Source organism: Diceros bicornis, unplaced genomic scaffold (assembly GCF_020826845.1).
Source record: "Diceros bicornis minor isolate mBicDic1 unplaced genomic scaffold, mDicBic1.mat.cur scaffold_93_ctg1, whole genome shotgun sequence".
Lineage (NCBI taxonomy): Eukaryota > Metazoa > Chordata > Mammalia > Perissodactyla > Rhinocerotidae > Diceros > Diceros bicornis.
The window spans coordinates 798,412-868,007 of record NW_026691823.1 but is presented as its reverse complement, the minus strand read 5'-3'; the positions used below and the strand labels follow the sequence as shown (position 1 = coordinate 868,007).

The window sequence follows — 69,596 nt, the reverse complement described above, 5'->3', positions numbered from 1 at the left end:
GAAATTCAATTGGGTTTTGTATATTGATCTTGTATCCTGCAAGCTTGCTGAACTCATTTATTACTTCTAATAGTTTTTTGGTAGACTCCTTAGGGTTTTCTATATACAGGATCACTTCATGCGAATAGAGATAGTTTTACCTCCTCCTTTCCGATATAGATGCCTTTTATTTCTTTTTCTTGCCTAATTGCCCTGGTTAGAACCTCCGCTACAATTTAGAATAGAAATGGCAAGAGTGGAAATCATTGTCTTGTTCCTAATCTTAAAGGGAAACCATCCAGTATGTCACCATTAAGTATGATGTTAACTGGAGATTTTTTGTAGATGCCCTTTATATTGAGGAACTTCCCTTCTGTTCCTAGTTTGAGTTTTTTTTTAAATCGTGAAAGCGTGTTGAATTTTGTCAAATGCTTTTTCCTACATCTGCTGAGATGGTCTTGTGATTTTTTGTTTTTCATTCTATTTGTATGATGTATTACATTAATTATTTTTGGATGTTAAACCAACTTTGCATCCCTAGGATAAATCCCACTTGGTCATGGTGTATAATTCTTTTTATATATTGCTAGATTCAGTTTGCTAGTATTTTGTTGAGGACTTTTACATCCATGTTCAATGTTCGTAAGAGATATTAGTCTGTAGTTTTGTTTTCTTTTTTTTTTTTTGGTGAGGAAGATTAGCCCTGAACTAACATCCGTTGCCAGTCTTCCTCTTCTTGCGGAGGAAGATTGGCCCTGGGGTAACATCCGTGCCCGTCTTCCTCTATTTATTTTTTTTATATGGGACACCGCCATAGCATGGCTTGACAAGCGGTCCATCAGTCCATACCCGGGATCCAAACCTGTGAACCCTGGGCCGCCACAGTGGAGCGTGCAAACTTAATCTCTACGCCACCAGGCTGGCCCCTGTAGTTTTGCTTTCTTGTGACATCTTTGTCTGATTTTGGTATAGGGGTAATATTACCCCCATAAAATGTGGTGGAAAGTGTTTCTTCCTCTTCTTTTTTTTTTTTTTTTTTTTTGTAAGAATTGCTGTTAATTCTTCCTTGAGTGTTTGGTAGATTTCAGCGGTGAAACCATTTAGGCCTGGGCTTTTCTTTGTGCATAGTTTGTGGATTACTGATTCAATCTCTTCACTTATTATAGGTTTATTCAGATTATCTTGAGTCATTTTTGTAGTTTGTGTTTTTCTAGTAATTTGTGTATTTCATCTAAGTTATCTAATTTGTGTACTATTATTCATAGTATTTGTTTATAATCCTTTTTGATTCTGTAAAGTTGGTAATCTTGTCCTGTCTTTTTTTTTTTTCCCTTCAGTTTTGTCTTTTTTTTTTATTGATGTTTTAATAGTTTTTAACATTGTGAAATTTTGGGTTGTACATGTTTGTTTGTCCATCACCATATATATGTCTCCCTTCACCCCTTGTGCCCACCCCCCACCCCCCACCCCCATTGCCCCTGGTAACCACATACAGTTTTCTCTGTCCATGTGTTGGTTTATATTCCACATATGAGTGAGATCATACAGTGTTTGTCTTTCTCTTTCTGGCTTCCTTCATTTAACATAATACCCTCCAGGCCCATCCATGTTGTTGCAAATGGGACGATTTTGTCTTTTTTTATGGCTGAGTAGTATTCCATTGTATATATATACCACATTTTCTTGATCCAGTCATCAGTCGAGGGACACTTAGGTTGCTTCCACTTCTTGGCTATGGTGAATAATGCTGCAATGAACATAGGGGTGCATAAGGCCCTTGGGATTGTTGAGTTCAGGTTCGTTGGATAGATTCCCAGTAGTGGGATAGCTGGATCATAGGGCATCTCTATTTTTAATTCTTTGAGGAATCTCCATACCGTTTTCCATAGAGGCTGCACCAGTTTGCATTCCCACCAGCTGTGTATGAGGGTATTGAAGTCTCCAACTATTGTTGAATTGTCTGTTTTCATTTCTGTTAAAAGTTTCATGTATTTCAATGCTCCATTAATAGATGCATGTATGTTTTTAATTGTTGTCTTGAAATGTTGACTATTTCATCATTATAAAATGTCACTGTCTCTAGTATTCTTGTTTTAAAGTCTGTGTTGTCTGATGTTAGTGCAGCCACTCCAGATTTCTTGTGGTTGCTGTTTGCATGATATTCTTCCCCATCCATTTACTTTCAGTGTTTTTGTCTCTGTGACTCTCGTGTGTCTCCTGTAGACAACATATAGTTGGATCGTGTTTTTTTAAATCCCATCTAACAATCTTTCCCTTTTGATTGTTCAATCTATTCACGTTTAATGTTACTGATAGAGTTGGATTTACATCTGCCATTTTAGTTTTTGTTTTCTATATGTATTTTCTAATGTAGCATTTTAATTTCATTAGTGATCTTTTTTTTAGTTTTTTTTTTTGAATTTTTTTAAGTCATTGCTCTGGGGTTTACTATACACGTCTCATCAGCTTTAGATTTGTACTAGCTGAATTTGGGTAATATGCAGAACCTTTACTGCTATGCAGCTTGATTCCCATTTTCCCTTTTTTTTTGGTATTGTTGTTATATGTATTATATCTGTTAATGTTACAAACTCAACATTGCATTGTTATAATTATCATTTTACCATCTGCAGTCATTTCCTTAGCTCATTGCAACTTTGCTTCCATCCACCTCCTTTTGGGCTGTTATAGGAAATACATTACACTTACATTAAATTGTGCGTTTTAAGCCATGATACATTGTGTGATATTATTTTATACAATTGGTTTTTAAATCAGTTAAGAATAGAAAGGATAAACAATATGTATAATTACCTTTCCTGGGGTCACTTGTTTTCAGCCTGAAGAACTTTCTTTAGTATTTCTTGTAAATCAGGTCTACTAGCAATGAATTCTCTCAATTTTTATCTAGCAAAGGCTTTATTTTTTCTTCATTTTTGAACAGTACCTTTCCTGAATATAGAATTCTTAGTTAACAGTTTTTTCCTTCAGCACTTTCTATGTGCTATCCCACTGCCTTCTGGCCTCCCCTGTTTCTGCTGGAAGCCAGCTGTCAGTCTTATTGGGTTTCCTTGTAAGTGACTCATCATTTTTCCTCTTGATTCTTTTAAACATTTTTCTCCTTGTCTTTTACCTCCAGCATTTTTTACTCTGATGTGTCTGTTTGTGGGTCTCTTTGTGTTTATCTTACTTGGAGTTCTTAGAGCTTCCTGCATGTATAAGTTATTGTTTTTTAATAAATTTGGGAAGTTTGGGGTTATTATTTCCTTGAATATTTTTTCTGCTCCTTTCTCTCCTCTCTTTTCAGTACTCCAGTTCTGTGTATGTTCGTGCATTTAATTGGTCCCGTATTTCTATCAGGCTCTGTTTATTTTTCTTCATTCTTATTTCTCTCTGCTCTTCAGCTTGCATAAATTCTATTAATGTATCTAAGTTTGCTAATTCTTTCGCCAATTCAAATGTACTGTCAAGCCCCTCTAGTTGAATTTTTTATTTCAGTTACTGTAGTTTTCAACTCCAGAATTTCCACTTGTTTCTTTTTTGTAATTTTTATCTTTGTTGATATTCTCTATTTGATATAAATTGTCATCATAACTTCTTTTATGTACATCTCTTTAGTTCTATGAACATACTTATAATAGCTACTTTAAACTCTGTTCTGTTAAATCTAACATCTGGATGCTCTCACAGGCAGTTTCTGTTGCCTGCCTTTTACCCAGTGTATAGGTCATACTTTTCTGTTTTTCTACATGCCTGGTAGTTTTTTGCTATAAATAGGACGTTTTAGATAACATATTGTAGCAACTCTGGGTATTGGCCCCCCACCCCCAGACTCTTTCAGGGCTTGGTACTGTTATTTGTTTATATACCAGCTGGATTATTTTAGTGAGATGTATTTCTTCCTCACTGTGTTAGACCTCTGATATTGCTCTCTGGGTGGTGCAGTTTGGGGCATGCCCAGAGCCACCCTAGGATGACAGGTACAGGTAGGACTCTCTCCCACTCTTGCCCTCATTACACCCAGCAGTTAACCTCCACAATTGTGGCCCATTGCTGTGTTGTTTTCAGCAGTGCCCTGGGGCATAAATTCCTCTACAGACTAATCCAGTCAAATTGTGGCTCCTGCCGGGGATTAGTTTCTGAGGTTAATGTTTGGTACTTGTACGAACCCCAAGAGGGCTCTTCCCAGCTGTCTCATTCCCTGGTTCTCTCCTACAAACTAGCTGGCCTATAGTCTGGGCTGTATCTTCATTAGATCCAGGATTCTCTTCCCACTTGCTTTTCACCACAACTTGCACTGTTCTTGAGAGTGTCTTTAGGTTGAAACTTTTCCATGCTCTGTTGTATTGTCAATGCTGAATTTTCTTAGGTTTTTGTGACTAGATTGCTGTCTTGCCCTAGGACCGTTTCCAAGGGCTGTAAATGGTGTTATTTTAAAAAAAAATTCACTAGTTTCCCCGAGAAGCAGGTGAGCAGAGCTACTCACGCTGTCATGCTGGAAGTCGATCTCTCCAGTGTTATCTTGTGTCTTAGAGAGCGAGGATCAATTTCACACGTTTTACATGTTTTGTGTCCTCTGTAGCACTGGCTGTAGTCTTTGATGCACATTATAAATGTTCAATAAATTCATGTTGAATCTAGTGAAATTATAATCAGTCAGTCTAACATACTGGTTAAGATCCCAGCTCTGATTCAAACTGCTGGGTCTCTTGGCAGTAGTGTGACTTTGGAGAAGCCACTTAATCCCTCTCAGCATTTGTGTTCTCATTTATAAGTGGGCTACTCTGTACCTCACAGGGTTCTTGTGAGGCGAGAGGGGAATAATCCATGAGTAGAATCCCTTAGAACAGTGCCTATCACATTTTAAGTGCTTTGTAAATGTTAGTGATAATTAATAGTCCTTGTTGACTAACACGGTATAAAAATGAGGACCTAAGATACATACTACTTGAAAAAATACTAATCACTAAAGATGTTAAAATTTTCTATTTGGCAACTGTATCGGTATTTATGGCCTGAATTTTTAACCAAAATGCTGCAATTTGAAATTTTCCTTAGCCTTTTGACCATTTCTCCCCAAAATATCACCCATGTTTTGCAGTTCTTGAGTTCCAAGCTGCTTTAAGGGAAATCTAAAACCAAATGCTGTAGTTTGGCATCTGACTTCCAGTAGTGAGAACTCAGTGTTACAGTGGAACCTCAGGCGTGATTCATGGTTTTCTAATGCTGCTGTTAAATACTGTGCAGGCTCACACAAAAATGCATACGCTTAGCTGTCACTGACAGGAGTGGCTTCAGCTTTACGTTTGAGGAGCCGGAAGCCTTATTATAAGATTGGAAGAGGAAGGTGGTGGAAACTCATTTTGGGGGTTTATTTCAAAACCTGTGGAGTGTGTTTTTATACAGACTCACTATTTGCATGTTTGTACCATCTTTAATTCTTTAAATATCTTCTTTTTTTTTTTTAAACAGTTTTATTTATTTTTTTTTTGTGAGGAAGACCGGCTCTGAGCTAACATCTATTGTCAATCCTCCTTTTTTTTTTTTCCCCCCCAAAGCCCCAGTAGATGGTTGTATGTCATAGTTGCACATCCTTCTAGTTGCTGTATGTGGGACGTGGCCTCAGCATGGCTGGAGAAGCGGTGCGTCGGTGCGCGCCCGGGATCCGAACCCCGGCCGCCGGTAGTGGAGCGCGCGCACTTAACCGCTGAGCCATGGGGCCGGCCCTTAAATATCTTCTTTATCTTGATTCCTTGGCATCTTTGTGTACAAATAGGATAATTTCCCAACTGCCTATTAGGGATAAATAGATCCCTTTCTTTTTCCGTGAAGTGGAGGAGAAGTGGGATTGCTGCTTGGCGGAACTGCTGGACGGCCAGCCCTCTGGGCAGATGTGCGCCCTGTTGCTCTGGGGAACTGCTAGAGAGCCAGCGTACTGCGCTGCTTTTCCTACTCAAGCGCCCGTGTTTTCTGGGAATCCTGTCTCCAGTTGCCTGCTGCACGTGGGACCTGAGGGGGTGAGAGGAGAGTGCAGGGGTTGACCCACCTGGCTCTTCCTGCTGCTGGTGGTGATGGATCATCCAGAGACTATCCCTTGAGCCCCCTCTCTGGGCCTGGAGCCTTCTTGTGTTCTCCCACTTCTCGGCTGCCGAACTCCTCTCTGCCTGTTTTAGGCTGTGTGCTCCATCTTGTCAGATCTAGTTTTCCACATTTCAGGCATCCCTCATGGTTTCTCAGCCGCAGAGGGTTCTTCTGGTATTCCAGTACAGTTATGCAGTTGTGATTATTTGTTTGTTTTTAGTCTTTCATGTGGTCTTGGAGTAAAAAGGGAAGGCTGCAGTGTGTGCTCAGTTTATCATCTGGTAAATCCAAGAGATAGTGAAAAGTTCTTTGAAATGAATTGTTTTTAGGGTTCAGAGTGGCTCTCCTTTTAGCTGCCCTTTGATTGAGGATCTCTTTAATGCAGCAGGAGACACGTTGGCTTGTGTTTGGCAAGGCTCTTGAGGAGTGAGTTCCTTTGGTGAGCATCAAAATCTTCTCTTGAAGAAAGAAACTCTAAGTTTACGTAATTAATGTGTTGACTATATCTACAGTAACTCCTGAGAGGAAAGTATGTTCAGTTTTCTTATTGGGAATGCCTGGAGCTCTTTTCTCAAAGTTAGGACCTCCCCATGCACCCTTCCCCATGCTATACTTTCTAGGTAGTGGAAGTAGAAATTCTCATGTAGCTATACGCAACATCCGTGAAGAGCTACAATATGCCTAGTGGTGTGCTAGGCGCTAGGGCCGAGGTTAGCAAGCCAGTGTACAGTTTTTGTAAATAAAGTTTTACTGAAACACAGCCATACCCATTCATGTCTGTATTCTTTATGGTTGCTTTCACTCTACAAAGGCAGATATGAGTTGTTGCAACTAAGGTCATATGGCCAACAAGTCTAAAATACTAACTATCTGGCTTCCTGGGGAGCATAAATAAAGTGGGTGTGGATTCTCCTGAGTCTGGTGTCTATTTGGTGCAGGAGAGAGGAAAATGTGGACTTTGGAGTGTAGAGGTTAGTTGGATAGGCAGAGAGCCTCCTGCCTTCATAGAATTTGTTTTGTTATGTTTGGGGGTCATCAGGTTATCTTTTTCAATAGACCCCCCAAAAATTGACCTCCTGCTTTCCTTACCAGTTATCCCATTCACTGCTTCTGATTGAACCCCTCTTTCCTGATTCATAGCACGGAGGTATGGAACACTGTCTGATAGCTTCTTCCCTATTCTTCCCTTAAATCTCTTTGATATCCTTTTCTCCCAATTATAAATCCAAACTGAAGCTCAATCTCATTCCTTTCCCTCTCTCTCAAAGATAACCACTGTCCTGAAATTGGTGTTTATCATTCCTTTGCTTTTCTAATTTTGCTTTCATTGCGTATGTATTCATCCCTGAACAATACCTAATATTGTTTTGTCTGTGTGATGACTTTGGATAAGTGGTGTCCTGTATGTGTTCTTCTGCAGCTTGCTTTTTTGTCTTAGCAATATATTTGTGACCATCCAGCTCTATTTTTTGAATCTCACTTCTATTTGATATTCTACTATATGGACATATCACAGTTTATTAATCCATTCTTTGGGCTCTTTTTTTTCCCTAATTAAGTTGACCGTTTATTTATCTATTTTTAATAGCTTTATTGAGATATAATTTATATACCGTAAAGTTCACCCATTTAAAGTGAACAATTCAGTGGTTTTTAGTATATATACAGAGTTGTACAACAATCACTATTATCTAATTTTAGGACATTTACATCACTCCCAAGAGAAATGTTGTACCCACTTGTGGTTACTTCCTATCTCCCTTCCCTTTCCTCTACCCTCAGATTAAAGCTAATCTATTTCTGTCTCTATAGGTTTGTCTATTCTGGATCATATAAATGGAATCTTTTGTGGTCTTTCATGACTGGCTTTCACTTAGAATGTTTTTGAGGTTCATCCATGATATAGCATGTACATAGTGGGCTTTTAAATTGTTCACAGTTTTTTGCTGTTACAAATGATGCTTTGCATGTGTTGGGGAACTATTATTTTTTAAGTGACTTTTACTATTAGTAACAGTAAAAGCCTATCTCATATTCTTATTATCTGCTGAAGCTCTGGGAGAAAAAGACAAAGGTAATGTTTATCACAAAAGTATAATTGAGTGCCTCCAGAAGTGAGTAAGGCACAGTCCTTACCTCTTGAAGAATGCACAGTGTAGCTGGGTTAGAATGACAAATTAATTATAAAACCATGGAAGTGCTACAAGTGAATAAGCAAAATTCTGTGGAAATGCAGAAGGAAGAGCAGTTCATTTCTTAGGAGATGTGTACAAAGCGTTATAAAATGAACGACATTTGATCTGAGTCTGACCCTGGAAAATTACTGAGATTTCAGGAAGTGGGTGTTGAGAGAGAGGAAGCAGTGTGCAAAGACATTGAGAGATGAGAGCGTTTTCCAGGAACTTAGACGAGATGGGCTGGACCTGAACAATATCGTGGTGGGACAGGAGACTAGGGTGGGTCCAGGCTCATTGGTTTACACCCGCTATGGGAATCACTGGGAGAATCAGGCAAGATTAAGATGCAGCCACATTTGTATTTTAGAAAAAAAAACTCTGGCAGCATAGAGGGCAGGCTGGAGACAGGAGAGTCTAGAGGCGGGCAGTCCATACGAAGACTGTTCCAGTCTTGTAGGTGAGAGATGATGCCCTGATGCTGTTAGCGTTTTTCATGTTAAATTGACAGGACTTATTGGAATGGGTGGTAAGGGAAAAGAATTCTAAGGTGACTCCCCTGGTCTCTCGCTTGGACAACTGAATGATTTGGAAATTTGATAACTATCCCCCACATAGAGAAGATTAACTTGTGTTGGAAGCTGTCTCCTTTCTACAAATGAAATATCTACTTCAGTTTGCTTTAAGGAATAAGATAACTTATAATTTAAAGATTGCTTAAAGTGTTTTATTTTCCAATTCAGAAATGAAACACAGGTATTTACTGAGCCTAGGTTATATCAATTTCAGACTTGAACAATCAAACTACTATTAATTATCATTTCCTCATAGCCAAAATAATGCAATGGTGTAAAGATTCCTGTTGATGCCAGTAAACCTAATCCAAATGACGTGGAGTTTGGTAATCTGTATTTGGATATGAATGGAATCATCCATCCCTGTACTCATCCTGAAGACAAGTACGTAACCTGTTTTTGTGACTGACATCACCAGTTACAGAGGAGTACTATATTATATTACATTGTTTGCTTATCATTATAGACCGGCACCAAAAAACGAAGATGAAATGATGGTTGCAATTTTTGAATACATTGACAGACTTTTCAATATAGTAAGACCAAGATGACTTCTCTACATGGCAATAGATGGAGTGGTAAGTGCTAAAATAATTAACTTAGAGTCTTCCGTTTTTGTTTTTGCTGTGTTCCCAGTGTCTAGAATGAAAGTCAGCTAAATAAAGAAAAATATTGAGTGTGGTAAATTTGAGAAAGCAAACCTCATCCTTCAGTCATGCATTCAAACACTTTTTATGCCTGTTTTGTACCAAGTACTGTGAAATGCTGGGGATGTTGGTGACTGCCCTTGCTTTTGAAGGGCTTACCAGTAAAGGGACAGAGACTTAGATAAATGAGTGAAGTTAGTTATTTATGGGCTTTATAGGCACTAGATAACACATGCAGCATGTTGAGGGAAGAAGGTATCAGTGCTACTAAGAGAGTTGGAAGATAGAGAGGAGGTGACTTTTGTCCCATTTCTTGAAGGATAAAGAATAATTGGAGATTGGTGGGCAGTGGAAGGGGATGGATGGGACAGATATGGGGAGGGAGGACCTTATGGACTTCTCAAATGTGGCAGGTAAACACACTCTCCATGCCTATGATCACACTAACATATTTGGGCAACTGTAGGAGTTTTAGATTGGAAAGGAAAGTAGAGTGATGACTTGAAGAAGGCCTTACCTGCCACACTCAGGAGTTTGGATTTTATCCTATAGGCTGTGATTAGTCATCACAGGACCTTAAGAGGGGAATAACTTACTGACCTATGATAATAATATCAAGTAGTTTAGGTTATAATTGGTTAGCAAACTATATACCAGGGTTCAAGGAAAATTAAGGTAAATCATAAGCCTAAATTTATTTATCCATATGCAAATAGATTCTCTTTATGTTTTAGATTTAGCAATTGTAGTAGCTAATGGAATGATTTTGAAAATCCAGAAAACTTTGGGTCCAAGAAGATTAACTTTTCTGTGAGGTTCTCTTTACTCAAAGAAAAATCTTAGCTACCTGATAACTTGTTAAGTTGTAGTTAAAGTGGAGTAAAGAATAAAGGGAACAGGAATATGTCTTATTTGGAGCATATTCCAATTCACATTAGCTAAGTTTCTTGAAGAAAATTTTTAACTTTACTGCAGTATGCCCTTACTGCTAGATCAAGTATAAAATATGTACATATTTGTGTGCGTTGTGTACGTGCTCATGTCTGTAACATGTTTTTTTCTTAAAATATAAATGTAGATCATAGAACTTGGTGCTTGAAAGAATTAGATTAGGTGGTCTCATTTTACAGAAAAGGGAACTGTTTAAAAGAGAATATAAAAGAACTTATTTTTTGTAGACAGGATACTTTAGAGTCCCTTCCAACCCCAAAACTCAGTTCAGTAACTTCAGAACCTTACAGTCCAGTTCACTTCATTTAGGTTTATCCAGTGATTTAAATTTCACTTGGTTAGAATGATTTAAAAGTACTTTTGGTAAAAACCTTGTTCCCTGTCTCCTGCTGTGCTTGTAGAGACAGAGTGGTGATTATGAAGCTTATTGTGGGAAGTACAAAATGGAAGTGCCTTGGGGTCCTACAGATCAAGTAGTTTTCTTTTGCTTTTATAGGGCATTGTGGATCTCATTTGGAGACCGTCCTTCCTCTTAGGCAAGGACAGAAGGAAGCTCTTCCTGATTCTGGTTCTGTAGTCATTGTCTGCTGGCTGAGTCTTTGAGTCAAGTGAGCTTTCTTCTTGGGTGCTTTGAAGCACCATAACCCAGTGAAATTGGCATTAGGTCATGGGGCCTGCACTGTTAAGTGCTGTGGCTTCATAGGATGTTTGTCCATTTGATATGTCACTCACTGAGCTCAGCTTTTAGGTTCTTGGTCCAAATTTAAGTCCTCAGGATCTCCTGTCTGTCGTGAAAGGATTATTAGACATATTACTTACCTTTTCCATTTTAGTGTACTAGTTTTATAAAAACAACTGATTCAAAATAATGTGCAGATTTAGTTGCAAATATTTTGAATAATATTATGTGAATGTGAAATACACGTTTTTCAGGAACCACGTGCTAAAATGAACCAGCAGCGTTCGAGGAGGTTCAGAGCATCAAAGGAAGGAATGGAAGCAGCAGTAGAGAAGCAGCGAGTCAGGGAAGAAATACTGGCAAAAGGTAAAGAAAATGAGTCTTGAAGGTGGACTTTTTATAAGATGTATGCAGAAGGGGGAGGGGCGGCAACTTTTTCTTTCAAATAGATAAGGTTTTAATTTACTTAGAATCCCAGAATATGCAAGGAAAATTTATGTTCACTGTTGAGGAAAAGTTGTTAATGGAATTCTTCACTATTTGTTTCCAAACTCTGTAGTAAAAGAGAAACTTGGGAATACAAGGAGGGAATTCTGGTAGGGAGAGCAGATTGTCAGTCCCTCTCAGGACAAGTGCAGCTCTTCTGCTAACTTTTCTATATCTGTAAAACAAATATTTTAAGTGCTTCTTACTTCTTTTTTTCTAATGGGGGCTATTAGAAAGCTAGCATTCTGTAAACATTTTCCTCAAATCAGTCTTGGTAGCGTGCCTATTGCTTCCTCTTAGAACTCAGAGGTCTACATGAGGAGGCCTGGGATGATGTGATCCATATTCCAGGCTTTCACCAAGTCACACACACTGTCAGTCTAGATTGATGTAGCAGGAACCGAGGCAGTGAGGTACCCAGGGTTCTCTCAATTTTGAGGAGGGGAGGGGTGGGATGTGGCCATTTTTGCAATTCTTCAAAGCCTTGAAATTCCTGATGGGTACATAGGTAGGAGTTGGCTAAAGCTCAGAGAGGAGAAAGGTCAAGAGGTCTTCATGCCCACTCTGACTGGTTCTTTCCCAAGACACCTGTGTGTGAGATGGGGTGTGGTTGTAGCAGAGTGGTTTGTTTGGTGTTTTGTTACATAGGGCAATATGATAGACCAGGAAAGCCACAGTTTATTGGCTCAGGATATTACACTTGGAAGTTGAAAAAGGATACCATAGTGTAGTCAGGTCAAGCCTGCAATTATGATACATTCTATGTTATTTTAATTTGCTAGAAGTATGCGAGTATATAGTTACTTTTAGCTGTAGCTTATACTAATACTCTAAAACCTGTTTGTATCTATAACAGATTGTCTTTGATTTTAAAGATGTCTTCTTTCTTGAACATGTTATGAAATATGTTTGTGTCTTGAGAAAAAGCTAATCAGTGATACAGAGGGAAAAATAGGATTTTTGTATCCCTCTAGCTGATATTTTTATTTCTTATCATTTATTTCTTATCATAAGCTGTGATAAATTCAGCATTTTAATTTGTTTTTCTTTTTTTTTTTATAATTTTTATTTATTTATTTTTCCCCCCAAAGCCCCAGTGTATAGTTGTACGTCATAGATGCACATCCTTCTAGTTGCTGTACATGGGACGCAGCCTCAGCATGGCCGGAGAAGCGGTGCCTCGGTGCGCGCCCAGGATCTGAACCCAGGCCGCCAGTAGCGGAGCGCGCGCACGTAACGGCTAAGCCACGAGGCTGGCCCTAATTTTGTTTTTCTAAGGCACCTTTATTTTAAGAACTGGTATCAAATTAGAACCCCTAACCCGTGTGTGTATTCTGCTGCAGAGGGCCTTAGGAAGAACATCATAATTTTTATATTTTTATATAACAATATAGTATCTTTTGTGTACTATATATTGTTTGACACTTCTGTTAAAGCTTTATTTAAATTTGAGGAGAGGAATCTTATTTTCTTCCCAGAAAGGGGAACATTGTTCCTCAAGTGACAATACTTCTCATTTTTTTGTATTTGAACTTACTGTTTTTGTTGTTTGGGCTTAATATTGTGTAGTTTACCTCACTTTTTATGGCGATAACAAAACATTGCCTTTTTCTCTAGGTGGCTTTCTTCCTCCAGAAGAAATAAAAGAAAGATTTGACAGCAACTGTATTACACCAGTAAGTAGTCTCAGACTTTGCTGGCTATTGCTAACTCTTAAATGATAGCTTAATTTATTTCCTTCTATCATTTTAGGGAACCGAGTTCATGGACCATCTTGCTAAATGCCTTCGCTATTACATAGCTGATCGTTTAAATAATGATCCTGGGTGGAAAATTTTGACAGTAAGTTTCACATTTTGGTACTTCAAAAAGATGAAGGTGATATTTGAGTCTATACTTTGATATGACTGATAGTATTTTTTTCTTTTTTCCCCCCTGTGAAATCCTAGTTGACTGTCAGAGGAAAGGAGAGGCTGCCAGGGTTATTAGAAATGGGATGTCTTGCATGATCCAGTTTTAGACAGTCGAATTTTCTCTCAATGCCAATTTTTTGTCCTCGTACCGTCACTATGAAGCCATAAAATGGTACTCATGGTTTAAAAAATATCTATTTATGTATGAAAGTAATTTTTAAATGAAAATTTCTATTTGAAATCAAAATATAGCAAAATTAAAGTCGTGGGTCTGCCTTGAAAGAATCACTGTGTTCTCCTAAGTATTTACGTAAAATTTAAACAAACTGTTGTGTGATTTTAGGGCATAAGCCTATTTCCCTGTTATTAGGTGTGGGAAATTGTGTTTACTGGGTGTCTTTTATTGATTGCTCCCAGGGTTTGTGTGCTTCAGTGCTGTGTCCTTAGGTGGCAGTGAGAATGGTGGAGACTTGTGACTGGTCGGTTTTGCTAATGGCTAAGTTTAACCCAGACATTTGATTTTCTATTCCATGTGGTAAGTAAATAGTTTTGGTGTTTAATACACACACACCTTATTAAGAAAAATTTCCAATTAATAACATCTTAATAGAATTATCCCAGTTTATTTTAAGATACTCAGTTCTGTTGATTTTTGTCCTAGAAAATTGGAGATGAGCTGAAAGTGTTAAAAACTGTCTTTTATAGGTTATTTTATCTGATGCTAGTGCTCCTGGTGAAGGAGAACATAAAATTATAGATTACATTAGAAGACAAAGAGGAAAAAATCACTTATGAATATCTGATTGACAAGCCATTATATAGAAAATGGTAAAATGTGATATTCCTCTGGTATAAATATAATAAATATATGTTTTCTCCTCCTTTAGCTCAGCCTAACCATGACCCAAACACTCATCATTGCTTATGTGGAGCAGATGGTAAGTTTCTTCTTTGGAATTTGAGTCTCTTGGATTAAACCGTAGCAAGTTGATGAGTTGGTGTATAGTAATGAATTATTCATGATTGCCTGGAAATTCTAAAGTGCCTTGCTGATTTTATGTTTGAGAGGAAATTAGTACTGAGTTATTTAATCTGTGATTAATGTTTACCTATCTTTAATTTTTTTCTTACATTTTTCTACCTTTTAATATGGCTGCACATACCTTTAAAATGGACGAGTGTTGACTCCTGAGTGGTAGTCTACACTCTAGGCCCATGTATCTGGGGGACATCTTGTTGACTGAGAACTACTAGGAAGTTTTAGGCATTTTGACTTTGCTGCCTCTGTTTGTGTGCTCCTTTGGGCTTTTCTTTGTGTTGGTGTCTTGTGTTATGGTAATGTCTTATGTCTTTGGTTATGGTAAGGATCTTCTGAAAGTGCTCACTGTTCAGTGTTTTGTCATTGTTGATTGATAGCTGATCTCATTATGCTCGGCCTTGCTACATATGAACCCAACTTTACCATTATTAGAGAAGAATTCAAACCAAACAAACCCAAGCCATGTGCTCTTTGTAATCAGTTTGGACATGAAGTTAAGGACTGTGAAGGTTTGCCAAGAGAAAAGAAGGGAAAGGTAAGAAATTTGAGATGGTAGTTGCCTCATTTTTAAAAATTTTATTTTATTTTTTTTGTGATAAAATATATATAATACAAAATATACCATTTTAACTATTTTTAAGTGTATAATTGAACAGCATTAAATATATTCAGGTTGCTTCATTTTTAAAATAAAGAGAAGACTATTTTTGATTAGATTTTTTACCTACTTACTCTGTTCCCTCTCATAGAAATGTGTCTTTGAAAACTCTTTAAAGACACATTCAAAAGCATGCGTGTACTCATTCTTTCTACTCTCCACTTTTTCTAACATAGCTTGTAAGTATACGAGGCTTAAGTCTCATAGGTAATAATGTCCATGGCACATGATTTGTTTGTACAAGTAATGTTTCAAATGGTTATTCTTAAAAGGAACTACAAATCAAATATATTAAACTTGTTGATACTTTAAACTTGTTGATACTTTTAAGTTACTCCTAGTTTCTGCATATTTTGGGTTCACTTGATTATATCCAGTCTCTAAAGAGGTTTCTATCTGTTTTAAGAATATAGTACCTCTTTAAAAGACATAGTGAGTGAAAAAAGCAGGTAAGAAATATACTGTACGCTCACAGAGAAGGGTCTAGAGGCATACACATCAAAATACTGGTTGGCTATCCATCAGAGATTGGCAAACTCCAGCCCTCTAGATTTGGCCTATGAGCTAAGAATGGTTTTTACTTTATTTTTTATTTTTTATTTTTAAAGGAAGATTAGCCGTGAGCTAACATCTGTGCCAGTCTTCCTCTATGTTATATGTGGGTTGCCGCCACAGCACGGCTGACTAGTGGTGTAGGTCTACGCCTAGGATCCGAACCTGCGAACCCTGGCCGCTAAAGCAGAGCATGCCAAACTTAAGCACTATGCAGGGGGCCGGCCCTGGTTTTTATATTTTTAAAAGGTTGTAAAAACAAAATAAAACATGAAAGAATATGCAACTGAGACCCTGTGTGTCCCGCACAGGCTAAAATATCTATATTTACTATCTGGCCCTTTGCAAAAAACATTTGCCGATCCCTGGTCTAGGTATGATTGGGATTATGGGTAATTTTTATTTTTAAAATGGTTTGGTGTGTTCTTTTTTTATTTAGTACTTGTAATATTAAAATGGATCTTGCTTTAAAAAAAGCTATAATGTTCGTTTGGCTGGAAAAAAATTACAGGGTTTAGAGTAGACTTGTTTAATCTTTACTCCTTTTGTTGCAGCACGATGAACTTGCAGATAGTCTTCCTTGTGCAGAAGGAGAGTTTATCTTCCTTCGTCTTAATGTTCTTCGTGAGGTATGTGGCAATAATCACTTGAATCAGCCCTCTAAAGCAGAGTGCCATTTCATAGCTTTAATGGCAGCATTCCTTTTTGGTTGTAGTATTTGGAAAGAGAGCTCACCATGGCCAGCCTACCGTTCACATTTGATGTCGAGAGGAGCACTGATGACTGGGTCTTCATGTGCTTCTTTGTGGGAAATGACTTCCTTCCTCACCTGCCGTCGTTAGAGATTCGGTATGTGTGTTTGTGTGGGTTTTTAAACTACTGTTGTAGCCTTCTTGCTTACAGTGCGTACTGGTCCTAATACATAATGTTTGTTTCCTGGTGGCAGGGAAGGTGCAATTGACCGTTTGGTTAACATATACAAAAATGTGGTTCACAAAACTGGGGTGAGTTCATTCTTGAATAATTTCAAAACAGAAGTATTTGCTTTTATAAGAAGATCATTTTACATGTATTTCATCACTTACAGGGTTACCTTACAGAAAGTGGTTGTGTCAGTCTGCAAAGAGTACAGATGATCATGTTAGCAGTTGGTGAAGTTGAGGATAGCATTTTTAAAAAGAGAAAGGATGATGAGGTAAAATGTTTCTATTGCAGTAGCTAAATTGCTCCTGTCTCTAATATGCTGTGATGATCCTGTGATTGTACTTTTAACCTCTTTGAGTGCGTTGTTATAGTGTATCAAACGCCAATGTAATCATGAGTGGCCAGTGCTTTGATTATTTTATAAAGGCTGTGATGCTTGCTGTGTGGAACTGTGTATTGCACACTGTGTGAATTGCACTGTAATTTTTTTCTCTCTTCATAATCCTGATTAAGATAAAAATCCAAACACGTGTCTGATCAACGGGATGTGAAATGAGGGTTCCAAGACTGGAAGGATGCTTGGAATGAGCTAGTGGATGCCATGTTTTAGAGGAAATGTTGATGCTGTGGAAGTCAGGTGAAGACCTAGGAACTCTGTACTCTGGTAGTGGAGTGTAGGGGCCTCTGGGTTAGATAGCATCAGTCTAGGCAGAGGGTTGCAGCTCTGAATAAGCAATTAAACATAAAAGAAAGAAATAAAATAATAAAGCACTTGGAAATTGATGACATATGATGGAGTGAGTGCTTAGGTGAGAAGTCCAGTCTGGCTTAGGCAGTTGGGAGTGTGGTTGGGCCGTTCATGAGACAGCAAGCAGTGGGGGTAGAGAAGGTTGGGGTGAGGACAAGGTAGAAATTGAGGTTCATTTTGGAGATACTGAGTTGGAGGGGTCACAGGACACCTGAGAGGAGGAAAGTCCGTGAAGCAGTTAGATGGATATGTGTAAAGCTCAGGGCAGAAGTCTTTTGGAAGGAGATTTCAGAACATTAGCAGAATACTTCACGTCATGAGTGTGAAGTTGAAATCCCTGGAGCTTTTTATGGAGTTCAAGTGCCTCCAACAGAAACCTTAAGAAGCATGGATGTTAAGGAGAAAGGGGAGTCAGTTCTAGAGAGGTGGGAGGAAATCCCTGAAGAGATGAGAAGCCACTGGTGCTGCCGGAGGCGTCAGAGTGAGATAGGCCCCTAGTCCATGGCCAGGGGTTCAGAGGTCCTGAAGAGTTAGTGGGGTGGAGGGGCAGTAGCCTGGAGGCAGAGTAGGTTGCAAGGTGATTGTGAAAGAGTGGCAAGGGAGGCAAGCAGTGGGTAAAATGAGCAGATAGTAGCTTTTTAGAAAGAGAGTGAAGGAAATCCTTTTAGAAACTGATTTTATAAAAAGTCATATGGCTATTTTGAGCAAATAGCAACATAATAATATTGCTACATTGCTTCATTATCTCCTAACAGATTAAAACATGTCATTGCATCTGACAAGATTTTATATTTTCTTCAGCTTTGTATGCTATAGCTAGTGATCTCTTTTTTAGAACCTTGGGTACCATTTTATATACCAGTGTGAGTAGACTGTAAGTGTTCTTTTTAAAGCCTTTGGTACTTGGTAATGTTCTGAGATGGCAAGAATTTTTCACATGTAAAATTTAAATAGCATAACTGACTTTGTCTAGGATATCAAATGTCTATCAGGACAGCCATTTTTAACTAAGCCTTCAACAATTATGGTGGCTCCACCTGACCTGCTGCCATTTATGCTTAAGAAAAAGCTACACAGACGGTGTAGTACTTGGTGTAAAAGCCTCACGTTAGAACAGTCCTTTTATGTGGTTTTAGGTTACTCTGTACTATTAAGTATTGGTGATATTTGCCATTAGACTGGGATGTATGGGATTTGATAGATACCAGAGTGCTTCAGATTTGAGTAATAAAGTTTCCAGCTGGCCTGGCAGAGAGGGCATTAAAGCTTTGGATCGTTTTTGGTATCCCTGACATCATATGATGTTTGTCAGCATAGTTGGACGTCGGGGAAATTTATGAACCCTCAGAAATTCAATATAATAGTATCTAGGTGTGTGTATTTTCCCAGGAAGTGTGTCTCCGGCTTTTGACAGACTTCCAAAGAAGTTCATAGCACACAAAAATTAAAGATCAGTAAAGTCCAACCAGGTGTGCCTATTTTGCTTATGTGTAACTACCACCCTTAGAAATAGGTATTTAACTGACCAGCAGAATACATGATAAAAGAAGAATACATCAATATTTATTATTAAAGTTGAGCAGTTAGGTCAGAAATATGATGCTTTTTATGTTATGAGCTTTGATGTTTGCCTTTTGTCTTGCAAATCTTCTTCATTTATTCAGCATATATTTATTAAGTGTTTCCCGTGTGCCAAATAGTATTCTGAGTGTTACTGATACAACAAAAAACAAAAGAAAAAAGCAGACAAAAATTCCTGACCTCATAGAGCTGATATTCTTCCGCGGGAGATGGACAGTAAACACAAAAACTAAGTAAAGTGTGTAATGTGTTAGAGAGTGATAAGTGCTGTGAAGAAAAAAGCAGATGAGGAAATATCTGGGAAGGTGGACATGAGGACATTGCAGTTCTAGAAAAGATGACTAGAGAAGGCCTCACTGACAGATGACTTTGACGGATATGAGGGAGTAATCATGCAGGTGTTTGCCGGAAGAGCATTTCAGACAGAAGGAATAGCCAGTGCAAAGGCTCTAGGGCAGGAGCTTACCCAGGATGTTCAGGGAACAGCAAGGAGCCAGTGTGGCAGGCACAGAGGAAGCAGAGGGAAAGTAGTAGGGGTAGGAGAGGAGGTCAGAAAGATGGTGGAGGGCCAGATCTGGTAGGACCCTATAGGTCATTATAAGAACTTTAGCTTTCACTCTGCATCAGTGGAGGGCTTTGAGTATAAAAGTGACAAGATCTGACACATATTATAAAAGGATCACTCTAGCTGCCCTGTTGAGACTAACTGTATGGAGGCAAAGATAGAAACAGTGAGCCCAATTAGACTCTTTTGCGATAATCCAAGGGAGCCAACATGGTGGCAGTGGAGATTGATAAGAGGTAATTGGATTCTGAACATGTTTTGAAGGTAAAACTAGTGGATTTGGCTGGTGAATTAAATGCTAGGGGTGAGAGAAGGAAAGCTATTAAGAATGACTCCAAAGCATTTTGTCTGAGCAATTGAAAAATGGTCTGAGCTACTGTGATAAAGAAGACTGGGAGGTACAAAGCTAGGGGTGGGGATGCCATTTTGGGCATGTGAAGTTTGTACACCCAAGTGGAGATGTTGAGTGGGGAGAGGTCCTGACTGGGGAGTCATCAGCACGTAGATGGTGTTTAAAGCCGTGAGACTGGATGATCACTCCCATGAGAGTGAGAGTCCAAGTACTGGGTGAAGAGGAACGCCAATATTAAGGTGTTGGGAAGTTGAGGAGTGAAGGCATTCAGCAAGAGTGAAAGAGGAGAACCAGGTGAGTGTAGTGTCCTGGAAGCCAAGTGAAGAGCACGGATCAAGAAGGAAGAGTCACGGTCAGATACGGACTGAAAACTGAGTAATGGATTTCACAGTCTGTGGGTCATTGGTGACCTAGATAAGTTTAAAGATGGGGCAAAAGCTTGATTAAAGAAATTGGTGGTTTTGCTGTCTTAGGAGGTTTTAAGGTCGTCAGTCACCATGTGTCCAGCATTCAGCCCCTTTCCTGGCAGAAAGCACAAAGTTCAGATCTCAGTAGGGTGTTATATTGCAGGTGGCAGTACTGACTTGGAAGTGATGGAAGTGCAGCTGCTGGTAGAATGACAGTCAGTACAGGACCTGCTGGCCCCTGTTTCAGTCCACAGCAGCAGCCCTGGCCACCGTAGCTGTCGTCTCAGTGCCTTGATGCTCACAGAAACTTGGGCGTGGGAGGAATGCTTTCTGGGGTAAAGGAAGCCTTTGAGTGGCCCAAAGTAAGTGGGGAGTTACTTATTTGTATCTTCTCTGTATTGGTGGGCTACTTGCTTCAGGGTAAAACAGAGGGTCTTTGTTATGACTCTTGCATTCTTTCCTGAAATGATATCAAAAAATATCTGAAAAAAACTAAGAGGCATAATTAAATTGTATCTAAACTCAATTTAGAATGATCTCTGTCTATCTAAAGTTCTGATAAGCAACACTTTGAACATATAGTCCATTGCCTAGTTTAATTAGTTACGTTTCTGGGGTCTTCCTTTAAAACTTTGTCTCCCAAATCATTCCTGGTAATGTTTAACTCTTACATTTTTGTGTAATTATTTGACAGAATATGTGGATTTTATACTTTTAGGACAGTTTTAGAAGACGACAGAAAGAAAAGAGAAAGAGAATGAAGGTGAGTTTTAATTAATTTCATCAGATTGGCAATAACATACATTTACAATTTGGGAGGAAGATAGCTTTTTATTCCTTATCCAGTAGTTTGTTAGGGACATAATGTCTACCCAGCTGCCTCTTACCTGGAGAAAGAATGCTGGTGTCAGTTTTAAAGAAGTCCTTTCTAAGCTCTAGAGTCTGAGGGGATACACTTGATGGGCCAGAGGGGCCGGGTAGCACTTAGCTATTTGAATTTTTTCCGGTAATTGGGTATTGTTTTTGTAATAAAAATAGTTAGGTCTTTGTATCTTCTTGAAAGTTACTACACTCTGTCTATATCCTTGTCAGGTTACTCTTCCTAGAACACAACACTCGAAACTTTGTTGTTTCTCTGCTCAGAAATTACCAGTGACTCCTTAGTTCCCGCAGAATCCAGTTCTATCTTAGTCTGGCGTGCAGAGCATACTATGATCTGGTCAAGTTCTCACCCTGCTTTCCCCAGTTGTCTTCTAAATATCCCAGGTCCCTCCTGACTCAGAGCATTGCCTTTGTTTGGTCCCTCTCAATGGGTTTCTGACTTCACGGCTCCCTCCCATCTTACATTTTCCACGAGGCCTCCCTATTGCTTCCGCTTGTAATCCAGGTTGAGCAGTCCTTCCTTTTAACTCGAGTGCTTCTCGCTTGTGATATTTGTTTGCTTAGTTAATTGCATAACACTTTATAGTCACTTAACTTCCTAAGTTTTTGTTTTTCTTGTCTTCCTTACTGGATTTTAAACAAGAGTTTGGGGACTACCTTTTATTATTATGTTTTATTAGAATCGAGCAATTTCAGGAACCTATAAGGGAGAAAAGTAGAGTTATTGATTGTTGCAGGTGGGTTCAAAACCACTTAGATAGGGAAGGGCATGTTTGATTTCTACCTTATGTATTATTATTTTCTTTCAGTCAGTGTCTGTTAAAAAATCTTTTATCAGTCAGCCATGACTGTCACCTACTGTAGCTATAATCATAGCTCTAACTAATTGGAAACAAAGAGTTAAATTCCATCAAGGTGAAGGATGAATAGAAGTTGTATTTCCTAAGTATAAATCAAACTCTTGGCTTATTTTTTTACCTTAATAGTTATCTTTATTTGCCTAAAATTGTGTCTTGAATGCGTTTTGAAATTGTAAGTGAACATAAGGGAATAACCTAATGAGATTTGAATAGCTTCTATGTATCAGAAAAGTGTATTATATGTACTTTTATAGCATAGTTATTAAATATTACAGACTATTGTTTACAGGGTAAGTTACCATCAAATCAAACTGTAGACAACCCTGTAATGTTAACGGAAATCCATTTCGTCTTTAAAGAGCTTACGGCAGGGACTCTTTTCCATTGCCTTCATTTCTTCCTGTCATCTAACTGTGTTGTGATTTAATTTTAATTTCTACATTCATTTCCATTTATGTTAGAGAGATCAACCAGCTTTCACTCCTGGTGGAATATTAACCCCTCATGCCTCGGGTTCAAGAAATTCACCAGGTTCTCAAGTAGCCAGTAATCCGAGACAAGCAGCCTATGAAATGAGGATGCAGAATAATTCTGTAAGTAACTTATTTTTATGTAGCATTGAAGAGTGGTGACTTTCAGATGCCTCTTACAGTTGTGTGTGAATTTTATCACTTAGCCTGGAGTTGTTTTGTTTTATAGTTTTTCTCAATTTCTTTTGCCTTGAGATATTTTTAACTCTGTTAAATCCTTATTAATATGAAAATATCTAAATGATGTGAAAGAAAAGAACATACATGTAAATGTGGATAGCTGAGTGGCTGCAGTGTTTCTCTAATGCAGTCGGGCCACAGTGCTTCCTGCTTCCCCAAAGATACTGGGTGGTGATGGTGCTAGAAGCATGACAGGACATCCAAATGTCTCATAGCTAGAGCAAGAGGAGGGTGGTTTTGCTGCCGTATTTCCCCTTTCCTCCCAGGGATCAGTTATGGGCATTTTGCAGAATAGCATTCCTCAGTTTGTTAAATACAGGTACTCCTCACTGCCTAAACTCTCACTCTCCAACTCAGACGTGGAATATATCTGAATACATATTTTAAGGTAGCTCTAATTATCCACATTTTTTTTAGAGCTCTTTTTTTGTTGCTGGGAAAGATTTGCCCTGAGCTAACATCTGTTGCCAGTCTTCCTCTTTTTTTCCCCCTCCTCAAAGCCCTAGTACGTAGTTGTATATTCTTGTTATAAGTCCTTCTAGTTCTATGTGAGCCGCCACCTCAGCATGGCTACTGTCAGACAAGTGGTGTGGTTCTGCGTCCGGGAACCACACCTGGGCTGCCAAAGCAGAGCGCGCCAAACTTTTTTGTGAGGGAGATCAGCCCTGAGCTAACATCCGTGCTAATCCTCCTCTTTTTGCTGAGGAAGACCGGCTCTGAGCTAACATCTATTGCCAATCCTCCTCCTTTTCTTTTTTTCCCCCAAAGCCCTGGTAGATAGTTGTATGTCATAGTTGCACATCCTTCTAGTGGCTATATGTGGGACGCGGCCTCAGCACGGCCGGACAAGCAGTGCGTCAGTGCACGCCTGGGATCCGAACCCGGGCCGCTAGTAGCGGAGCGCACGCACTTAACCGCTAAGCCACAGGGCCAGCCCTGAGCACGCCGACCTTTAACCACTAGGCCATCAGGGCTGGCTCGGTTGCTCCCTATTTATAAACTCAGGAACTGAATGGATTTGCCTCATGGTATTCCTCCTTATTTGAACGTTGTAATCCAGACTGCAGAAGCAAATCATCTCAGCCAGCAAGGCTATGCTCTGTTCAGTAGCTTCCTGTAATGGCAGCAGACCATGAGCTCAGAGCACCCGGCAGGGCAGCAGCAGGGGTAAGGGAACAGACCGTGAACTAATGTACACAGACAAAAGGTAATCAAAGCTATTGCTTATTTCAGGCTAGTAGGCACGAGAGAAAGAGTGTTGTAGAGGGAGGAAAGATGTTATATAAGGTACAGTATCCTATGTAAACTTTTGCTATGATATATCCAAGGAGATTACATAAGTTGGGATATTTAAATTTCATTATTCTAATAGTTATCCTATTGATGCTCAAATCCTTTATCACAAGGCAACCCTATATGTGAAATTTTTGCCATATCATGAGACTGGTTGAATTTATATTCCCATAAATTCACACTTAGACGTTTTAGGACCTTAGATTTGGAATTTGGAAACAGATTTTGCGTCTTCTGAGAGAAGCGGCTGGGGTTTCTGTTGTGTTTTTGTTCTGTTTTTCCTTTCTTGTCTTATTCCTTACACCATTAACAGAGTGGGATATGGAGAGTCAGTGAAAGGTTTTGCAATGAGATGCTTGTGTAGAATGGAAAAAGCTGATGTCCATCATTTAAGATTATAGTGACTACCGTCCTCACAGAATGAACTGAGAGTGACTAGTATTGCTAACACCACGTTGATGATAAAATGCTTTTTTCTTAATCTCAGGGAGGCAGGTAGGTTTAAACTTTGCCAGCTATGATTGCTTTGAGAAAGATTCCAATATTCAGGCTCCACAGGATTAGACTATATTGATTAATAATGTCTGCCATGGGAATAGGAATGGGGAGATTGGTGATTAGGTTGCTTATTTGATCCTGTCTTAATTCTCCTTGACACAGTTATTTCTACTGGAATCTTTGCATAGAGGAGTTTTCATCTAGAATGTGTTGAATTTAAGGAAATCATGAAGCTAAATTACCAGTTTATTTAAAGGAAGCCTTTACAGTTATGCATTTTTGCTGTGTTATTTTTTCTGAGCTGTTTGGGTGTGCTGGGCTCCAGTGCTTGACTGGTATCTACTGATGGTCAACATGGTTAATGTTTTATTAGATAGCTTCTGTTTCCTCATAAATATGTTTTTAAATTTTGCATTCTGAAGTGTAGTTTCATTATATTTGCGACCATTCTCAGTTTAATAAACTTTGATCGCAAAAACAGCTTTTTAAAAAGAAATTTGAATGAATTGGTATGACTCTGGTATGTTTAGGAAAGAATATTTCTGAATACTTTTGTTAGTAGAGATAGAGCAGAAAAGAGAAGCAGATATTTAGCATTAAAGAGCAAACAACTTCTTTTCTTCTTTTTTTCCCTTGAAGGTATATTATTTTTGTTGTCTAAAGATAATTTATATCTTGTTTGTGAATTTGGGAAAGATTGCTTTGTTTACAACTTCTCTGTACTTAGATGATTGATAGGAATATCAGTCTCCTAATTTAATCCAAATGGATTAGTGTTGTTTAAAAACTAATAGGGATGACTTCCTGAATGGTTAACCACCATGCACCAGGCAGGCAGCTTTGATGGTTTACATATATTGTTGCATTTACTCCTTGCTATAACCTGTAAAGAGATAGAACAGTATCATTCCTGTTTGAAGTTGAGGCTGACAGAGGTTAAATAAATTGCCCAAGGCCATACAGCTATTAAAGGTTGGACTTGGTATTTCAGACTCAGATGTGTCTGCCTGAAAATACCCATCTCATTCTCCAAGTACAACAGTGCCTTCCTGGATTTATTTTTATTGTTTGTGTTTTTTTTTTTTGGGGGGGGGTTTTTTTGGTGAGGAAGATTGGCCCTAAGCTATCATCTGTTGCTAATCTTCCTCTTTTTGCTTGAGGAAGATTTGCTCTAAGCTAACATCTGTGCCCATCTTCCTCTATTTTGTATATAGGTGGCTGCCAACGAGTGTTTTAGGTCTGTGTCTGGGAACTGAACCCGGGCCGCTGAAGCAGAGGGCCCCAAACTTAACCACTAGGCCACAGGGCTGGCCCCTGCTTTCTTTTTTCTTTTCTTTTTTTTTTTTTGATAGTATTAGCCATACAGTATCATGAATAAAATTGATATTATACATTTATTAAAGGAAAGTGTTGTGAGCTCTATGTGAAATATAGTTTTGCTTTGTTGTAACTTTTCTTGGCCTTTGGTGTGAACTACCTTCATGCTGAGGTTTTAGTTACAGTATCATTAAAATAGGCTCCTGAGTTCTCGATTTAAAAATAACTTACTTGAAATATCTAATATACTGTGAATAACAGAAGAAAAACTTTACCATGAAAACATTTTCTGCCACTTCGGTTTTTGGTCATTTAACATTAAAGTTGCAGAACATTTTAATTTTTGTCTGTGTGTGTGTGTGTGTGTGTGTGTGTGTGTGTGTGTGTGTGAGAAAGATTGGCTCTGAGCTAACGTCTGTTGTCAATCTTTCTCTTTTTGCTGAGGAAGTTTGGCCCTAAGCTAACATCCATGCCCATCCTCCTCTATTTTGTATGTAGGATGCCACCACAGCATGACTTGCTGAGTGATGTGTAGGTGTGCGCGCGGGATCTGAACCTGTGAACCCCGGGCCGCTGAAGCGGAGTGTGTGAACTTAACCACTGTGCCACCAAGATGCCCCTAATTTTTAAGTTAAATATTAAAATACTTTAGGGTGCTACTATGTTCATTGAGTTAGGTACAAAGGAAAGATAATGGTAAATTTAAAGTGGTATCCAAGTCTTTGAAATAATAATAAAAGCTGCATTTTTCTAAGATGACTAATAGATTTTATTTGTACAATGAATTTTAAAACAACATGTATAAAATAGTTTAACAGATATCTGGCGGAGTCTCATTAAACTGTTGCTTTCTAGAATGGTTGTACTAGGTTGAACCACTTACATCTAACTTTATTCTCACCAGCATTATTTTATGTATTAATTTATATACATATATACATATTTTTCCCCTTAGAGCTTTGTTAGTTAATTGGTGGAAAGTGATCACAAATTCATAACACGAGGGAAGCACCAAAGAAAAAAAATGTTCAAGTCCTATAATTAAAAAAAAAAAATCTATGAAATTAAGTTTTTCTTATTTCTTCTGAAGCAGTTTTTACCCTAATGTTCAAATTCTTTTGAGTTTAAGCATAGGAGGCTTGGTACTATATTATTCTTTTTTGGAGAGGTGGAGTAGGCCAAGATCAGTCTTTATACTTTCTAAATATATTTACCATATCTATTTAATAGCTTTAAAAAAAATGTATTACTGTGAAGCATGGTGGTAACAGTAGTTGGATGTAACTTCTTATGTGAAATGAATAATTAAATCTTTCCTCTATAATGTCATAATTGTCTACAGAGTCCTTCACTATCTCGTAATACGAGTTTCACGTCTGATGGCCCGTCTCCGATAGGAGGAATTAAGCGAAAAGCAGAAGACAGTGACAGTGAACCTGAACCAGAGGATAACGTCAGGTGAAGCCATTTTTTGGTGGCACTTTGTTAGCAAATTGCTGAAATAGACGCCGTCTAATTAATGCTGTTTAGCTTAGAGCAGCAGTGCCTTCAGATGCTTGCCTGTGATCTTTTTATCCACCAGTAATTAATGTGGAGGGTTAGGGTAGTCAGTAAATTCCAGTTAGATGTGTAAGCTATAGCTGTTAAACCTAAGTATCTAGATTAGTATGCATGCTGGTTTTCGTCCTCCAAGCCGCTTTTCCCTCTGAGACCAGGCACTAGATCGGCTAGACATGAGGTGTTTAGCTCTATGTGATCTGAATGTTACTGTTATGAGATTAAATTTTCAAGCTGCTTAACCCAGAAAGTTGTTACATTTGGTTACTTGATATAGTTTGTTTTAATCATCTCAATTGAAAAGTTTCTTCTTTAAAATGAAATATGCAAAAAGCTTTTGGTTAAGAGATAAATGTATTTTTAAAAACCACGAACTTGCATATGCACAACTATATTTCATGACAGAGAAGTTTCCCATTAGCTATATACTTAAAATTTATAATAGGAAAATTGGATTCTTTAATTTATACAGAAGTTTGAGATCATTATATAATAAGATTTAACAGCTTCTTGTGTGATTAAATCTGGATTTGAACCCTGGGCTCAAGTGCAAAGGGCCAACAACCTCAATAATTGTAACTCATTTAGAATTTTGCAAAATGATTTATTTCAAAGTTAAACAGTAGTGGTTCACAGCTCATGCTTCTTTTATAGGACGTGGATGATGTGTTTGTATTTATGATTAGAAACTTCAGAAGTGTGATGTCTGGTTCTGTATTTTCCCAACATCTTTTGATGTCAGATTCAGAGATCTGTGGTGACTTGTGATTGAGCATTTACCTGATCTGAGTTTTTATCCTCTGCTTCTGCAACTCTTGGAGTATATTTTTTGTTTTACCATGTAGCCATCATGGTCAATATCAGCTTAATAGTTAACTTGATTTTTTTAGTACTTTATTGTTTAATTTTGGTGCTGAAGATAATCAAAGTAGAATTGCTTCTATCAAGAAATGCTTGGAGTTCTTAGCATTTATTTCATTAATAGTTTCTGTAAAATAGTGATATTCAACATTATGGATAGGAGATATTTCTCCTAATTGATGTTCTGTAAATCTTTTGCGTGAGGGCAAAGTTAAAATTGGTATGGTGTAGGGGCCGGCACGGTGGCACAGCAGTTAAGTGTGCACACTCCGCTTCGGCGGCCTGGGGTTCACAGGTTCAACCGCTTGTCAACCCATGCTGTGGCGGCATCCCCTATAAAGTAAAGGAAGATGGGCATGGATGTTAGCCTAGGGCCAATCTTCCACAGCAAAAAGGGGGAGGATTGGCATTGGATGTTAGCTCAGGGCTGATCGTCCTCAAAAAAAAAATAAATAAAAAAAATTGATAAAGTGTATTCTGAAACATGACTGCAATTAATTAGTAAGATCTGGCACATGGTAGAAAAGAGCCCTTAATGGAGAATCATCCTGACGTTCTTGATCGTTCTTGATTTTTTTTTAGTATTCTTTGGCATCTTTAAATCTTTCAGAGATTGAGAAATGAGTACTTAAAAAAATAAAAAAATATACTTTGAGTGAAAATGTGGTTTTTCACATTGTATTTTCAGTGATTAATGAAAATTTAGTGAATTGATGACCTCCTTCTAAGTTTTACCAGAACGTGTGTGTGTGTGTGTGTGTCCGTGTCCTTCACTTATGCCAAGAACGCTTTGCTGAATGAGGGAGAAGGCCCAAGGATAGGGAGAGTAGGTATATACATAATTTCTGCCTGGCTTCTAGATTATTCTTTTTCAAAAAAGTAATTTAGTTGACTTTCTTTGTGTAATTTAGATATACTTTAACAAACTGAGGAACTTGAACTATATAAAATATCTTCAGTATTTGCATCTTCAAATGTAGTTGTAGAATTGTTCTACAATCAAAAAAACATGTAAAACAGTATGAAAATCTGAGCAAACAAGTGTTGTGTATCTACTTTAATAAATGGTTATTCTCTTTTTTTTTACTGTAGTTTTGTAATGATCTTTCTAGAATCAGTGTTTGAGTTTTTAACGTTTAACTATCTTTAAGTTGATAATAAATCCTGTGAAAGTGGACTTTTTAGAAATAATTAAATGAAGCTATGTTAATATTACTGTTTAACTTATTTACATTTTACCTGAATATTAAGTATAAATTGATTTGGATGATAAATTGGTAGCTAGTTACTGAAAGTGTATGAATTCAACATGAACTGGCTTTGCCTGATTTTTAGGCTTTGGGAAGCTGGTTGGAAGCAGCGGTACTACAAGAACAAATTTGACGTTGATGCAGCTAATGACAAATTCTGTCGTAAAGTTGTACAGTATTACGTTGAAGGGCTCTGCTGGGTTCTTTGATATTATTACCAGGTACAAAATGAATATTTTCCTCTAAATCTCTAGTTAATCATTTTAAGAAAATAGTTATTTCTATAATAGTGTGTGTTGTTGAGCTATATTCTGAAATTGAACCCAGACTCATATTTTCAAGCTTCCTATAAAGAAATTCATTACTTTAAATAAGATTTGTTTGTAAAGCCTTTGAAGCTCCTTAGGTGTTAATATATAAACGAAGCTAATTTTTGTTATGCTAAAGAATTTCAGCATTAAATAGTGTGGTTGACAGTACTTGGTCTTTAAAATTATTAAAGTTTATTGTTTTGTTTAATTGGAATAAAAAATAACAGAGTAACTAATACACAGTTGCTAAATGACTGAACAAAGGACAAAAGCCTGGAAAATAACTGGTAAGAATTTGAAAGGAATTTGAAGGATACCATTTCCTCCATATAGAGTAGTGATGTTACATGAAGTGCATTCTCATTGGAGTAATCTGTATCTGACTTAAAGCTTTTGAAAATGAGATGTCAGATTGGTGAGCGATTAGGCGGACATATAGGGGATTGTAGCACTGATAATACCTGGTTTCGTGCTTGGGGAGTGAAGCAAATTTGATGTGACTTGGGAATAGGTGAAGTTTGTTGGAAAGTAGAAAGTAATTTAATACACTAAGTATCAATTGTAAAATATTCTCATTTCGTGTTTTACTCCGACCCTCAACATTTTTCTCCCCAAAGCTCCCAGTACCTAGTTGTATATCCTAGTTGTAAATCCTTCTGGTTCTTGTATGTGGGACACCGCCTCAGCATGGCTTGATGAGCGATGAGTAGGTCCGAGCCCAGGATTCAAACCGGCGAACCCTGGGCCACTGAAGTGGAACGTGTGAACTTGACTGCTGTGCCACTGGGCCGGCTCTGACCCTCAGGATTTTAATTCACTAGGTGCAGAGTCAAAACTCATTTCAGGAAGGCTTCTCTTTTCTTTGAGTATAACTTACTGTTTTTTCTTTTTGCTTGGTTTACTTAAATATTTTTAAAGTAAAGAGAAAGTTGTCACATGAAAATATAATAGGGAATTGTAAAATGAAACTTTTGGCTCTTTTACTCTCAGTCACTCTTCTAGTGATGTCCCTTAGCCACCTGTACACTCAGTGAGTGTCAGCTGCAGTTGTTCTTCATTTTATGGGATGATAGCAGCTCTCGAGTTGGAAAGAAATGTCACCAAACACATTTTAAGGATAAAAACCTTCACCAAATTGTGTTTGTTAATATAAAGTTTGGTATTAACTACTGATTATTAAAGAGGCTTTGCAGTATTTTTTAAATCAAGGAGCCGTTGATACGAAGTAAAAGTTTAGATTTAATCCAAACATCTTTTAGGACTCATGGAAAAAAATTAATATATGGAATGTATACCAGAAGTCATATGTTTTATCAGTAAAATATTATATGTTGATAGTTTAATTTTTTTGTCTTTACCGTGTCCATCATTAACATAGATTTGTTTTTGTTGTTGTTTTTTGTTTGTTTTTACTGATTTTAGGGCTGTGCTTCCTGGAAGTGGTATTATCCATTTCATTGTGCACCATTTGCTGCAGACTTTGAAGGTATTGCAGACATGCCTTCTGATTTTGAGAAGGGTACTAAACCGGTAAGCTTGAGTATTTAGAGCCATAACATTTGTAGAATTTTGGCTTAGATAAAAATTGTGTCTTATCTTAAACGTTTTTTCTTTCTTGCAGTTTAAACCACTGGAACAACTTATGGGAGTTTTTCCAGCTGCAAGTGGTAACTTCCTGCCTCCATCGTGGCGGAAGCTCATGAGTGATCCTGTGAGTGTCTTAGTTTTTGAGTGTGTTGATAACTGGATTTTTGTCGTACATTTTGCTAGCACTAGTCACAATTGCTTTTGCATCTTATAGTTACAATAGTGAAGTCCAGAAACAAAGTAAAAGTATTTGGATTCTTCTGTATATTTTTTACTACTTTTTTTTCCCTGCTTTCCTTGGCCATCAGTACCCTACCCAGTAAATAAAATTGATATGTGTTTGGGAGAAATTCTTATAACAGTCATTTTGTTCTCAGCATACCTGTGAGTCATTATTTTTATTGGTTCCAGCCATGTGTGGTGGGTACCAGAGCATGAAGGCTGGTTTACCTGCAGTCACCGCTGCGTGTGTTTTGTGTCCTAGCTAGAAAGAGTGACACCCAGCTGAGAAGTAGGAATTATTAGAGTTAATAAACTCTTCACTGTCTTGGGCCCACAGTCGTCAGTTCTAAAATTCTTTTATAATAAGGCCTTTTTATTTTCATCTTTTAAAATAAAATTGTTAATTTTGTTTTTACTAGGCCCGGGATTAGTGACCTGATATCTTAATAACATTTTTTAAAAGGAGTGAAACTTCATTTTCTTATCAGGCCTGATAACTTGAATGAAAGTTGTATCAAATTCTTTATAACAGAAATATGTGACTTTTGTTTTGAATCTTTGCTTTTCTCCCTGATACAGGATTCTAGTATAATTGACTTCTACCCTGAAGATTTTGCTGTTGATTTAAATGGGAAGAAATATGCCTGGCAAGGTAAAATTTAGACATTATTCCTTTTTGTTAAAATAATTTTCTCCTTTTGGTAAACTGTAAGCAGACATGATTTATGGGATGAAAGAATTTCTGTAAAAGATAAGTATTTTAAAGATTATATGTGAAATTTTGATATTTTTTCATCTAACCTGGGATTAGCAATGATTAACAGTAATTTTAATAGTAGCATTTTGATAAACAGTAAATTGAGTTGAAATAGATTAATGATTATATCTTTTGTCTCCTTTGTGATTAATTAATGGGATGTGGGACATGCTCCTTCCATCAGTAGCTCATTGACACCTTGTGAGGTTGCTGAGAGTTGTAGAAACATGAAGTGTCCACGTGGAGATTCACTTATACTCCATGGAAACTTTTGAAAAAAGTATTAGAAATTTCGTTTAAATACTTGGCATTAATCATTACTTAAAGTTTATTTATTATTTACATATCTATTTTCTCATTCCTTCTGTTCACAGATTTTGTAAGAATGACAATATAAAATTAGTACTAAATTTAAGGTACTGTTTATCACTCACCAAATGTGTGATGATGACTGAATGTAAAACACAGTGGAGAAGTCTCTCACACAGTGAGCCAACGATTATTTCACACCTAAGCCCCTTTCAGCAAATTATTTTAACCTTTTCTTCCACCATATATTTTTGTAGGATAATAAGCAGTTTGGTAAAATCATGTTTTCACTCTTTTTCCTTTATTATTCCCTGTGATGCAGATGACCAGTAAAATGACTCAAAGAGAATTGTGGCACAAAGGGGGATAAATAATAATTTATAAATTGAAAATCATTATTTTATGAGATTTTAGGGTTGAGTTTTGGTTATGTAGTAACAGAAATTTCATATTACCTTAATGGAATGATAATGAGAATTGCAGCCTATTGATTGGGGTTGTGTAAGTGTTGTGGTCTGTGGTCATATTTTGTTATATGTAAGTGGATTGGGGCCTTAGGTTGTTTTTGAACGTGTTTTGTGGAGGATGTTTTGATTAAACTGGAAGGAGAAGAGACATAGGAGAATGGGAGGCAGTAAAGTAATAATATAAATACATAAATAAGTAAATATATTTATGTAAGTGTTTGTTAAATAAATCCTTGCCTGGATTTTTTAAATAAATAAGTAAATATATAAGCATGCAGATGACTTGCTGAGTATATCAATGTAGTATAAATCATCCAGAGGAAAAGGAAGGCAATGCACGACAGTTAGAGTTTCTCCACATCCTTGCCAAGATTTGTTATTTTCTGTTTTTTGATAGTAGCCATCCTAATGGGTGTGCAGTGGTGATCACTGTGTTTTTGCTTTCTGTTTTCCTAATGATTAGTGATGTTGAACCTTTTTTTCATGTGCTTATTGGCTATTTCTGTCTCTTCTTTGGAGAAATATCTATTCAAGTCCCTTGCCTATTTTTGAATTGGGTTTTTGTTGTATTGTAGGAATACTTTATATATTCTGGACACTAATCTCTTATCAGATATATGATTTGCATGTATTTTCTCCCATTGTGTGGGTTGTCTTTTCACTTTGTTGATAGTGTCCTTTGATGCACAAAAGTTTTTAATTTTGATGAAGTCTAATTTTTGTTGTGTTGTTTGGTGGTGGTTGCCTGTGCTTTTGATGTCATATCCAAGAAATCATTGCCAAATCCAATGTCATGAAGCTTCCTCCCTGTTTTCTTCTAAGAGTTTTCTAGTTTTAGCTTACATTTAGGTCTTTGATCCATCTTGAGTTCATTTTTGTATATGGTATAAAGTAAGGGTCTAATTTCATTCTTTTGTGTGTGGATGTCCATTTTCCCAGCACCATTTGTTGAAAAGACTGCCCTTACCCCATTGAATGGTCTTGGCACCCTTGTTGAAAGTCATTTGACCATGTATGTGAGGGTTTATTTTTGGGCTCTCTATTCACTTGGTCAATATGTCTGTTCTTGTGCCAGTCAGTACCGAACTGTTTTAATTACTGTATCTTTGTAGTAAGTTTTGAAATCAGGAGGTGGGAGTCCTCCAACTTTATTTTTATTTTTTAAGATTGTTTTGGCTATTTGGGGTCTCTTGAGATTCCAGATGAATTTTAGGATGGGTTTAAACTCAGACCTTTAATATTTCTATATTTTTATATGTTATATAAATATTTTTATTTATTAGACTGTAGCAAGAACACATCTTTCTTGAGATAAAATTTAGTACTATTAGGAGATAGTCATTTCTGCATATGTCTTTAAAACTTATCGGAAGTCATGATAATAAGTAAGTTCTTGTCTAAGTAAGTTCTTGTCTAAGTTGAGTACATCTTATTTTTTTTTTAATTTTTTTTTTTAATTTTTTTATTTTTCCCCCAAAGCCCCAGTAGATAGTTGTATGTCATAGTTGCACATCCTTCTAGTGGCTGTATGTGGGACGCGGCCTCAGCATGGCCGGAGAAGCAGTGCGTCGGTGCGCGCCCGGGATCCGAACCCCAGGCCGCCAGTAGCGGAGCGCGCGCACTTAACCGCTAAGCCACGGGGCCGGCCCAAGTTGAGTACATCTTAAAATGATAGAAGATAAAATATATCTGGGTACTTTTTCAACATTTATTGAACATATGTTTTTGCAATGTTGTGTTTTCATAATATTTGCTTAGTATGTATTAAAGGAATATAGCATAGTCATTTCAAATGCTGTATTTTCTACATAAACAGAGAATTTAAGTAATTTGATCAAAGTCACACAGTGGCAGCACTGAGATCTGAACCTGGAGAGCATGGCCACTGTGTTTACCTAAGTATTACCACTGCTTGGGCTGCCTCTGTGTTGTTGAGAGGATTGAATGAGCTAATGCGTGTAACATGGTAAATCAGTGGGAAAAAAGTAGGAAAGAGTAGCTGCTGTTGCCATTGTTACTGTCAGCTCCCTCTCAGGCACGACCGTCATCACATCTGGGTGTAAGACACTCCTTCCTACCCTGGCCAGGAAGACTGATTTTAGCTTAATAACCTTATTGCTGTCATTAGCACTGCAGGTTGCTTACTGTTTGGAGTAAGATTCTGGAGTTGATATTGAAGGAAAGTCTTTCTGATGATTTGTTTAAATCCTAAATCTAGTAGGTAGAAAACAAAAGCTAGATAATGTAGTTTTGCATGATACAGATTTTGTTAAGTGTATGACTAAATAAAACTTGACCACTGCCTAGGTTTTTTCTACATAAGTGTTTACCGGTAATGGATAAATAGCCTTACTCAGATGATGGATGTTAATAATCCTTGAAATCACTTTTTGGACCTTCAGAATTCACACTAGAACCTAGTTTCTTTTTAACTTTAAAAAATCTATATATTCCCCTACTAGGTAGTCAAATTGAACATGTTTCCTAATTTTGAAAATATGGTAGCTAAATAATTTAAAGACAACTTTGGAAACCTTTCATTTCTCATCATTTTAAGGGGAACAGTCACAAATACAGCAGTTTTGAGTGGCAGTAGTTTCAAAATTATTTAGCTCTAGTCAGCATTCCTCGTTATTTATCTTAAAATTTTTATTTAGCCAAAATACTATTTATAATATATATAATAATATACAGCAGAATATATATATGCTTCAATAACTTTGCATGTTTTTGTAGTAATAGATAATTGTATTCCAGTGTGATTCTTTGAAAATTATGCGTGTAGGTCCAAATAATGACCTTAATTCCAGCACACTCCCGAGGACAGTTTTCAGCCTAAAAATGAACAGCCACTATTCTACATGCCCTCCCGGGGAGAAAGTTATTTAAACAAGTCTAAAAATTTTTTGTATATAAATTATTAGGTTTTTTTTTTTTTCTCTCTCTTTTTTTTTTTTTTTTTGGTGAGGAGATCAGCCCTGTGCTAACATCCGCCAATCCTCCTCTTTTTTTGCTGAGGGAGACGGCCCTGGGCTAACATCTGTACCCATCTTCCTCCACTTTATATGGGACGCCGCCACAGCATGGCTTGCCAAGCAGTGTGTCGGTGCGCGCCCAGGATCCGAACCAGCGAACCCCGGGCCCCGCAGCGGAGCGCGCGCACTTAACCGCTTGCGCCACCGGGCCGGCCCCTAGGTTTTTTTTTTTTAAATAATTTTATTTATTTATTTATTTTTCCCCAAAGCCCCAGTAGATAGTTGTATGTCATAGTTGCACAGCCTTTTAGTTGCTGTATGTGGGATGCGGCCTCAGCATGGCCGGAGAAGCGGTGTGTCGGTGCGCGCCCGGGATCCGAACCCGGGCCGCCAGCAGTAGAGCGCGTGCACTTAACCAGTAAGCCACGGGGCCGGCCCTAATTATTAGGTTTTAAAATGTAAACAGAATACTATGCAATTTTAGAGCTGAAAGAGACATTCTACATATTCCAGTTGAACAGACCTTCTGAGTATTTTGGTTGAATGATCTCTTTTTACAAAAGAAGAAACCAAGTCCTAGAAAGATAAAGGGATATGCTCAAGCCCTTAGGAGATTACTGGCTTGCCCGAAGGCATCCTAGTAAATAAGTAAGGTGAGAACATAGACCGGTGTCCAGGTGGCCACTTGTTCATTTAATTTAAAAATTTTGTCATCACAGAGTAAAGATTCAGCAAACGTGGTTTTCCATATGAACCCTTTTAAAGATGGAAAACAAATAGAATTTTTTCTTCTACCACAACGGGGAAGTATTTCTATCTGAAATTTGGCTAAATAGAGTTCATTTCCAAAATGTTTTTATATCAGCAGGGAAATTCTACTAGAAATGTTTATATGGACCAACAGTAGTTGAAATTTAGGTGATCCTAATAGCTGGGCTGCTTGGTGTGCATTTGTCTCCCCAAGGTGTTGCTCTGTTGCCGTTCGTGGATGAGCGAAGGCTGCGAGCTGCCCTAGAAGAGGTATACCCAGACCTCACTCCAGAAGAGAGTAAGAATCATACTTCCACTTGGTCGACATTGAGTCTGTGTAATAGAGACTTTACATTTCCTTGTAAAATTAGACCTTTTTTTTCATTTGTCAAATTTCCCATAAAGGAAGCATAAATCATTGATTTTACTTCTTTATGACAAAAGTTAACTTTGCTTCTTAAAATTTACTATCCATAAGTTGCATAGTAATTAAATAAAATTTTTAACTTACAAGTGTTTGTTAAATTTATTAAAAAGCAATACTTCAAGAATATCTTCTGACTTTTTGATTCTTTTGTTTTTTTTTTGGTGAGGAAGATTAACCCTGAGCTAACATCTGTCGTCAGTCCTCCTCTTTTTGCTGAGCACGATTGGCCCTGAGCTAACATTCGTGCCCATCTTCCTCTACTTTATACGTGGGACACCTGCCACAGCATGGCTTGATAAGTGGTGGTCTGCGCCCAGGATCCGAAACTGTGAAACCCTGGGCCACCAAAGTGGAGTGTGCTAATTTAACCACTACAGCACCCGGCAGGCCCAAGACTTTGATTCTTGTATAATATGCATACACAAAAGTATTTTTGCATGTTGGGAGGGTATTATTAATTTCCTCCATCTCCCTTCTTCCCTTCATCCCCACCAAATAACAATAACTTTGCTTGAAAGGTTAGGTTGAAACAAAAGCATTTGCCCTCATATTGCTAACTTGAAATGTTATTTTACACAAAAAGTGGCATTTTGTCGTTAAGACTGACAGTTAAAAGTATTGGGAAATTGTAAAGCTGGGCTTTGTTGGAAAATTTATTTAATACTAGTATAATAAACCTATAGAAATAATTATGAACCATCCATAGAATAATCTTTGTTATTAGATGATGCAATTTATTTGTATTTCCTCAGAGAATGTCTATATGTTTCTTATAGTAAGAAATTAAGTTCTGTATAAATAAGAAAACTTTGTCCCTTATCTTGCAAGACTATATTCAGGTATCTTTTAGGGATAATTTTTTCTGATAGTCATTGATCTTCGAAACTTTATTGTCAAAGCTTTGTTTCTTCTACAGAGATGCATCACACATTTAGGTCTATTATTTTTTGTAAACTTTATAATTAAGTTTTTAAAATTTAGGTGCTTCCTATTTTACTCTCATAAAAGTTGCTTTTGTAGGTATAATGGTTAGATCTTTATTCTTTTCTTCCTTTCCCCCAGCTAGAAGAAATAGTCTTGGAGGCGATGTCTTATTTGTGGGGAAACATCACCCACTGCACGACTTCGTTTTAGAGCTGTATCAGACAGGTTCCACAGAGATATGGTCTTTTTTGCCATCATGAAGTGTTTTCAGTTAGTTAATTATTTGGTTAATTAATTGAGAATGCATTTAAAAATTTTTGGTAAAGTAGAAAAAAAATTTACCATTTTAACTGTTTTTAAGTATATAAAATTCTGTGGCATTAAGTCCATTCACCATGTTGTGCAACCATCACCGCTATCCATTTCCAGAACTTTTTCATCTTCCCAGATAGAAACTGTATACCCATTAAACAATATTAAACAATACTTCTCCCTTCTCCGCTCCTCCCAGCCTCTAGTAATCTCTCTTCTATTTGCTGTCCCTATGAATTTGCCTCTTCTTGGTACCTCATATAAGTAGAATCATGCAGTATTTGTCCTCTTGTGTCTGGCTTATTTCACTTAGCATAATGTATTCAGGGTACATCCATGTTGTAGCATGTGTCAGAATTTCATTCCTTTTATGGCTGAATAATACTCCATTTTGTGTACATACGCCATTTTGTTTATCCATTCATCTGTTGATGAGAACTTGGGTTGCTTCCACTTTCTGGCTATTAAGAATAATGCTACTGTAAACATCGGTGTCCAAGTATGTGTTTGAGTCCCTGATTTCCATTCTTTTGGATATAGAATCAGGAATGCATTTTTCCACAGCCAGTGGGTGTACCACCTGAACTATGTCATGGGATTCAAGGAAAGTTTTCTTTGGATGAAGAAGCCATTCTTCCAGATCAGTAAGCATTCATTTGTGTCTAATTGGGTCAACTAGGAGGAAGTTTAGTTAGCATCTTTTTCCTTGTTGCCTAAATGTTTTATTTTCTGGTAATAGTGAGGAAACAAAATAACAACAACAGAAATCTGCTGGGCTAAAAAAGACTTTGCGTCAAAGCCCAGCTCTTCAGCATAGTAGCTCTGTCAGAGCTGTGACATGTCTGAGCTGTGACATGTCTGACAGAGCTACTATGTTAAAGAGCTGGGCTTTGATGCCAAGTGCGGGGAGCCCTGGAGGTCCCTAGGGAGATCCACAAGGTCAAAACTATTTCCATAATAATACTAAGATGTTATGATCTTATTTCCTTTTGTTGCTCTCTTTCTTTCTTGAGTGTACAGTGGAGTTTTCCAGAGGCTAAATGTAATGTGATATCTCAAGGGACTGAATCAGAAGCAGATAAGACAATCCATCTATTAAGATAGATATCAAGCCAGATATTAAAAAAATTTTAAAAAATGTAAAACAATGACACTTCTCATTTATTTTTGTTTTACTTTGTAAAATAGTTTTTCATAAAAAAACGTTATGTTGACTAAATATCTGTGTATGTTGTGTAATCTATTACTGTTATCTTTAAATTAGTATTTTTAAAAGATTTTCAGATTTCTTAATTAATTTCTTAATTTTCAATTAAAATTAACCTTAATTTTTAATAGGTAAATACTGATTGACATAACCAACATAAACAAAAGCTCTTTGAGGTCCTCAGTTTTTAAGAGTGTAAGGGGGTTCTGAGATCAGAGTTTGAGAACTGCTGCTCAAGGGTATATATCGAGGAATAGAATTTTGCTAATGAAAGATGTATCTTCATCTTTTCTGGATAATGTCGGGTGGTTTTCCAAAGTGATTACACTATTTTATAATTTCAGTGACTGTTTGTGAGAGATCTTGTTGCTGTACATTCTTGCAAACCCTTGAAATTGTCACTGCCTTAGTTTTTGTCAATCTAGTGGATGCCTGTTGGCACCTTGTGGTTTACAGTTGTGTTTCTCTGATTCCTAATGAAATTGAATGCCATGTGGTATATTTATTAACCGCTTGGTTTTCCTCGTTTATGAAGTACCTATTCTCTTTTTCTATTCACTTGTCTGTTCCCCCAACCCCTCCTCATGGTTTGTTGGTATTCTTTACAAATTTTGTAATAAGCCCTTTGCCCATAATAGTTCTCTGTTAATGAGCTTACAAACAAGGAAGATGGGGTCCTTTTTTAAAGATATAAATGATCATATTTTGTTGGTGCATTTTAATGATTTCTCTTTCCTAAAGCAACATCTTACTTCCACTTAGCAAAAAGGTTACAATTTACGAATAGATAATTCTTCTCTTCTTTCTCTTTAGAATAGTGTGTTCTCCTGTTCCCATGTTACGGGATCTGACACAGAATGCTGCAATCAGGTCATTTTTCCAAAATACGTGACATTCGCCCAAAACACAGCTCTGAGCTTGCAAATAAGTTTAAGATGACCTCTGACTCACAAGGAAATGGCAGCACAAGGAAATGCACCAGTGCTTTGAGATTGGGGAGTCCCTGTATTGCAGACCTCAGAGCAGAGCCTCTTGACTTTAAATTATGTGTATTGTTAAGGTTACTGATTTAACAAGCTTGTTTCTCAGCTTTCTGGTTTCCCCTGACAACTTCCAGTTCTTCTGGGATTAGGCAAGTGGGAGGTAGGAAGTAGGAGTTTCTAGGGATAGTTTGCCATATAGGAGCAAACAGACCTCTACACCCCAGAGGCCCACACAGCGTCACTGTATTATAACAGGTTGTTTTAATTATGTTATAGTTGTGGCCCTGCAGAGTTTAAAAAGCAGACTGTGGGCTGGCCCCGTGGCTTAGCGGTTAAGTGCGCGCGCTCTGCTGCTGGCGGCCCGGGTTCGGATCCCGGGTGCACACCGACGCACCACTTCTCTGGCCATGCTGAGGCGGCGTCCCACATACAGCAACTAGAAGGATGTGCAGCTATGACATACAACTATCTACTGGGGCTTTGGGGGAAAAAATAAATACAATAAAATTTAAAAAGCAGACTGTTATATGCTTGATCTTGGTTAAGTTGAGATAGAATGAATTTGTGGAAATTTTTATCAATAATTATTATAAACTTAAAGGGCTAATTTCTGCTATCTGAATAACTTATTTATAGTTCATTTCTTCAATGGTAATAGCATTTTCTATTGAGCAAAAATAATGTAAAATATAATATGACTTTAGAATAAAAATCAACCAACTTACCTACTCATTTGTGTAATTATTGTATATAATTACTAATCTTGATGGCAGGGTTTATGTTGTCATTTTCTTCAATGTTTAGGCAAGACTAAGGCAAACACATTCTAGTAATTCAAGTGTTTCATAAAAGCCTGCTTGGGAAGGCTATTCCTGAATCCTCCTTTCCCGCTCATTATTGCTTTCACTCTCAAGAAATAGTTTAGATTCTACTTAGATTTCTCATTGTGAAGTATAGGCATATTTATTTTCCTGTCTTTAATGGATTTAGATAGCAACTGCGATTCTAGAAAGTCTTTTATTTCAGGAAAACTGTGGGGAATTTGGAAAATCTTCCTAGATGAGTTGCTTTTATTTATCTTTACACACAATTTTGTTTATCTTGACACACAATTTGTCCTGGCTGTTTGTGTTTGGGCTCTTTTGTTGAGGGTGGAGTTCAGAATTGTAAGCTGTGCTCCTGCACCCATCACGAACAGTCTGCTTCTGACAGATCCAGTGTGGACACTGCCTATTAATGCTTGGGGTCTGTGGCTGGCAGTGGTGCTGCGGCCCAGTGAATCCCACTGGTTCCCTCTTTGGATTGTCACTTGTTTGCTTGTGCTCCTCAATTTTTCTGCATGTTTTCGAGGGCCTTCCTCCCCAGCCCTTTGGAAATGGTTAATTCTACTTAACTTTCTAATTAGTTAGAGAGACTTGCCCAAGGGAAGAGTTACAAAATTGACAGATCCTGGAGTTTTTGTTTGTATGATGTTATTGTTGTTGGTTTTTTTCCTGAGCCTGAAGGGGCCTTTGGTATTATTTGGCGTCCACTGCCAAATACCACTGTTCACAATATTGTTAAATTTATAAAACAAATCCCAGATCTAGGTGCATATTTAGGTCTATATTGAAAATAACTTCATAATAAAATTGATCTGAGTTAATTTCCGAGATTTGTGAAAGACCAAAGTTAACTTTGACTTTATGAGGGATTTTCAGTGTTTTCTCTGAGGGGTAATGTTGAGGCTGAGATCCAGTTTACTGCAGTTTTTTGTGTGTTTGTTTCGAGGCTTGTACATCCCAGTGTTGTGTCTGAGACTGCAGCCTCCAGTGCCAATTGCCAGTTATTTCTCTCTATTTTGACTCCTGGCATTTTTTTCCCTTCTCTGTTTGCATATGGTATTCCATTCCATATTTGAGAAGTTGTTTCCTCAGGTTGAATTTAGATGGGTTCTTCCCATTACATTAAGTCTTATCTGTAGTGTTGAGAAAGTATATTATAGACGTTATTGAAGTGTCTTAAGTTCACAGAAGGATCCTTAGAGCATACAGTCGGCTGTAACCTAGGAGATCTTTTTTTCTCTAATTCTGATTCCATAAATCATTCAATGTGTTAGTAACTCCACTTTGAATAGAACTGAGCTATCTCCCTTACTTTTCCTCATCCTGCTCTTCACCATTGTAATTTGCTTAGACATAATATTTTTAGAATAATTCTTTGTTAACTTTTAATATATAAAACCTGCATATGATTTTAAAATTACAGAAGAGTTATCTTCCCAGTGCAGCAAGCACAATTTTCTGTTCATCTGGAGGAGTACACACACGCGCACACACATACACCCCTTTGTTCTACCTCAAACTCAGTGCTCCAGACTGACGTCTTTGTCCTATGCCCGTCACCAGTTCTCCTTGCCAGTCTCTCCTTTGTGTCCCTGGGCCTCCTGTTTCCCCAGTTGCCCAGACTTGGGAGCCCATTATATGCTTTGGCTTCTCACTCTACATTACTCCCTTTATCTACACCACTGTTGTGGAATATTTTTTTCTTTCAAATTATTTTTCATATGTGGCTGTTCCCAGTGAGCCTGTTTTGTATTTTCTTCTCCTGAATTACTGTTGTGATCTCGCAGCTGCTTTATTTGATTCCACCTTCCCCCTGAATCTATTGGCTTATCTTTCTTAAACACTACTGGCCCTCAGAAATCTTTGGTTGCTCTGTAGTGCTGCTGGAATTACGCTCGTTTGCTTTTTCAAGGAAGGCCTTTTATAATTTGGCAGAGCCCTAGCTCTGTGTCTGAATCCCCACAGTTCTTCAAGGACGCTTGTTCCTTGCTACCCAGGTGGGTCCCTTCGGTATCCCATTGACCTCTATGCCTTCCTCCCATTGTTTGGAATGTTCTTCCCCTTTGTAGCCTTCATTGCTTTTCTTATCTTCTAAAAGGTAATCTATAATTTGTGTCATCTTTATATTTGTTATTTTCGTCAGTAGCATTGTTAGGTTTTTCTTTTTCTCTCATCGCACCTAGCATAGTTTTAAATCCATGTAAAAGCTCATTTGTTCATAGTGTTGGAACCAGTGTTTGCTAAAGTCTTCTAAGAGCCTAAACTTATTTCTTCAGGGGAGTATTTTCAAACTTTCTGTATTCACCTTTGGATGAATCAGGCAAAGGATAGAATGTTTCATCTCTTCAAGGAGATTTTTAAAAAATGTAATGTGTGTCAAGATAGATTTTTTTTTTTTTTTTTTTTTTGTGAGGAGGACCAGCCCTGAGCTAACATCCAATGCCAATCCTCCTCTTTTTTGCTGAGGAAGACTGGCCCTGGGCTAACATCCATACCCATCTTCCTCCACTTTATATGGGACGCCGCCACAGCATGGCTTGCCAAGCGGTGAGTCGGTGTGCACCCGGGATCCGAACCGGCGAACCCCGGGCCGCCGCAGCGGAACGTGCGCACTTAACCGCTTGCGCCACCGGGCTGGCCCCTGAAGATAGATTTTTTAATATAACCGTTACTGCAGTGTTTGTCAGGCTCATGGTTGCCGAGCAGATGACTGAGAACCAGACGCCTGCAGGAGGCGGAGCACATGCAGCCAGGAGCAGACTCGATGGTTGAAAACACTTGGGAGAGTTTAACTTTCACCGCATGTAATACTTCATAGGACGCTGCACTGGTTAACCTCTTCTGATAAAATGTCAAAAAATACATCTTAAGTCCTATAAAACTCTTTAAGTGTTTTAAAATATCAAGTCTATGAATTGTGACATCTTCCCTGCCAGAACAGTTTGCCTTGGTGTTGCTGATGTAGCTTTAATCGTGGAATGTATCTGGGAAAGGTAGAGTAAAAGTGAAACTTGATATTTGGAATTTTCTGCTTTCTTTGTGAAGTGTGCTAGTACTCTCAAACAATAATGATACTTAAAATAGCATTTCTAAGGTTAATTCTTAAAGTGAATTGAGTCAGAAAAAGGTGTCATACATTCTCTTCCTTTTCTATTGAGACTTGCTACAGTATTTTCTTACTAATAGTGTTTTAAGTGCTACTTGTGATACAAATAAAAGCACTGTTCAGTTTCCTTATTTTCAACCATGCTTAAGTTTTAAATTTTTATTTATTTTGTCCTGGGTGTGTTTATGAAGACAGACTCCTTTTATGTTGAGCCAGCAACTGATCAAAGAAGAATCAGTAAATATATATGAACTATTCAGTACTGCCTCGGATAAATGTAAGATGCTTAAGGGATACTAAAACGTATGCAGTATGTTTCCCATAAAAATAATTCATAATTAGAGATGCATTCAGTGTTCAACTACAGTGGCCACACGAGGTTCATGATGGACAGGAATGTGGTTGGATGATGTCTGGTAGGTAGTCGCCTGAGGATTCAGTAAGGTATCATGAAAAATTCTGGGAATAAGTGGAGTGAGGCTGGGTTATGAAGGACCTGGATAGATTGTCATAGGCAGTTTGACTTGATGTAAACTTGGTTTAGACCATTTGTTGGTTATTGAATTTGAAGAGCACAGGGAAATTTTAAGAAAATTCTGAATGCAAAATATATTAGAATTGCAGCGAGAACTAAGGTAGAGATTAGCTAGAGCGCACAAGAATGGAGACAAGCAATCCCAAATATAATTAAAGGCTCTGAATAGAATAGAATAGAATGTTTATCAACATAGTTAGATAGAAATAGGAATCCACAGATTTTTGCTAATTCAGAGGAGAACCTCAGACTGGGAAGAATGTTTAGAGTAATGATGAGGACTTCAAGTGCTTCTAAAGACTATCACATAACACTATATATTTAACAGTGTACATGAGAATAAAAACAACACAAAAATTCTCATTTATCAGAAAAAATAATTTTAAGTTTTAAGACATTTAGAAAGCATTATGTATTCAGAATGCTGATGCCATTCTCATGAGTGGATAGGATTTAAGATGAGGCACCTTTCTTGACATCAGTGAATTGGCCTCCTAACACTGTAACTAATCTAGAGAAATGTATTTAATTTCTGTTTATATGGAGACAGGAGTTTTCTTTCTCTGAATTTCAATAGGATGACATTTTCGACCACTACTCGGGCTGCTTTTTCATGTATAAAATGTGTGTGAGAGGTGGGGTTGAATGAGAGTTTAGATAACCTCTACTACTCGATAACACCCCAGAAATTAATGATTCCATCTATATGATAGTGTACATTTGAGTGGTAATTCAGGGAACTCACCTGCTTGCACTTTAAATGCCAAACCATTTCCTCCTGACTCTCTGATATATATATATATATTTTTGTGTGTGTGAGGAAGATCAGCCCTGAGCCAACATCCATGCTAATCCTCCTCTTTTTGCTGAGGAAGACCGGTTCTGAGCTAACATCTACGGCCAATCCTCCTCCTTTTTTTTTCCCCCAAAGCCCCAGTAGATAGTTGTACATCATAGTTGCACATCCCTCTAGTTGCTGTATGTGGGATGTGGCCTCAGCATGGCCTGCGAAGCAGTGCATCGGTGCGCGCCCAGATCTGAACCCGGCCGCCTGTAGCAGAGCCCGCGCACTTAACCGCTAAGCCACAGGCCGGCCCCTGACAGTCTGATATTGATGATAGGAGGAAAAGCCCAAGAAGATGAGTAAGTTGCTTCGTGTCGTGAATACAGTGATTTAGGGATGCAGCAAAATTTAGTTGAATGAGAACATCTTCCAGAAGTAGGCAAGTCTGATACTTACCTAATTCACTGACCAAGAACTAATCACAACTGCTTTGAGTCTCGGTTTCCTCACCTGTTAAGTGGGGACACAGGAATAAGCCCTGCTTCAAATGCGGATACTGAGTGTCAAATGGAATATTATATACAAAGTGTTTAGCAGGGAGCCTGGACATAGGAAACGGCAAGTGAGAACTGCTGGCACCACTGCTGTTAATATTATGGATGTCAATATTAATAATTATAATGATAATTGTCTTAAATAGTTTTCTGTTGTTGTCTCTTGATTTCCCATGGAGAGAGGTGTACACACATTTCCCCATCAGCAGGAGTTCAGCACCCCACTCACTGTGTAGGTGTGCCATATCCAGGGGTTTGAGCCCTGCAGACACAGCCACAATCATAGCTGGGATCCCATAGCCAAAAGGATACAGAAGCCTCTTCTTGAGTCTTTTTGTGCTGGTGTAGTTGGCCACTTTGAGGTTCCTAATGGTGAGGAGGAGCTGCTGTCCTTCCAGGAGCATCCAGGTGAAGGAGGCCAAGTCGAGCTAGTGCAACACCCTTGCGATGATGGAGCACAGCACCTGGAGGGGAGGGGAGAGTCACTGGAGTGCTTGATGGGCACAAAGAGCACACCACCTGCTACTCCTCAGGGCTGTCTTGGGACACATTTAGTGGGAGAAGTTTGCTTAGCCTTCTTTGAATGTCCTTCTTTTGTTTAGATTTGTTGGCAAATAAATCTAGGATGTAATTTTATTCCCACTGTAGCATCACATTTGAACTGCTGAAGAGAGATATAAACTTAGAAACAGTAAATTTACAAATAAATTTCACAATTTATATTTGTAACTATAAAATATTGACACAGGACAAGGAAAGTATTCAATGTGTTAGAGGTTTAAGAACTAAAATAATCCCCGTTGTCTGCCTCCTTAGGTGGGCTGTCATTGAGTCTGAAGTCTTCTTCTAGAAAGACGTGATTCCTGCCCCAACTACAAAGGTTTACAAAAACCAACTCTTCTGGAAAACTTGTGGCCAGCTAATCCCCCTGTGTGTCTCATTCCTATCACACTTGATCATTGTTTGAAATGTTTCATTTATTATTTTCCATGCTCTCATTCCCACATGACTCCATGTTTCCTCAGCCCAGGCCCAACCACTTTGTACCTCACTTCCCTCAAACCTGTTCCCCTGGCCCTGTGAATTTCCTGCCACATCTTTACTGAACTCTCCTCCAGCTCCTTGATTTCCCTCAAATCTGATTCTCCTTTGGAGATGCTACTTCCCCTGCATCTATCTTAAGTAGATATCTCTTCCACGTAGACTATGCGCCTTAGGGTCTAAAAGTGGGTCAGTTCTCTTTTTACTCATTAACACACTTTCCTGTCTATTATTCCTGCACAGAAAATCCTGCCATCCAGCTCCAGCTGTGTCATCCTTCACCCTTTCTTATCCTTGGCACTTCCTAATTACTTAGTGACTCCTGTTATGCTTTTACAATTTGAGTGCCTGCCCAGTTTCTGCCATTGTCCTGGATAAATTCAGTATCCAATGCCTTGGCTTCTAAATTTCTTGACCCTTCCCTACAATGATCTACATTTCACTTTGAACACCTATTTCCATGGCCACACCATACTCCTTGCCATTAAATTCAGACATTCTTCTTTCTAAACTTGTCCTTCCAGGTTTTTAAACGTGCAGTGACACCAAACATCCTTGTTCTTAAACTTTGCCAAGACATCGGGCTTGATCCTTGTGCTTTCTCCACACTAGTCTATTCCTTCTTTTGTTCATCTCCTTCCCTGTCTATCCTAGACCTCAACTTATACTGCTTCAGCCAGTCTTTGCAATTATATTCAACTCCCTTGCTTTTTTTTTTTTAATTTTTTGTTTATTGCAGTAACATTGGTTTATAACATTGTAAAAATTTCAGGTGTACATCATTGTACTTCTATTTCTGCATAGATTACATCATGTTCACCACCAAAATACTAATTACAACCCATCACCACACACATGTACCGAATTATCCCTTTCACCCTCCTCCCTCCCCCCTTCCCCTCTGGTAACCACCAATCCAATCTCTGTCCCTATGTGTTTGTTTATTGTTGTTATTATCTACTACTTAACGAAGGAAATCGTACGGTATTTGACCTTCTCCCTCTGACTTATTTCACTTTGCATTATACCCTCAATGTCCATCCACGTTGTCACAAATGGCTGGATTTCATCGTTTCTTATGGCTGAGTAGTATTCCATTGTGTATATATACCACATCTTCTTTATCCATTCGTCCCTTGATGGGCACTACAATGAGATATCACCTCACGCCCATCAGAATGGCTATAATAAACAAGACAGGAAACAACATGTGTTGGAGAGGATGTGGAGAGAAGGGAACTCTCATACACTGCTGGTGGGAGTGCAAACTGGTGCAGCCACTATGGAAAACAGTATGGAGATTCCTCAAAAAATCAAGGATAGAACTACCATATGATCCAGCTATTCCACTGTTGGGTATTTATCCAAAGAACTTGAAAACACCAATTTGTAAAAGTACATGCACCCCTGTGTTCATTGCAACTCCCTTGCTTTTTAATTCTTTTATGAAACTCAATTGGTAAAACTCTATTACCAGATAAGCCTAACTTTCTGCCTCCTTTATTCCGATTAAGATACTGCCTAAGAACTAAAATAATGTATTTTATGGTCTCTGACTAAAATATGTTAACGCTGTGTAGAAATTCTTCTACATTTCCTTTTTCTTTTCTGTTTTTTGTTTGTTTGTTTGTTTATTGTGGTAACATTGGTTTATAACATTGTATAAATTTCAAGTGTACCTCATTATACTTCTATTTCTGCATGGATTCCATCATGTTCACATGTTCACCACCCAAATACTAATTACAATCCATCACCACAGACATGTGCCTAATTATCCCTTTCGCCCTCCTCCCTGCGCCTTTCCCCTCTGGTAACCACCAATCCAATCCCTGTCTGTATGTGTTTGTTGTTGTTATTGTCTACTACTTAATGAGTGAGATCATACGGTATTTGACCTTCTGCCTCTGACTGATTTCACTTTGCATAATACCCTCAATGTCCATCCATGCTGTCATAAATGGCTGGATTTCTTCATTTCTTATGGCTGAGTAGTATTCCAGCGTGTATATATACGACATCTTCTTTATCCGTTTGTCCCTTGATGGGCACTTAGGTTGCTTCCCAGTCTTAGCTATTGTAAACAACGCTGCAATGAACACAGCAGTGCATGTATCATTACGCATTGGTGTTTTCACGTTCTTTGGATAAATACCCAGCAGTGGAATAGCTGGATCATATGGTAGTTCTATCCTTAATATTTTGAGAAATCTCCATACTGTTTTACATAGTGGCTGCACCAGTTTGCACTCCCACCAGCAGTGTATGACACTTCCCTTCTCTCCACATCCTCTCCAACACTTGTTGTTTCCTGTCTTGTTGATTATAGCCATTCTGACAGGCGTGAGGTGATATCTCATTGTAGTTTTGATTTGCATTTCCCTGATAGTTAATGATGTTGAACATCTTTTCATGTGCCTGTTGGCCATCTGTATATCTTCTTTGGAGAAATGTCTGTTCAGGTCTTTTGCCAATTTTTTAAGTGGGTTTTTAGTTTTTTTGTTGTTGAGATGCATGTGTTCTTTATATATTTTGGAGATTAACCCCTTATCAGATGGATGGTTTGCTAATATCTTCTCCCAATAGTTAGATTGTCTTTTTGTTTTGTTGGTGGTTCACTTTGCAGTGCAAAAGATTTTTAGTTTGATGTAGTCCCTTTTCCCAGTACCCTCCAAAGTGAAAACCTCATTTTTGTTCTCTATCCTGCCTCTTAGTCTTGCTTGGGTCCCCCTGTCTGTTGTTAGTCGTGGTTCTTCTCTTGGGCACCTTCTTAAATGCATTTAGATATTATCAAGTCTCTTTCATTTTACTAAAACCAAATACCTCACTGGTCTCAAGTTCTGCTCCAAATTCATCCCAGTCTCCTCCTCCCTCTTCAAGAGTGCTGCCTTCTCCTTTTCCTCTTCCCTCCACAACCCATTCGGTCCTCAGCCCTCCCCCAGCACCACCCGGCTTCTGCCTGACTACTGCTCTTCCACAGCTTCCACCAGATCCACCAATGGCCACTTTTGGGTTTGACCATAGAAACTGTTCACGCTTTATTGTCTTGAGCCATTGCAACATTAGACACTGAAAACTCTTCCCTCCCTGGCTATGCTAGCTCTATCTTTTTTTTTTTTGCTTTGTTTTGCCTGTCCTTCAGAATTTCATCCTCAATACCCTTCTCATTCTGCATCATTATTCTCAAGAGCTTTAATCTTCTCCCTGGTTTCCATTACCTCCAGTTGGTGTGCTAATTATTTCCAGGTGTATTCTTGCCTGAGCACTAGATCCATAGAGGGAATTGTCCTCTAACCACTTCAATTTGGATCTGCCAAGGATATCTCAACATGTCTCAAAGAAATCTGATCTAATGAGCTCCTTACACTGTATTCTGTGAACAGGACAATCATCCATCCATTCCGTTGGCCAAACCTGCATTCTGGGTGTCACTTGATAACTTCCCCAACCTCATCCTCCACATCCCAGCAGTGAGTAAGTGCTGTAGATTCTGCATCTTCTCTCACACTCAAATCCATTCAATTTCCTTCTTAGTTGCCACCACCTTAGAGCAGTTTTCAGCCTTGAACGTTTCTCTACATTCTGTTTATTCAGGTTTAAAGGCTAAGATACCACACAACACCCAGAACACCTGGAAGGTGGTATTGCCTCCTCCTCAATCCCAGCATGTATTCCGTGTTAGTGGCTCTCAGAGTATGGTCCCTGGACCATCAGCATCAATATGACCTGGGAGCTTGTTATAAATATAGGTTCTCAGACTCTATGCCAGACCTACTGGATCATAAAACCTAGGTGTAAGGCTCATTTTTTCAAAAGCCCTCTGGATGAGTCTGACACATGGGAAAGTGTGAGAATCCTTCTTCCAGGTAAACTGAGCTACCTAAGGTTACCCAAATAGGTTGAGACCCAGCTCACATCCAGGCCTTCATCAGGTCTCTCTGGAATACTTTTTCCTTCCACTCACTAACTTCTTCCACTAACTAAAGGACACAGCTTAGACATAAGTTCCTTCAGGGAGTCTTTCTTAATTTTGACAGTGGTAGGTGTCTCACCTATGGGGTCCTGAATCCCTGTGTGTTTGCTCCTGCTGTGAAAACAAGTTCTTTAGGTTTTAATTGGATGAGGACAGGAACTGTGTATCCTTAGTGCCTAGGAAAGTTCTAGGTCCAGAGTTGGCCCTAAATAAATATTTGTTAAAGTCAATGAATGCAGCCAATTAAATTAAATTATGTAAATCACACAACTTGACCTATACAAAATGCTTTGCAAATGGCAGCAACAAATGAAACATTTTTGAATTTTGCCATCAGGGTATTTCTTGTCACATCACATCTCCATATACCTCTTTTCTCCTCATTGGCAAGCTCTCCATAAAGAAGAATGAGCTAAGGTTAGTTTTTCTACCTTGGGATTGGTTTGTTTGGTTCCCATGAGGAAGAGCAGGTGGTCCAGGAAGAGGCAGAGTGAGAGCTGCAGGTGGAGGGAGGTGCGGGTGTTCTGGATAGATCTGCACAGGAGAAAGATGAGGGCCGCCATGAGGAGACACAGCAGAGAGACACTCAGCCCCACATAGGTGATCACAGTCATCACAGGGGCTTACTGAATCCAGCAAAAGAAAAGAGATATCAACTCATTTTGGACCTTCATATTCTTTAATAAATTTACAATTATTGTAAATAGGGTAAAATTGCTTAATTTATTATACAGTCTTGATCTGGAGTACCATTCAGCACTTAAAAAATTATGTTTTCAGACCACTTATGGATATTAGAAAGTGTCCATGAAAATTTACAAAGCTGTATATATACTACATGGATCAGGGTCTCTCAGTCTCAGCGCTGTTGACGTTCTGGGCGGGATGATTCTCTGTCGTGGAGGGCTGTCCTCTGCATTGTAGGATATTTAGCAAAACCCTCTGACCCACTAGATGCCAGGAGCACTCTCCCTCACCAAGTGGTGACAACAAAAAATGTTTCCTGCCATTGCCAAATGTCCTCGAGAGGGCAAAGTTGCTCCCAGTTGAGAACCACTGATATGGAGTATGGTCACACATTTAAAAAAGAATACACGCATAAAATTACAGGATTTATTTTTTAAATCAATTTTCATTATCTCTGGATTGTAGAGATCTTTCTTGTTCTTTGCAATTTTGTATATTTCCCATTTTAAAACCAGCAAGCATACATTGTCTTAATTAAATAAAATAAATATATATTTAAATCCTTCACTGAATATAAATTTGGAATAAGATTTATTTTATAAAAAATGTAATTATCAGACTCTAATTGCTTAGTAATACACTTACGACCGTGCTTTCATCACTCTGGATGCCATAAGTACTGCAAAACTGGAGAGGCGACTGCAGGAACATACCGTTTGTGTCACATACAAAAGATGACATGACAGCCTTCATTGAACTAGGCCATTTTGTGCCAGTAGACACATAGAGGCCTTTCAATTTCATTTTTCGTCTGAAAAGAGAATAATAACCTTGTTATATTGTATTTTACAATCACTTCAGTCAGTATATGTAAATATATATATCAATATATGTAAATCTATTAGAGTTAACAATTTATGTATATTTGAGGGTAAAACACACGTATAATTGCTGCTCCCTATTGTTGATTGAATAATCCCTCCCACATTTGCTCCCTCCCTCATATCTCTACTCCTCGACTATAATTGTGTCCTATGAGCCCCAATCTTATCTTTGTATGAATAACTTGAACAGGTCTAGCCCAAGGGATGGAAAATTATGACCCGTGGCAGATGTGAACCGCTGCCTGTTTTCATGTGCCTCTGAGCTAAGAATTCGTGTTACTGTTTCAAATAGTTGAAAAAATAAAAGAACAATATTTCATGACACTTGAAAATCGAACAAAATTCAAATTGCGGCGTCCATAAGCGAAGTCTTGCTGGAACACGCCTATTCGTTATGTAGCTGATGTTGCACTCCAGTGGCAGCATTGAGTCATTTTGTCAGACCCTACGGTTAGCAGAGGTGAAAATAATTAGCGTCTAGTCCTTTACTAGAAGAGTTAGCTGGCCCTGGTTTGAGCCCACCAGCCGTGACTGACCAGCTTTAGACCAACGGGAGAGCTTTGCGTCCACAGTGGGGAGAAGAACTATTGTTTGTTGAAAACCTGCTGAGTGCATCAACTATGTTATATCATTAAGTTACCACAGCAACCCTGATGAGGAAACTAAATCTCAGAACATCAAAAACTTGCCTAGGGGCCAACCCCCTGGCATACTGGTTAAGTTTGGCCAGCTCCACTTTGGCGGCCCAGGTTTGCAGGTGTGGTTCCTGGGTGCAGACCTCCACCACTTGTCAGCCATGCTGTGGCAGTGACCAAAGATTGGCACAGTTGTTAGTTCAGGGTTAATCTTCCTCAACCAAAAAAGAGAGGAGGATTCGCAACAGATGTTAGCTCAGGGCAAATCTTCCTCAGCAAAAAAAAAAAAAACACCTCGCCTCAAGGTCAGGCTGCTGGAAGAGTCAGAAATGGACCTACTGTTTCTCATCAAAGCAGTTTTCACTGGACTCTTTCTTTTTGGCATAAAATATCTATGATGCCCTCTCTGGACCCAGCAGCTCTTGCAATAATAAACAGGTAGCAGCCATACTTAGTGGGATATACTGACACGTGAGATGCCCTTGTATTTGTTTCATAAAACATGTTCTTGGGTCAGCCCTGGTGGATCGTGGTTAAGTTCGCGTGCTCCACTCCGGTGGCCCAGGGTTTGCAGGTTTGGGTGCCGGGTGCAGAGCTACACACCACTCCTCAAGCCATGCTGTGATGGCATCCCGTATACAAAGTGGAGGAAGACTGGCACGGACATTAGCTCAGGGACAATCTTCCTCAAGCAAAAAGAGGAAGATTGGCAACAGATGTTAGCTTAGGGCCAATCTTCCTCAATAAAAGAGAGAGAGAGAGACATGTTCTTAAAATCTGAAGTCCAGTGCCAATATTTAAAATTTATTCTAGGATATGAGAGACTTGAAGAAAATATTGAGTCAGTTGTTCTAAAAATTTCAGGAAATTCTTCAAATGGAAAAACTATCTTTTATAGGCAATAAAAGACTAATTTGAACAACTTCCTTTTTCATTTGTAATTACAAATATTGTTGCAGGTTGTAATTCTCTTCCTATTTATTACCTACTCTGGGGCCGGCCCTGTGGCATAGCGGTTAAGTGCGTGTGCTCCGGTGCTGGCGGCCTGGGTTCGGATCCGGGCGTGCACCAATGCACCGCTTGACAGGCCATGCTGTTGCAGTGTCCCACATAAAATGGAGGAAGATTGACACGGATATTAGCCCAGGGCCAGTCTTCCTCAGCAAAAAGAGGAGGATTGGTGTAGATGTTAGCTCAGGGCTGATCTTCCTCAACAACAACAACAAAAAAAACAGAAGGTAGCTCTGTTTTTGTAGTTAGAATATCTTTTGGAAGTGGCATCAGACCAGGTGCATGGCTTACTCAGTTACTAGTCTTCAAGAATCTCACCACACTCATGTTCATCACGATCCAACAAGCCCATCATAGGGTTGGTTGGAGTGGATACCAGAAAATTCCAAGAGCTAAAAGTTTCCTGTCTTGTGCCCACCTGTATATGTTGAAAAATGAAGTTAGCAGGAGCATCCAGGAACCCATTCTTCATGTATCCTGTTGTGCCACTCACTACCTTGGAGTTCAGATAGAGTTTGCCCAGCTCCTCATCAATATTTAGGTGTTCCTTAGAGATAAATCTGTCATCCATGATGAATCCAAAGCAATAATAGGAAATAAAGGCCACTGCTCCTGTGTGGAATGAAGCAGACAGATTAACGAGGTCTCTAAGGAGACCAGTTTAGAAAAAAAGCAGAGCCAGAATTATGCAGTCATTAGAGAATTTATTAGATAAGACTATTAGCAATCAGGGGCTGAATCCAGATGGACAAAAACAAAGTTAGATCATCAGATCAAAAATGTATGAAATATCAAGCAGGGACACCAACAAGATGATGGGCTAGGAAGTTCCAGCCAGTGTCCCTTCACAGAAAACTGATGTAAGGAACCAACCACGCATGCAAAACCTTTCTCAGAGCTCTTGATTCCAGATGAGAGATTACAGCACCCGACTGGAGCACAGAAACAGGAAAAGATGCACTGAAGAAGGTAGGAAGGATAGTTCCATTCTACCTGGGTCACCCATTGCCCAAGCCCCTGCACCAAAAAGCTGAGAGAGATCCCCTCCACACCAGAGCTCTTCTTGAGGAAAAGAGAGTCAAATGAGCATCCAACTTCTCTGTTGACCTAGGCTCCAGGCCTGCCCCAGTGAACCCCAATGCCAGGCTGGCCCCCGCAGACCTGGTTTACAGGCCTGCACCAGTGGTCCCCAGCACAAGGCTAGCCGTGTGAACATAGGCTTCAGACCTGCCTCAGTGCCAGGCCAGCCTCTGGGGACCCGAGGAGGTGAAAGACCTGTACATGAAAACTATAAAACATTGCTGGAAAAAGTGAAGAATTACAAATCAATGGAAAGATATCCCATGTTCATGGCTTAGAAGAATCAAATTGTTAAAACGTACGTACTACCCAAAGCAGTCTACGGATTCAATTTAATCTCTATCAAAATTCTAATGGTATTTTTCATGGAAACAGAAAAAACAACCCTAAAATTCTTATGGAACTGTAAAAGACCACAAATAACCTAAGTAATCTTGAGAAAGAAAAACAAAGATGGAGGCAACACACTTCTTGATTTCAAAGTATACTGCAAAGCTGTAGTAATCAAAACAGTATGGTACTGGCCTAAAAAGAGAAACATAGGCGAATGGAACAGAATAGGGAGCCCAGAAATAAACCCACAGATATATGGTCAACTAATCTTTGACAATGGCACCAAGGACACACACGGGGAAAGGATAGTATCTTCAATAAATGGTGCTGGGAAAACTAGAAATCCACATGCAAAAAAATGAAATTGGACCCTCATCTTAAACCATACAGTAAAATCAATTCAAAATAGTTTAAAACTTAAACATAAGACCAGAAGCCATAAAGTTCCCAGAAAAAAAATTGGGAAAAGCTCCTTGACGTTGGTCTCAGCAATGATTTTTTTGGATTTAACGCCTAAGCACAGGCAGCAGAAGCAAAAATGAACAAGTGGGACCATATCAAACTAAAAAGCTCTGTGTGGCAAAGGAAACCATCAACAAAAGGCAACCTACTGTATAGGAGAAAATATTTACAAACCATTTATCTAGGGGTTAATATCCAACATATATAAGAGACTCCTACAACTCAATATAAAAAAAAAACCCAATCACTCAATTAAAAAATGGGCCAAGGACCTGAACAAACAATTCTCAAAAGAAGACATGCAAATAGTAAAGAGGTACATGAAAAGGTGCTCATCATCGCTAATAATCAGGGAAATGCAATTTAAAACCACAATGAGGTATTACTTCACACCTCTTAGGATGGCTATTATTTAAAAAAAGAAAATGGAACCCTAAGGGTAAGAACTGTTGGTGAGGATGTGGAGAAAAGGGAACCGTTGTGCACTGTTGGTGGGGAATATAAATTGATATGGCATTAAGACAACAGTATGTAGGTTCCCTAAAAAATGAAAAGTAGAACTACCATATGATCCAGCAATACTACTCCTGGGTATACATCCAAAAGAAACAAAATCAGGATCTCAAGAGATATGTGTACTCCCAGGGTCATTGAGGCATTATTCACAATAACCTAGAGAAGTGTAAAGTGTTTCCTGGTTGAGACAGAAGATTCCATTGCCTAATAGCAGAATAAAGAGTACTGCAGTGGAATCATGATGCAAAGGTGCAGAGTACTAGGGAAGGAGATTCAGATCTGCAAATGGGAGCTAGTCTGGAGCCCATGTTGAAAGGAACCCCATTCCAGAGAGCTCCTCCCAGGATGAGAGGATCCTGTTCCAGTAGCTCAGAGGCTGAGGGGAGGGTTCTAAGATGCCAACTGGGGGAGTGGCCTTGGGGCATCATGGGTTGCCTGCAGGTCTCTTGTGGGATCAGTGCCAAAGATGCTCCATGAGAGAAGCAGCCAGTGTCTGGGCATCAGAAATACCTGGAGGCCCAATTCTAGGTGACAGCAGCTGCAGCCACCTGAGATGACAGCCTTTTCTTTGCGCTGGAGAGGTCATAACGGCAACTGGCTTGTGGCAAAGAGGGTGGAAACAGCATTGGATCCAGAGCAGGAGGATCTGAGAATGAGTCCCAAATTTTCCTCTTTAGTAGCGTATCACATAGTGATTAAATCTCAACCTCCTTGAATCCGTTCCATCACCTATAAAATGCAGTACCTTCCTTGCTCACTCTACAGGACTGTCATGAGGACCAAATTGGATAGAGTTGGTGAAAGCTTTTGAACCATGTGCTTCAGCTTGGAAATAAGGTACAATGGTCTACTCCTAGTTCTAAAATGCTTTTGTCTTGTGGTCAAGGAGTTGTTATTTGTGTACTTATCTTACATTCATGTGTAATCAGATTACAAACTCCTTGAGCCCAGTAACTTTTGCAATCGGCTTTGTTTTACTGGTATTTTCCTTTATTTAAAAATATACGTTCCTGGGGCCGGCCCGGTGGCGCAAGCGGTTAAGTGCGCGCGCTCCGCTGCAGCGGCCCGGGGTTCGCTGGTTCGGATCCCGGGCGCGCACCGACACACTGCTTGGTAAGCCATGCTGTGGCGGCGTCCCATATAAAGTGGAGGAAGATAGGCACAGATGTTAGCCCAGGGCCGTCTTCCTCAGCAAAAAAAAAAGAGGAGCATTGGCGGATGTTAGCTCAGGGCTGATCTCCTCACAAAAAAAAAAATATATATATATACGTTCCTGACGTTTTATCACAAATGGTCAGGCAGATTGCATGCTGAACACCCAAATACCCACCACCCAGACTCTACAGTTGCTAACATTCTTCTATATGGCTTTCATCACTTATTTATGCAGATATCCATCCATCAATCACTGCATGATGGGTCAGTTTATTTTTTATGGTATTTCCTTCTCCTCTCCCTCCTTAACCACATCCTTGATTCTGATCTTATTGAACGGTTTCTTTGGCGGCCCTACCTGAAAGTAAGATTTCCATCCTCTGGGAAATAAAGTCCTTTTACACTGATTATAATGTCTGCCATGTAAGGGTACTATTTCATGTACTCACATCTTATTTCTCCATATCGGTGCTTCTGAACCAGGTGTTATTTGTGCCCCTCAGGGAAAACTGGGTACTATCTGGTGATATTTTGGTTTGTCATGATGTCGGGGTGGGGAGAAAGTTGGTTCTGGCATCTAGATACCATTTTGCTGCCAATTGTTTTATAATGCAAAGGCAGCCCCCACAACAAAGAATGCTTCAGCCCCAATATCAATATCGCCAAAGGCAAGAAACCATGCACTAGATAAGTTATAAGTCCCCCCAGGATAGCAGCTGAGGGTCCCCATTGAAATATGAACTGGGAAAATACCCAGAAAGAATGTTAGATATGTGGTTAGACTGAGAGTGACCAGTGACAATCCTTCCACCCATGATTTCATTATTCTAGGACATAAGTAACACTCTGTGGATGATCCAGGAATCCTGGCCTGTGTAGGTTCTGAAAGATTATTATTTTAATTGCGGTCCATGAATTTTTTTTTGCAAAGACAACCCATTTTGAAATACATACATTCAAGCAGATGCCTTGTGAGGAAGCGTGACTGGTGTGGGCTTACCCATAAACTGTCTCTACCCTCCGTCTGCCCTCTGTGGTTTGTTTCTGAGCCACACTGTATGCTGCCGATTGAACGCTCTGAAGATGCAGAGTTAACACCACAGCCATTTCTTCTTTCTTTCAGGTAGTTCCATGGGCAGTAATGTTGGTGAGGAGATCAAAAGAATTAGCTATTCCCTGCCATAAAATATAGATAATGTCACTAAGGAGATGGAAAGAGATGTCTGAAACTGCTCATTCTGTGCCCAGATCTTTCTCTAAAGCATTTGGAACTAAACAAACACCTTCCTTGGGGATGCTTGTCTTCCTACATATCAAGATGATAGGTGCATTGCAACTGAATGCTTGGGAAATCAATGCAATACTTCAAACCTGGTAGGAAGTAACTCTGTTCTGCTGTTGTCAGATCACTTCTTGAAAAACTAGGGATGAATGCTGCTCTGCCTTCCTGTCCCACATTCTATCTTTTCTGTCATTATTTTTCCTGTATGTGTTGCTTTTCCTGTTCCCATTCTCTTTCTTCTGTCCTTTATTCTCTTACTGTAAAGATCCATTGTTAACCAATTGAGTAAAACAACAACTATATCAAAAATATCGTAAAATGAATAGAGTTAATCAATATGGTTAAAGAATCTGGTGAAATATCAGTGACTTCATGTATTGGGGCAGCAAAGGACACCTGTTTTCACCTGTTTACCTAATGAATTAGGCAAAATACATATAAGCCTGTGGGATTCTAGGTTGAGGAGCTTTTAAGGGAAGGGGGGTGGAAGGAGAGAGAAGCATACCATCCTCAGTACACTCAGAGACCTCTTTTGGAAACAGTTTTAATTATGAAAAATTCTCTGAACCTCATGTCTTATTAGTGATCTGGATAATTATTCTGTATGTGCTCCCCTTTTCTTCAAAAATGAACTAGGATTCCAGTGATGTGGCCTGCTATCCAGAGGATTGAGAGGAAATCCCAGGAGCCATTTGTAATAGTTCTCAACCACCTTGTGCATTAGAATCATCTGGCAAGTTAGATAATACAGACAATAGAGCTCTACCCTCACAGATTCTGATTCAACCAAGTCTCAGTATAAGTACATTTTTTACAGCCCTCCAAGTCTTTCTAATGTTTGGTCAAGTTTGAGAATCACCAAGCATGAAAAGATATTAAAATATTAGAAAGGATTTCAAACCTTTAAAGACAGTGTTGCATTCCCATTTCCACACCTATGTGAGAGCCTCCTAAGTCAGAGCAAACCCATCTACTGTTATTCCAATAATTTGTGGAATTCACCTAGAAAAACACACATAAGAAAGGTGATTTGGACATTTTCTTTATACCACAGAGATCTGGGCTTCATAGAAATATGTGTATTTAACTTGGGCAGACAACACTTTGAGTGGCTGAGAGTTCATGTGACCATGACATTGACTTAAAGCTAATTATGCATTTATAGAGAGTTAGTACAATTTTCCAATAGGTCTTCTCAGGCCAAGTCTATATGTAAAAAAAAAAAATCAGTCATAAGAGATTTAGTATCTGAATTGACAACTTGAGTGATATTTTGTGACATTCAACATACTTAGTATTAAAGAAAGGCATGTTCAACTGAGATTCAGAAAAACATGAAATTTTAATGACTTGACCTATGAGTTATTAAAACATATAAAGCTGCATTAACTAAAAATGTTGTTCCTGATAGGGAAATAAGCAAATAGGTGAAATGAAGAGAGCAGAGAGTGTAAGAACTAAATCCATGTGTGTGTGGGATGCCCAGCTCCAGGGGTGCAATAAGGCTAATGGTCACTTCTCTATCTGATTCACAAAACAATTGCAGAAGAGTACACAGAATTCCTATACATGCCTCACCACGTTTTACTTATCATATTGCATTTTGAAAAGTCGTATTTTAAATTAGCGGGTATCTAATGAATAAATAAGGATGGTACATTTGGGTTCGTGTTTGGAAAAAATATCTACCACACAACATATTCAAAAATGTTGCAAGAGACTTAAGTATATTCTGTCTCCCCTTTTCATGCCCAGTCCACAAGTTGATGATGGTGTGAAACTCACCTGGACTTCACAGTCTCTGGAAAATTTATTTTTGCCAAGTTGAGAACAATTAGGGGTCATTTCTAAGAATAAAAAGAAAAACAAAGGTTGGAGAGAGTTCCTTCTTCAAGGTCAGGAACTAGTTGACCTTACAAGACGAAAAAAATTCTCCCCGTTTTTCTTCTCAGATTCCTGTAGCATCAAGTATCTAAAAGTGAGACAGGATCAAATTTTCTAAAAAAAGAAAAGTTTGGAGACTCAGGGAGACAGAGTAGCAATACCTCCCTTGTTGCTTTGGGCTAAATATCATTTAAAACAGCCCAAGTCTCCTTTAGTAATAGCATTTCTCATTAAAAAGATGTCCTTTAGATGACTGCATTCCATTTGAATTAGTTGCTTGCCCCTGATGAAATTTTAAAGCAGGAACTTTACATTTCTCATGTTCCTTAATTTTGATGATGAAGTTTAACTTATTTATTCATTTATTTAGTTGCTTCTGCTTTTGGTGTCAGATCTGAGTCCATTGCCAAATACAAGGTCATGAAGATTTATGCCTGTGTGTTCTTCTAAGTGTTTTATAGTTTTAGCTCTTCAATATAAGTGTATGATCCATTTTGAGTAAACTTTTGCTTATGGGATAAGGTTAGGGTCTAACTTCATTCTTTTGCATATAGCTATTCAATTGTCACGGCACCATTGGCACCCTTGTGAAAAATCAGTTGACCATAGGTGTATAGGTTTATTTCTGGTCTTTCAGTTCTGTTCCATTGATCTGTATGTTTGTCCTTGTACCAGTACCACACTGTCTTGACAACTGTTGCTTTGTAGTAACTTTTGCAATTGGGAAGTATGAGTCTTACACTATTTATTCTTCTTTTTCAGAATTGTTTTGTTAGTTGTAGCTTGTTGCCTTAGAATTCCGTATGAATTTAGAATCAACTTCAGAGCATGAGTTTTGGATTTCTTTGGTTAATTTATTCTTGGTTTTGGATACTATTGTGAATGGAATTGTTTTCTTAATTTTACTTTTGGGTTTTTCAATGCAAATGTATAGAAATTAAATTGGGTTTTGTATATTGATCTTGTATCCTGCAACCTTGCTGAACTCATTTATTACTTCTGATAGTTTTTTGGTAGATTCCTTAGGGTTTTCTATATACAGGATCACTTCATGCAAATAGAGATAGTTTTACCTCCTCCTTTCCGATATAGATGCCTTTTATTTCTTTTTCTTGCCTAATTTCCCTGGTTAGAACCTCCGCTACAATTTAGAATAGAAATGGCAAGAGTGGAAATCTTTGTCTTGTTCCTAATCTTAAAGGGAAACCATCCAGTATGTCACCATTAAGTATGATGTTAACTGGAGATTTTTTGTAGATGCCCTTTATATTGAGGAACTTCCCTTCTGTTCCTAGTTTATTGAGTTTTTTTTTAAGTCGTGAAAGCATGTTGGATTTTGTCAAATGCTTTTTCCTACATCTGCTGAGATGGTCTTGTGATTTTTTGTTTTTCATTCTATTTGTATGATGTATTACATTAATTATTTTTGGATGTTAAACCAACTTTGCATCCCTAGGATAAATCCCACTTGGTCATGGTGTATAATTCTTTTTATATATTGCTAGATTCAGTTTGCTAGTATTTTGTTGAGGACTTTTACATCCATGTTGGTAAGAGATATTAGTCTGTAGTTTTGTTTTCTTTTTTTTTTTTGGTGAGGAAGATTAGCCCTGAGCTAACATCCGTTGCCAATCTTCCTCTTCTTGCGGAGGACGATTGGCCCTGGGGTAACATCCGTGCCCATCTTCCTCTATTTATTTTTTTTTATATGGGACACCGCCATAGCATGGCTTGACAAGCGGTACATCAGTCCATACCCGGGATCCAAACCTGTGAACCCTGGGCCGCCACAGTGGAGCGTGCAAACTTAATCTCTACGCCACCAGGCTGGCCCCTGTAGTTTTGCTTTCTTGTGACATCTTTGTCTGATTTTGGTATCGGGGTAATATTAGCCCCATAAAATGTGGTGGAAAGTGTTTCTTCCTCTTTTTTTTTTTTTTGAAGAATTGGTATTAATTCTTCCTTGAGTGTTTGGTAGATTTCAGCGGTGAAACCATTTAGGCCTGGGCTTTTCTTTGTGCATAGTTTGTGGATTACTGATTCAATCTCTTCACTTATTATAGGTTTATTCAGAATATCTTGAGTCATTTTTGTAGTTTGTGTTTTTCTAGTAATTTGTGTATTTCATCTAAGTTATCTAATTTGTGTACTATTATTCATAGTATTTGTTTATAATCCTTTTTGATTCTGTAAGGTTGGTAATCTTGTCCTGTCTTTTTTTTTTTTCCCTTCAGTTTTGTCTTTTTTTTAATTGATGTTTTAATAGTTTTTAACATTGTGAAATTTTTGGTTGTACATGTTTGTTTGTCCATCACCATATATATGTCTCCCTTCAACTCTTGTGCCCACCCCCCACCCCCATTGCCCCTGGTAACCACAATACAGTTTTCTCTGTCCATGTGTTGGTTTATATTCCACATATGAGTGAGATCATACAGTGTTTGTCTTTCTCTTTCTGGCTTCCTTCATTTAACATATAATACCCTCCAGGCCCATCCATGTTGTTGCAAATGGGACGATTTTGTCTTTTTTTATGGCTGAGTAGTATTCCATTGTATATATATACCACATTTTCTTGATCCAGTCATCAGTCGAGGGACACTTAGGTTGCTTCCACTTCTTGGCTATGGTGAATAATGCTGCAGTGAACATAGGGGTGCATAAGGCCCTTGGGATTGTTGATTTCAGGTTCGTTGGATAGATTCCCAGTAGTGGGATAGCTGGATCATAGGGCATCTCTATTTTTAATTCTTTGAGGAATCTCCATACCGTTCTCCATAGAGGCTGCACCAGTTTGCATTCCCACCAGCTGTGTACGAGGGTTCCTGTTTCTCCACATCCTCTCCGGTGTTTGTTGTTTTTTGGCTTGGTGATTATAGCCATTCTAACGGGCGTGAGGTGATATCTTAGTGTTGTTTTCTCTCTTTTGTTTTTGATTCAAGTAATTTGAATCTTCTCTCTTTTTCTTGGTCAGACTGGACAGAGGTTTGTCAATTGTGTTGATCTCTTCAAAGAACCAGCGTTTTCTGATTTCCCTTTAGATTTCTTCTTCGACTCATTGGTTATTCATGAATGTGTTGTTTAATTCCCACATATTTATGAATTTGCCAGATTTATTCCTACTATTGATTTCTAATTTTATTTTATTATGGTTGGAGAACATACTTTGTATTATTTTTCTGCTTTTAAATTTATTGGGGTTTGTTCTATAGCCCAACATTTGATCTGTTCTGGAGAATGTTCCCTATGTACTTGAGAATGTATATTCTGTTGTTGGATGGAGTGCTCTGTAGAAGTCTGTTAGATCTGGTTGGTTTGTAGTGTTATTCAAGTCGTCTATTTCCGTGTTGATCTTCTGTCTAATTGTTCTATACATTATTGAAAGTGGGGTATTGAAGTCTTCAACTATTGTTGAATTGTCTGTTTTCATTTCTATTAAAAGTTTCATGTATTTCAATGCTCCATTAATAGATGCATATATGTTTTTAATTGTTATGTCTTGAACTATTGACCACTTCATCATTATAAAATGTCACTATCTCTAGTACTGATCTGCTCCCTATCAGTAGTTCTGCTTCTTCCCGAATCTCACAGGGATGGGATCACACACTATGTAACAACTTTTTGAGCTTTACCTTCTTTACTTAGCAGATTGTATTTGATATTCATCCATTTCGTCTCACATATAAAATGCTTATTCCTTTTCATTACTGAATAATATTCCATTGGATGGATGTGCCACCTATTTACTAGCTCAAGAACATTTATATCTACAGTTTGTCTGTTTGGGTTGTTTCCAGTTTTTGGAAATTGTGAATAAGTCTGCTATAAACATCAACATACAGATTTTTGTGTGAACGTAACATTTTGATTCTCTTTGACATATATCCAAGAATAAGATTACTGGATCAGAAAGATTACATGGTCAACATTTCTTTAACTTTACAAGCAACTCTCAAAATGTTTTCCAATATGGCTGAAACATTCTCCTTTCCCAGCAGGAGTGTACGAGCATTCTGGTTGCTCTGCATCCTTGCCAGTACTTGATATTGTTGCTAATTTTTTAAGCCATTCTGAAAGGTGCACACATGTATCTCTTTGTGGTTTTAATTTGAATTTCTCTGATGACTGATGATGTTGAGCACTTTTTCCTGTACTTTCATTCCATTTGTGTATCATTTTTGCTGAAGTGCCTCTTCAAATCTTTTGCCAATTTTTTACGAGGTTGTTTGTTTTGTTATTCAGATTGAAGAGTTCTTCATACACACCGAATAAAAAGCCTTCACAGATGTGTGTTGCATAAATGGTTTCTCCCAGTTTTTGACTTGTTTTCCTTCTCTCAACAGTGTCTTTTGAAGAGAAGAAGTTCTTAGTTTTGATAAAGTTTAACTAAACAAAATTTGTTATGGGTGTGCTTTTGGTTTCATACCTGAGAAATCTTTGCCTAATCCAAGGTCATGAATATTTTCTCCTAGAAGATTTATAGTTTTAGATTTTACACTTACTGCTATGATTCACTTTGAGTTAATTTTTGTATGTGGTGTGAGACATGGGTCCAAGGATTTTGGGGTTTTGTTTTGTTTTGAGTTATATATTATGGTGGATATTTTTGCATATGAATATTCAATTTTTCCAGTGCCTCTTTTTTAAAATACCATTCTTTCTCCATTAAGTTATTTTAGCAACTTTGTCAAATATCAATTGCTCATACATGTGTGGTTCTGTTTCTGGATTCTCTCTTCTGTTCCACTGATCTGTGTGTTTATTCGTTCACCAGCACACTATTGATTATCGTAATGTTATAATATGTCTGGAAAGCAGGTAGTTCAAGGCCTCCAACTTTGTTCTTCTTTTTCAAAATTGTTTTGGCTATTCTAATTACTTTGCCTACTCAAATAAATTGTAGAATCAACTTCACAGTTTCTACCAAAAATATGCTGGAATTGTAATTGGTATAGATCAACTTAAGGAAAATTAATATTTAAAATACTGAGTCTTCCAATCCACGAACACTGTATATTTCTGCTGGGGTCTGAATGCTTATGTCCTCCCAAAATTCACATGTTGAAATCCTAACCCCCAAGGTTGAGAGTGTTAGAAGGTGGGGCCTCTGGGAGGTGCTTGTGTCATGTGGGTCGAGCCCTCATGAACAAGATTAGTGCCTTTATAACAAAAGAGGCTCCAGAGAGAGCCCTTGTCCCCTCCACCGTGTGAGGACACAGCAAGAAGGCACCAGCTATGAACCAGGAAGCGGGCTGTCACCAGAATGTGACCGTGCTGGCGCCTTGATCTTGGACTCTCAGCCTCGAGAACTGTGGGAAATAAATGTCTCTTGTTTATAAGCTATCCAGTCTGTGGGTTTTTTTATAGCAGCCCGAATAGACTAAGACCATTTCCCTGCTTATTGAAGTTTTCTTTTACTTCTTCCATCAGTGTTTTGTATTTTTCAGCATAGAGATTCTACAGGCATATTATAGGATTTATTCCTAAATATGTTATGATTTTTGTTGCTATTGTAAGTTGCACTTTAAAAATGTCAATTTCTGGGGGCCAGCCTGTTGGCGCAGCTGTTAAGTTCTCATACTTCACTTCCACGGCCCTGGGTTCTCGGGTTCAGATCCTGGGCATGGATCTACACACTGCTCATCAAGCCATGCTGTGGCAGCATCCCATACAGAGTAGAAGAAGATTGGCACAGGTGTGAGCTCAGGGACCGTCTTCCTCAAGCAAAAGAAAAAACATGTCAATTTCCAATCATTTATTGCCACTGTATAGAAATACAAATGATTTTTGTATGTTGACTTTGTATCCTATGACCTTGTTGCACTCATTTATGAATTCCAGTAGCCTTTTTTTTTTGTTATATTCTTAAGGATTTTTTATGTAGACAGTCATGTCATCTGTGAAAAAAGACAGTTTTACTCCTTCCTTTCCAATCTGTATGCCTTTTATTTGATTTTCTTGCTATTTCACACCAACTAAGAATCCAGTGTGGTGTTGACTGGGGACAATGAGAGCGGATGTCTCCGCCTTGATCCTGACTTACAGGGGAAGCCTTTAGTCTCACTGTCTGTGATGACTGCAGGTTCTCAGGGACGCCTTGTATCAAGTTAGAGAAGTTCCCTCTACTTCTACTTTCCTGGACTTTTATAAATGGATGTAGAATTTCTTCAAATGCATTTTCTGCATGTCACATGATTTTCTTCTTTACTCTGGTGATGTGGTGGATTACATTGTTTTATTTTTTGTCCTCTTGGCTATTTTTTTTTTCAGTCATTTCTCCAGGGTTCACAATCTCCATCTCTAACTTTTCCTGTTCCACTTACAATGAACATTTTAGTACTTCAGGTAAAATATGGAAATAGTGCAGCCATGTTGGGCCACCCCGCCCATCCTTTATGCTGTAGTAACTGTATGTACTGCATCTACATATCTTATGAACCTCAGAAGAAAATATTATCATTTTTTAAAGACTTTCTTTTTTTAGAGCTGTTTTTGTTTCCCAACAAAATTGAGTGTTTCGTACATATATGCCCTGCTCCCATATGCACAGCCCCCCCACTATCAGCTTTGCCCATCGGATGGTGTATTTGTTACAGATGACGAACCTGCACTGACATGTCATCATCACCCAAAGTCCACAGTTTACACCAGGTTCATTCTCGCTGTTGTGCATTCTGTGGGTTTGGACAGATGTCTGATGACATGTATCCACCGTTACTGTGTCATACAGAATAGTTTCACTGCCCTAAAATCCCTCTATGCTCACCTATTCATCCTTCTACCCTCCCCATAATATTACAGTTTTTACTGTAAGTTGTGTGTATTATACAAAAGTTAGAAGGAGAAAGCAGAAAAAATGAGTAGCCTTTGACATTTACCTAGATATTTACCATTTCTGAAGCTACTTATTCCATTCTGAGGATCTGAGATTCCTTTTCTGGTATAATTTCCCTTCTCCTAAAGAATTTCCTTTAGCGTCTTCTATTGTAGAGATTTGCTGGTAATAATTTCTCTTAGTTTCTCTAAATCTGAAAATGCTGTCTTTTAACAGTGATTTTCGAAGGATATTTTTGCTGGATATACGATTCTGCATTGACAGGTCTTTTTTTCTCTCTCTCTCAACACTTTAAATCTCTTTTCTCATTCTCTTCTGGTCCCCATAGTTTCTGATGAGAAGTCAGCTATTAATCAAATCATTATTCTCCTCTGTGTGAAGTGTCATTTTTCTCTGTTGCTTCCAACATTTGCTTTTCGGCCTTGGTATCCAGCTGCTTGATCTGATGTGTCTCTATGTGGGACTGTCTTCATTCTGCTTGGTGTTAGTTGAGCATCATATTTGCAAATGTCTATCTTCCATCACTTGGATAATTCCAGGCACTATTTCTTCAAGTATTTTTGTCTGCACATTCTCTCTCTCCATTCCTTCTTTGAAGCCGACCACATGTGTATTAAAGTTTGATCTTACCTAATAGTGACTGAGGCTCTGTTATTTTTCCACCCTTTTTTCTATTTTCCATGTTAATTTCTATTGCTTTACTTAAATTCCATGTAAAGAATTTGTTATTTCTAATATTGTATTTTTCAATTCTAAAATTTTCTTTTTTAGATTTTTCTGCTGAGATTTCCTACTCTTTCATTTGCTACAAGCATGTTTGTTTACCTTCATGTAGGATAGTTATGACAGTCACTTTAAAATCTTTGTTTAATACTTATGCTTTCAGCCAAGATGAAATAACAGGGAACTAATTTACCCTTCTTCCCACAACAACTGAAAATTTTGGGGAACATATATGAAACAGTAGTTTTCACACAGTGGGTCTCAGGCAGCAGAGTTCAGTGACCCCTGAGAGACCTGGAACTGACAAGGTGGGCCCTGTGATGGCCCTGCTGCCTGGAGAGAGAATTCCAGGCTCCAGCACAGGGAAGGAGAACCCAGGTGGACCCCTGAGCTCTCCCTGAGTTGAAGAGATGGCACTGGGTGTCCTGGGAGGCTGAGGTGACTAGAGCACATACGGAAGACCACCCAAGAAGTGAGAACTGCAGCAAGAGAGAACTTCACAGATTCTCTGTGGGCCCA

The 69,596-nt window shown here is 38.4% G+C and overlaps 1 protein-coding gene across 1 annotated transcript; it reads left to right on the top strand.

The window, feature by feature from the left end:
• Positions 1 to 9,273: 9,273 nt before the first annotated feature.
• On the top strand, positions 9,274 to 38,528 carry LOC131403875 (5'-3' exoribonuclease 2-like; the record flags this gene model as incomplete). The annotated part of the gene is given in 20 exon segments (XM_058538111.1): positions 9,274 to 9,387; positions 11,341 to 11,452; positions 13,190 to 13,248; positions 13,325 to 13,414; positions 14,191 to 14,261; positions 14,371 to 14,423; positions 14,902 to 15,059; positions 16,289 to 16,363; positions 16,450 to 16,583; positions 16,681 to 16,738; positions 16,822 to 16,929; positions 21,030 to 21,074; positions 22,515 to 22,646; positions 27,214 to 27,329; positions 29,625 to 29,760; positions 31,273 to 31,380; positions 31,472 to 31,561; positions 32,239 to 32,311; positions 37,132 to 37,215; positions 38,407 to 38,528. Coding segments are annotated over 20 exon segments (1,938 nt in total), but the record flags the coding sequence as incomplete, so codon positions are not given.
• Between the last annotated feature and the right edge of the window lie 31,068 nt (positions 38,529 to 69,596).